This window comes from Hypanus sabinus, chromosome 24, assembly GCF_030144855.1.
Source record: "Hypanus sabinus isolate sHypSab1 chromosome 24, sHypSab1.hap1, whole genome shotgun sequence".
Taxonomy (NCBI): Eukaryota; Metazoa; Chordata; class Chondrichthyes; order Myliobatiformes; family Dasyatidae; genus Hypanus; species Hypanus sabinus.
This window is the reverse complement of record NC_082729.1, coordinates 31,855,263-31,927,351: the sequence shown is the minus strand read 5'-3', so window position 1 is coordinate 31,927,351 and position 72,089 is coordinate 31,855,263.

Below are 72,089 nucleotides of genomic sequence, written 5' to 3'. Positions count from 1 at the left end.
ACAGCCATACTTAATATAGGGACTGAGAGCCCTCGGCCCAGCCAAACTGAATACAGGGAGTGATAGCCCCAGGCCCAGCCAAACTTAATACAGTGAGTGATAGACCCCGGGCCAACCAAACTTAATCCAGGGAGTGATAGCCCCCAGCCCAGCCATACTTAATATAGGGACTGAGAGCCCTCGGCCCAGCCAAACTGAATACAGGGAGTGAAGCCCCCGGCCCAGCCAAACTTAATACAGTGAGTGATAGACTCCGGGCCAACCAAACTTAATCCAGGGAGTGATAGCCCCCAGCCCAGCCATACTTAACATAGGGACTGAGAGCCCTCGGCCCAGCCAAACTTAATATAGGGAGTGATTGCCCCCGGCCCAGCCAAACTGAATACAGGGAGTCATAGCCCCTGACCCAGCCAAACTGAATAAAGGAAGTGATAGCCCCCAGCACAGCCAAACTGAATATAGGGAGTGATAGACCCCGGCCCAGCCAAACTTAATACAGGGAGTGATAGCACCCGGCCCAGCCAAACTGAATACAGGGAGTGATAGCCCCCGGCCCAGCCAAATTGAATACAGGGAATGATAGCCACCGGCCCAGCCAAACTTAATATAGGGAGCGATAGCCCCCGGCCCAGCCAAACTTAATACAGGGAATGATAGCCCCCGGCCCAGCCAAACTTAATATAGGGAGTATAGCCCCCCACCCAGCCAAACTGAATATAGGGAGTGATAGTCCCCGGCCCAGCCAAACTGAATATAGGGAGTGATAGTCCCCGGCCCAGCCAAACTGAACATAGGGAGTAATGGCCCCAGGCCCAGCCAAACTGAATACAGGGAGTGATAGCCACCGGCCCAGCCAAACTTAATATAAGGAGTGATAGCCCCCGGCCCAGCCAAACTTAATACAGTGAGTGACAGCCCCCAGCCCAGCCAAACTTAATACAGGGAGTGACAGCCCCCGGCCCAGCCATACTTACTACAGTGAGTGATAGCCCCCTGCCCAGTCAAACTTAATACAGGGAGTGATAGCCCCCGGACCAGCCAAACTTAATATAAGGAGTGATAGCCCCCGGCCCAGCCAAACTTAAAACAGGGAGTGATAGCCCCCGACCCACCCAAACTGAATACAGGGAGTGATAGCCCCCTGCCCAGCCAAACTGAATATAGGGAGTGATAGCCCCCGGCCCAGCCATACTTAATATAAGGAGTGATCGCACCCGGCCCAGCCAAGCTGAATGCAGGGAGTGATAGCCCCCGGCCCAGCCAAACGGAATACAGAGAGTCATAGCCCCCGTTCCAGCCAAACGGAATACAGGGACTGAGAGCCCTCGGACCAGCCAAACTGAATACAGGGAGTGATAGCCCCCGGCCCAGCCAAACTTAATACAGTGAGTGATAGACCCCGGGCCAACCAAACTTAATCCAGGGAGTGATAGCCCCCAGCCCAGCCATACTTAATATAGGGACTGAGAGCCCTCGGCCCAGCCAAACTGAATACAGGGAGTGAAGCCCCCGGCCCAGCCAAACTTAATACAGTGAGTGATAGACTCCGGGCAAACCAAACTTAATCCAGGGAGTGATAGCCCCCAGCCCAGCCATACTTAATATAGGGACTGAGAGCCCTCGGCCCAGCCAAACTTAATATAGGGAGTGATTGCCCCCGGCCCAGCCAAACTGAATACAGGGAGTCATAGCCCCTGGCCCAGCCAAACTGAATAAAGGAAGTGATAGCCCCCAGCACAGCCAAACTGAATATAGGGAGTGATAGACCCCGGCCCAGCCAAACTTAATACAGGGAGTGATAGCACCCGGCCCAGCCAAACTGAATACAGGGAGTGATAGCCCCCGGCCCAGCCAAATTGAATACAGGGAATGATAGCCCCCGTCCCAGCCAAACTTAATATAGGGAGCGATAGCCCCCGGCCCAGCCAAACTTAATACAGGGAATGATAGCCCCCGGCCCAGCCAATCTTAATATAGGGAGTGATAACCCCAGCTCAACCAAACTTAATCCAGGGAGTGATAGTCCCCGGCCCAGCCAAACTTAATATAGGGAGTGATAGCCCCCGGCCCAGCCAAACTTAATATGGGGAGTGATAGCCCCAGGCCCAGCCAAACTTAATACAGGGAGTGATAGCCCCCGGCCCAGCCAAACTTAATATAGGGAGTGATAGCCCCCGGCCCAGCCAAACTGAATGCAGGGAGTGATAGCCCCTGGCCCAGCGAAACTTAATACAGGGAGTGATAGCCCCCGTCCCAGCCATACTGAATGTACGGAGTGATAGCCCCCGGCCCAGCCAAACTTATTGTAGTGGGTGATAGCCCCCGGTCCAGCCAAACTTAATACAGGGAGTGTTAACCCCCGGCCCGGCCAAACTTAATACTGGGAGTGATAGCCCCTGGCTCAGCCAAACTGAAAATAGTGGGTGATAGCCCCCCCACCCAGCCAAAGTTAATATAGGGAGTGATAGCCCCCGGCCCAGCCAAACTTAATACAGGGAGTGATAGGACCCGGCCAGCCAAAATGAAAATAGGGGGTGATAGACCCCGGCCCAGCCAAACTGAATATAGGGGGTGATAGCCCCCGGCCCAGCCAAACTGAATGCAGGGAGTGATAGCCCCCGGCCCAGCCAAACTGAATGTACGGAGTGATAGCCCCCGGCCCAGCCAAACTGAATACAGGGAGTGATAGGATGAAGGCATCGCTGCGTGAATCAGAACAGAGAGAGAAAAAGACATTAAAATAGGCCATCTCCACCATCCCATCACACACTCCCAGGGTCAGACACAGAGTGAATCTCCCTCCACACCGTCCCATCACACATTCCCAGGGTCAGACACAGAATGAATCTACATCCACATTGTCCCATCACACACTCCCAGGTTCAGACACAGAGTGAAACTCCCTCCACACCGTCCCATCACACACTCCCGGAATCAGACACTGAGTGTATCTACCTCCACACCATCCCCTCACACACTCCCGGGGTTAGACAGAGTGTGAATCTCCCTCCACACAGTCCCATCACACACTCCCGGGGTCAGACACAGAGTGAATCTCCCTCCACACAGTCCCATCACACACTCCCGGGGTCAGACATAGAGTGAATCTCCCTCCACACAGTCCCATCACACACTCCCGGGGTCAGACACAGAGTGAATCTCCCTCCACACTGTCCCAGCACACACTCCCGGGGTCAGACATAGAGTGAATCTCCCTCCACACCATCTCATCACAGACTCCCAGGGTTAGACACAGAGCGAACCTCCTTCCACACCGTCAAATCACACACACTTGGGATCAGACATAGAGTGAAACTCCCTGCACACTGTCTAATTACGCACTCCGCAGGTCAGACACAGAGTGAATCATCCTCCGCACTGTCCCATCACACACTCCCGGGGTCAGACATAGAGTGAATCTCCTCCACACAGTCCCATCACTCACTCACAGGGTTAGACACAGAGTGAATCTCCCTCCACAACGTCCCATCACACACCGGGGTCAAACACAGAGTGTATCTTCCTCCACACCGTCCCATCACACACTCCCGGGGTTAGACAGAGAGTGAAGCTCCCTCCACACCGTCCCATCACATTCACATGGGGTCAGACACAGAGTGAATCTCCCTCCACAATGTCCCATCACACACTCCCGTGGTCAGTCAGAGAGTGAATCTCCCTCCACAATGTCCCATCACACACTCCCGTGGTCAGTCAAAGAGTGAATCTCCCTCCACACCGTCCCATCACACACTCCGGGGTCAGACATAGAGAGAATCTCCCTCCACACCGTCCCATCACACACTCCCGGGGTCAGACACAGAGTGAATCTCCCTCCACACCGTCCCATCACAGACTCCCGGGGTCAGACACAGAGTGAAGCTCCCTCCACACCGTCCCATCACACACACCTGGGATCAGACATAGAGTGAAACTCCCTCCACGCTGTCTAATTACGCACTCCACAGGTCAGACACAGAGTGAATCACCCTCCGCACCGTCCCATCACTATCACTTGGGGTCAGACACAGAGTGAAGCTCCCTTTACACAGTCCCATCACACACAGTTGGTGTCAGACATAGAGTGAATCTCCCTCCACACCGTCCCATCACACATTCCCAGGGTTAGACACAGAGTGAAGCTCCCTCCACACCGTCCCATCACACATTCCCAGGGTTAGACACAGAGTGAATCTCCCTCCACACCGTCCCATCACACATTCCCAGGGTTAGACACAGAGTGAAGCTCCCTCCACACCGTCCCATCACACATTCCCAGGGTTAGACACAGAGTGAAGCTCCCTCCACACCGTCCCATCACACATTCCCAGGGTTAGACACAGAGTGAATCTCCCTCCACACCGTCCCATCACACACTCCCAGGGTCAGACACAGAGTGAATCTCCCTCCACACCGTCCCATCACACACTCCCGGGGTCAGACACAGAGTGAATCTCCCTCCACACGGTCCCAACACACACTCCCGGTGTCAGACACAGAGTGAATCTCCCTCCACACCGTCCCATCACACACTCCCGGGGTCAGACACAGAGTGAATCTCCCTCCACACTGTCCCATCACACACTCCCGGTGTCAGACACAGAGTGAATCTCCCTCCACACCGTCCCATCACACACTCCCGGGGTCAGACACAGAGTGAATCTCCCTCCACACTGTCCCATCACACACCCCCGTGGTCAGACACAGAGTCAATCTCCCTCCCCACTGTCCCATCACACACTCCCGGGATCAGACTGAGTGTGAATCTCCCTCCACACCGTCCCATCACACACTCCCGGGGTCAGACACAGAGTGACTCTCCCTCCACACCGTCCCATCACACACTCCCGGAGTCAGACACAGAGTGAATCTCCCTCCACACCATCCCATCACACACTCCTGGTGTCAGACACAGAGTGAAGCTCCTTCCTCCACACCGTCCCATCACACACTCCCAGGGACAGACAGAGAGTGAATCTCCCTCCACACCGTCCCATCACACTCTCCCAGGGTCAGACACAGAGTGAATCTCCTCCACACCGTCCCATCACACACTCCCAGGGTCAGACACAGAGTGAATCTCCCTCCACACCGTCCCATCACACACTCCCGGGGTCAGACACAGAGTGAATCTCCCTCCACACCGTCCCATCACACACTCCCGGGGTCAGACACAGAGTGAAGCTCCCTCCACACCGTCCCATCACACACTCTGCGGGTCAGACACAGAGTGAATCTCCCTCTGCAAAGTTTCATCACACTCTGTCAGGTTACAGACGACCTTTTACTGATACATAGCATGGGTTTTGTGTCAAGTTTGTGGACAATATGAAGTTACTTGGAGTGTGGCAGGGAGGCAGCAGAAGGACTTAGACAGATTAAGAGAATGAGTAAAAAACTGGCAGATGGAATGCATTGCAGGGAGTGTATGGAAGGAATAGACTATTTTCTAAATGGGGAGAAAATTCAGAAAGCAGAGGTACAAAGGGACTTGGGCGTCCTCATATATGATTCTCTCACGGTTAATTTGCAGGTTGAGTCAGTGGTGAGGAAGGCAAATGTGATGTTAGAGTAGGTGTTGGAGGGGTAGAACATTGATGCTGAGGCTCTGTGAGGCACTGGCTTTGCCACACCGTGTTGTGAGCAGCTTTGGGCCCCTTATCTCTGACATTCGAGGGTCCAGAGGATGGTCACGAAGATTATCCTGTGAATGAAAGGGTTAATGTATGGGAAACATGTGACAGCTCTGGGCCTGGGCCGGCTGGAATTTAGAACCGGGGGATCTCAGTGAAACCTTTCGGATGTGGAAAGGCCCAGACAGAGTGGGTCTGGAGAGAGTCTCGGACCAGAGGGCGCAGCCTCAGATTAGAACAACCTGCATTTAGAACAGAGTTGAGGAGGAATTTCTTTAGCCAGAGGGTGGTGAATCTGTGGAAGTCATTGCCACAGACGGCTGTGGAGGATGAGTTATTGGAGGCCAAGTTGACCTGATAGAGGTGTACAAGATAATGAGAAGCATTAATTGTGTGGATAATAAGAGGCTTTTTCCCCTGGGCTAGCATGAAAGGACATAGTTTTAAGGTGCTTGGAAGTAGGGACAGAGGAGATGTCAGGGGTATGCAGAGAGTGGTGAGTGCGATGGTGATGGAGGTGGATATGATCGCCTGCTTTGTAATTGCATCAATATGAGGATCAATATGATAGATCCTCAGAGATGTTGACATTCAGGAACTTGAAACTGCTCACCCTTTCCACGACTGATCCCTCCATGAGGACTGGTGTGTCTTTCTTTGCCTTCCCCTCCCTGAAGACCATTATCGATTCCTTAGTCTTAGCGAGAGAGAGAGATTGGGGCGACGGAGAGAGAGCGCGACGAGTCAGTGTGAGAGAGAGAGAGAGATATTGGGGTAAACCATAAGACTCAGAAGCAGAATTAGGCTGTTCAGCCCATCAGTGTTTGTCATTCCATCATATAGAAACATAGAAAACCTCCAGCACAGTACAAGCCCTTCGGCCCACAAAGCTGTTCCAAACAATTAGAAATTACCTAGGGTTACCCATAGTCCTCTATTTTTCTAAGCATATACTACCCAGGAATCTCTTAAAAGACCCTATCGTATCCGCCTCCACCACCATCACTGGCGGCTCATTCCACGCACTGACAACTCTCTGCGTAAAAAAACCCAGCTTAGCTCTGACATCTCCTCTATACCTTCTCCCAAGGACCTTAAAATTATGCCCTCTTGTGCCAGCCATTTCAGCCCCAGGAAACAAGACCAAGAAGACTGGGTGAGAAAACACAAAATATATAAACTGTAAATCTGGAAAAAAAAGAGTCTACAGTCTGAAGTCCACATCCACAACGCGGGAAAAATCCGGGCCCAGGCACAGCAGCAGGCTCTCCCCTGTCTGGTGGACAGCAACCGATCCAAAGGGAAGCAGCCAGAGCTCGGTGCTGCGGCCTCTCGCATCTTAACTGGGGGACAGTGGGAATCTATAGAATATGTTCTGTTTGACCCATGGTCTGTGCTCTGTCTGCCATACTGTGTATGTTCTCCGGTCTGTATACTGTATGTTGAAGGCCCATGTCGTTTACCAAACTGTACTCGTTCTGTAAGTCGTACAGGCATGAGGGAGAGTGCGGAAAGACTATGGGCCTGAGTTGTTTTTATTTGAGTACAGTCCTTCCTTGCTCTGGGGAAAGTGACAGGACAAGAGACCAAGGCGTCAGTGGGGGAGGGGGGGGGGTGAGGGGTACCTTCAAACCAGTCTCTATAGTCCATGGAAAGGAAGAAAAACTGCACCACCCTCTGAAGATCTAAACTGGGGGCAAGGGTGAGATTGCTTGTGGGTAGAGGCTGGCACGAGCTGCTTTGCTGAAGGACACGTACTGTGCTGTACTGAGAGTGTAAATCAACACGTTCCTGTCAGAGCAAAGGGCAAAGCAGTCTGGAGTAGGCGACCTGGCTGATGAGGGATCCTGAGGGCCCTCGACAGGAGTCAGGTCCAAAAGTTTGAAGTACATTTATTATGAATAAATTTATTTTTATATGTCTGTGAGATCAATAACACCTAACAGGGTGGTCAACAAATTGTGCAAGTACTAAAGGAAAACAATAATTAATAAATAAATAAATAGATAGATAGTTAAATAAATAAGCAATAAATGCTGAGAACATGAAATGAAGAGTGTTTGAAAATCAGCCCACGGGTTGTGGGAACATTTCAATAATGTGAAGATGATGAAGATGAGTCAAGTTAACCCCTCTGGTTCAGGAGACATTTGACTGAGGGGCAACTCAGCAGCAGCTCTGGAAATGAACAAACTGTTATCTCCTGGTTCAGGAGCCTGACAGATGGGGAATAACTATTCCTGAATCTGGTACTGTGAGCCCTGAGGCTCCTGTACCTCCTTTCTGATGACAGCAGCAAAAAGAAAGCATGGCCTGGGTGATGGATGCCACTCTCCTGACTGATGGAGTGGGCCTTTCTGTAGGATTTTCTGTTCAAGGGCCTCCCAACCAGAGAACAAGAGCCTCAGGACTTGCACTACCTGATCCAAGAACAGTTACCAACCCTCAACCATCAGGCTCAGCCGCTCCGTCATTGAAGTGTTCCCACAAGCAATGATCTCACTTTAAGGAATCTTTATCTTGTTATTTCATGCTCTCGTTATTTATTTATATTTCTGTTTACACGTTTGATGTTCTGCACTCTTGTTGATCCTGTTATATTCACTATCCTTTCGGTTTGCTGAGAATGCCCACAGGAAAACAAATCTCAGAGCTGCCTATCCAAAGATCTGCAGATGCTGGAAACCCAAGCCACACACACAAGATGCTGGAGGAACTCAGAAGCATCTCCGGAAATGAACAAGCAGTTGACAATTGGGGCCGAGACCATTCATCAGGTCGGAGGAGGGCAGCCAGGTGGTTGGGAAAGGTCAGGGCCAGAGAGGAATGAATCTGATAGGAGAGGGGAAAGGGAAGGAGGAGGGGCATCAGGGGGAGGAGATAGGCAGGTGAGAAGAGCTAAGAGACCAGAGTGAAGAAACAGAAGAAGAGGAAAAGGGGAGGGAAAAAACCTTTCACCAGAAGGAGAAATCGATGTTCACACCATCAGGTTGGAGACTACGTAAAGGGAATGTAGCATGCTGTAATGCCTCACTGCTACTGTAATGGCTTCTCTGTAATGTTCCACTGCTGAGGGAATGGTTTCTCTGCGGCAGCAATGTTTGGGTTATGACTAGAGATAACGGGGCATGCTAGCCAATGAGCAGGATGTTGTTCTATCTTGGGTGACTGGGAGCCGGGAATTAGCAATTCTTTTTGCCGGGGAGAGACGAGGAGAGAAGACGTGAGTGGAGGGAGTCGGTAGACCGCCAGACCTCGTGGTCCGAAGGTCAGCGATGATCGGACGGCTTATCAGTGAGATCCAAACCTGTGCAGTTAGCTGCTTCATGAGCATGGGCCCTGATCCAGTTTTGTTTTCTATACTGACCATATAGTCAAATTAATAATTGTGAAGCTCAATCGTTTAATTCCCGTTGTGAACTGTTTGTCAATTCGGGGTACTGATTTGCAACAGGGATGCATCACGCAGCATCCACACAATCGAGATTTCTCAAGTTTGGCTGGGCCGGGGGCTATCATTCCCTGTATTCAGTTTGGCTGGTCCGGGGGCTATCACTCCCTGTATTCAGTTTGGCTGGGCCGGGGGCTATCATGCCCTGTATTAAGTTTGGCTGGGCCGGGGGCTATGACTCCCTGTATTAAGATTGGCTGGGCCTGGGGCTATCACTCCCTATATTCAGTTTGGCTGGGCCGGGGGCTATGACTCCCTGTATTAAGTTTGCCTGGGCCGGGGGCTATCACTCCCTATATTCAGTTTGGCTGGGCCGGGGGCTATCACTCCCTGTATTCAGTTTGGCTGGGCCGGGGGCTATCATTCCCTGTATTCAGTTTGGCTGGTCCGGGGGCTATCATGCCCTTTATTAAGTTTGGCTGGGCCGGGGGCTATGACTCCCTGTATTAAGATTGGCTGGGCCTGGGGCTATCACTCCCTATATTCAGTTTGGCTGGGCCGGGGGCTATCACTCCCTGTATTCAGTTTGGCTGGGCCGGGGGCTATCATTCCCTGCATTCAGTTTGGCTGGTCCGGGGGCTATCACTCCCTGTATTCAGTTTGGCTGGGCCGGGGGCTATCATGCCCTTTATTAAGTTTGGCTGGGCCGGGGGCTATGACTCCCTGTATTAAGATTGGCTGGGCCTGGGGCTATCACTCCCTATATTCAGTTTGGCTGGGCCGGGGGCTATGACTCCCTGTATTAAGTTTGCCTGGGCCGGGGGCTATCACTCCCTATATTCAGTTTGGCTGGGCCGGGGGCTATCACTCCCTACATTCAGTTTGGCTGGTCCGGGGGCTATCACTCCCTATATTCAGTTTGGCTGGGCCGGGGGCTATCAGTCCCTATATTCAGTTTGGCTGGGCTGGGGGCTATCACTCCCTATATTCAGTTTGGCCTGGCCGGGGGCTATCCCTGTATTAAGTTTGGCTGGGCCGGGGGCTATCACTCCCTAAATTCAGTTTGGCTGGGCCGGGGGCTACCACTCCATGTATTCAGTTTGGCTGGGCCTGGGGCTATCACTCCCTATATTCAGTTTGGCTGGGCCGGGGGCTATCATTACCCTATATTAAGTTTGGCTGGGCTGGGGGCTACCATTCCCTATATTAAGTTTGGCTGGGCCGGGGGCTATCACTCCCTATATTCAGTTTGGCTGGGCCGGGGGCTATCATTCCCTATATTAAGTTTGGCTGGGCCGGGGTCTATCACTCCCTATATTAAGTTTGGCTGGGGCCGGGGGGCTATCACTCCCTACATTCAGTTTGGCTGGGCCGGGGGCTATCACTCCCTATATTCAGTTTGGCTGGGCCGGGGCTATCACTCCCTGTATTAAGTTTGGCTGGGCCGGGGGATATCACTCCCTATATTCAGTTTGGCTGGGCCGGGGCTATCACTCCCTGTATTAAGTTTGGCTGGGCAGGGGGATATCACTCCCTATATTCAGTTTGGCTGGGCCGGGGGCTATCACTCCCTATATTCAGTTTGGCCTGGCCGGGGGCTATCACTCCCTGTATTAAGTTTGGCTGGGTCGGGAGCTATCACTCCCTATATTCAGTTTGGCTGGGCCGGGGGCTATCATTACCCTATATTAAGTTTGGCTGGGCCGGGGGCTATCATTCCCTATATTCAGTTTGGCTGGGCCGGGGTCTATCACTCCCTATATTAAGTTTGGCTGGGCCGGGGGGCTATCACTCCCTACATTCAGTTTGGCTGGGCCGGGGGCTATCACTCCCTACATTCAGTTTGGCTGGGCCGGGGGCTATCACTCCCTGTATTAAGTTTGGCTGGGCCGGGGTCTATCACTCCCTATATTCAGTTTGGCTGGGCCGGGGGCTATCACTCCCTGTATTAAGTTTGGCTGGGCCGGGGTCTATCACTCCCTATATTCAGTTTGGCTGGGCCAGATGCTATCACTCCCTGTATTCAGTTTGGCTGGGCCGGGGGCGATCACTCCCTATATTCAGTATGGCTGGGCCGGGTGATATCACTCCCTATATTCAGTTTGGCTGGGCCGGAGGCTATCACTCCCTATATTCAGTTTGGCCTGGCCGGGGGCTATCACTCCCTGTATTAAGTTTGGCTGGGTCGGGAGCTATCACTCCCTATATTCAGTTTGGCTGGGCCGGGGGCTATCATTACCCTATATTAAGTTTGGCTGGGCCGGGGGCTATCATTCCCTATATTCAGTTTGGCTGGGCCGGGGTCTATCACTCCCTATATTAAGTTTGGCTGGGCCGGGGGGCTATCACTCCCTACATTCAGTTTGGCTGGGCCGGGGGCTATCACTCCCTACATTCAGTTTGGCTGGGCCGGGGGCTATCACTCCCTATATTAAGTTTGGCTGGGCCGGGGTCTATCACTCCCTATATTCAGTTTGGCTGGGCCGGATGCTATCACACCCTGTATTCAGTTTGGCTGGGCCGGGGGCGATCACTCCCTATATTCAGTATGGCTGGGCCGGGTGATATCACTCCCTATATTCAGTTTGGCTGGGCCGGGGCTATCACTCCTTATATTAAGTTTGGCTGGGCCGGGGGCAATCATTCCCTATATTCAGTTTGGCTGGGCCGGGGGCTATCACTCCCTATATTCAGTTTGGCCTGGCCGGGGGCTATCACTCCCTGTATTAAGTTTGGCTGGGTCGGGGGCTATCACTCCCTATATTCAGTTTGGCTGGGCCGGGGGCTATCACTCCCTACATTCAGTTTGGCTGGGCCAGGGGCTATCACTCCCTATATTCAGTTTGGCTGGGCCGGGGGCAATCATTACCCTATAATAAGTTTGGCTGGGTCGGGGGCTATCATTCCCTATATTAAGTTTGGCTGGGCAGGGGGCTATCACTCCCTATATTCAGTTTGGCTGGGACGGGGGCTATCATTCCCTATATTAAGTTTGGCTGGGCCGGGGTCTATCACTCCTTATATTAAGTTTGGCTAGGCCGGGGGGCTATCACTCCCTACATTCAGTTTGGCTGGGCCGGGGGCTATCACTCCCTACATTCAGTTTGGCTGGGCCGGGGGCTATCACTCCCTGTATTAAGTTTGGCTGGGCCGGGGTCTATCACTCCCTATATTCAGTTTGGCTGGGCCGGGGGCTATCACTCCCTGTATTCAGTTTGGCTGGGCCGGGGGCTATCACTCCCTGTATTAAGTTTGGCTGGGCCGGGGGCTATGACTCCCTGTATTCAGTTTGGCTGGGCCGGGGGCTATCATTCCCTATATTAAGTTTGGCTGGGCCGGGGGCTATCACTCCCTATATTCAGTTTGGCTGGGCCGGGTGCTATCACTCCCTGTATTCCGTTTTTTTTATGGGCCGGGGGCTATCACTCCCTATATTCAGTTTGGCTGGGCCGGGGGCTATCATTCCCTATATTAAGTTTGGCTGGGCTGGGGGCTATCATTCCCTATATTAAGTTTGGCTGGGCCGGGGGCTATCACTCCCTATATTCAGTTTGGCTGGGCCGGGGGCTAAATTCCCTATATTAAGTTTGGCTGGGCCGGGGGCTATCACTCCCTATATTAAGTTTGGCTGGGCCGGGGGCTATCACTCCCTGCATTCAGTTTGGCTGGGCCAGGGGCTATAACTCCCTATATTCAGTTTGGCTGGGCCGGGGGCTATCACTCCCTGTATTCAGTTTGGCTGGGCCGGGGGCTATCACTCCCTGTATTCAGTTTGGCTGGGCCGGGGGCTATCATTCCCAATATTAAGTTTGGCTGGGCCGGGGGCTATCACTCCCTATATTCAGTTTGGCTGGGACGGGGGCTATCACTCGCTGTATTAAGATTGGCTGGGCCGGGGGCTTTCACTCCCTATATTCAGTTTGGCTGGGCCGGGGGCTATCACTCCCTACATTCAGTTTGGCTGGGCCGGGGGCTATCACTACCTGTATTCAGTTTGTCTGGGCCGGGGGCTATCACTCCTTATATTCAGTTTGGCTGGGCCTGGGGCTATCACTCCCTATATTCAGTTTGGCTGGGCCGGGGGCTATTGCTCCCTATAATCAGTTTGGCTGGGCCGGGGGCTATCACTCCCTGTATTCAGTTTGGCTGGGCAGGGGGCTATCACACCCTGTATTCAGTTTGGCTGGGCCGGGGGCTATCATTCCCTGTATTAAGTTTGGCTGGGCCGGGGGCTATCACTCCCTATATTCAGTTTGGCTGGGACGGCGGCTATCACTCCCTGTATTAAGTTTGGCTGGGCCGGGGGCTATCACTCCCTACATTCAGTTTGGCTGGGCCGGGGGCTGTCACTCCCTACATTCAGTTTGGCTGGGCCAGGGGCTATCACTCCCTGTATTCAGTTTGTCTGGGCCGGGAGCTATCACTCCGTATATTCAGTTTGGCTGGGCCGGGGGCTATTGCTCCCTGTATTCAGTTTGGCTGGGCCGGGGGCTATCACTCCTTGTATTAAGTTTAGCTGGGACGGGGGCTATCATTCCCTATATTCAGTTTAGCTGGACCGGGGGCTATCACTCCCTATATTCAGTTTGGCTGGGCCGGGGGCTATCACTCCCTATATTCAGTTTGGCTGGGCCGGGGGCTATCACTCCCTATATTCAGTTTGGCTGGGACGGGGGCTATCACTCCCTGTATTCAGTTTGGCTGGGCCAGTGGCTATCACTCCCTATATTCAGTTTGGCTGGGCCGTGGGCTATCATTACCCTATATTAAGTTTGGCTGGGCCGGGGGCTATCATTCCCTATATTAAGTTTGGCTGGGCAGGGGGCTATCACTCCCTATATTCAGTTTGGCTGGGCTGGGGGCTATCATTCCCTATATTAAGTTTGGCTGGGCCGGGGGCTATCACTCCCTATATTCAGTTTGGCTGGGACGGGGGCTATCACTCGCTGCATTAAGTTTGGCTGGGCCGGGGGCTTTCACTCCCTATGTTCAGTTTGGCTGGGCCGGGGGCTATCACTCCCTATATTCAGTTTGGCTGGGACGGGGGCTATCACTCCCTGTATTCAGTTTGGCTGGGCCAGGGGCTATCACTCCCTATATTCAGTTTGGCTGGGCCGGGGGCTATCATTACCCTATATTAAGTTTGGCTGGGCCGGGGGCTATCACTCCCTACATTCAGTTTGGCTGGGCCGGGGGATATCACTCCCTGTATTCAGTTTGGCTGAGCCGGGGGCTATCATTACCCTATATTAAGTTTGGCTGGGCCGGGGGCTATCATTCCCTATATTCAGTTTGGCTGGGCCGGGGTCTATCACTGCCTATATTAAGTTTGGCTGGGCCGGGGGGCTATCACTCCCTACATTCAGTTTGGCTGGGGCGGGGGCTATCACTCCCTATATTCAGTTTGGCTGGGCCGGGGGCTATCACTACCTGTATTAAGTTTGGCTGGGCCGGGGTCTATCACTCCCTATATTCAGTTTGGCTGGGCCGGATGCTATCACTCCCTGTATTCAGTTTGGCTGGGCCGGGGGCGATCACTCCCTATATTCAGTTTGGCTGGGCCGGGTGATATCACTCCCTATATTCAGTTTGGCTGGGCCGGGGCTATCACACCTTATATTAAGTTTGGCTGGGCCGGGGGCTATCATTCCCTATATTCAGTTTGGCTGGGCCGGGGGCTATCACTCCCTATATTCAGTTTGGCCTGGCCGGGGGCTATCACTCCCTGTATTAAGTTTGGCTGGGTCGGGGGCTATCACTCCCTATATTCAGTTTGGCTGGGCCGGGGGCTATCACTCCCTACATTCAGTTTGGCTGGGCCAGGGGCTATCACTCCCTATATTCAGTTTGGCTGGGCCGGGGGCAATCATTACCCTATAATAAGTTTGGCTGGGTCGGGGGCTATCATTCCCTATATTAAGTTTGGCTGGGCAGGGGGCTATCACTCCCTATATTCAGTTTGGCTGGGCCGGGGGCTATCATTCCCTATATTAAGTTTGGCTGGGCCGGGGTCTATCACTCCCTATATTAAGTTTGGCTGGGCCGGGGGGCTATCACTCCCTACATTCAGTTTGGCTGGGCCGGGGGCTATCACTCCCTACATTCAGTTTGGCTGGGCCGGGGGCTATCACTCCCTGTATTAAGTTTGGCTGGGCCAGGGTCTATCACTCCCTATATTCCGTTTGGCTGGGCCGGGGGCTATCACTCCCTGTATTCAGTTTGGCTGGGCCCGGGGCTATCACTCCCTGTATTAAGTTTGGCTGGGCCGGGGGCTATGACTCCCTGTATTCAGTTTGGCTGGGCCGGGGGCTATCATTCCCTATATTAAGTTTGATGGCCGGGGGCTATCACTCCCTATATTCAGTTTGGCTGGGCCGGGGGCTATCACTCCCTGTATTCCGTTTTTTTTATGGGCCGGGGCCTATCACTCCCTATATTCAGTTTGGCTGGGCCGGGGGCTATCATTCCCTATATTAAGTTTGGCTGGGCCGGGGGCTATCATTCCCTATATTAAGTTTGGCTGGGCCGGGGGCTATCACTCCCTATATTCAGTTTGGCTGGGCCGGGGGCTAAATTCCCTATATTAAGTTTGGCTGGGCCGGGGGCTATCACTCCCTATATTAAGGTTGGCTGGGCCGGGGGCTATCACTCCCTGCATTCAGTTTGGCTGGGCCAAGGGCTATAACTCCCTATATTCAGTTTGGCTGGGCCGGGGGCTATCACTCCCTGTATTCAGTTTGGCTGGGCCGGGGGCTATCACTCCCTGTATTAAGTTTGGCTAGGCCGGGGGCTATCACTCCCTGTATTCAGTTTGGCTGGGCTGGGAGCTATCATTCCCTGTATTAAGTTTGGCTGGGACGGGGGCTATCACTCGCTGTATTAAGTTTGGCTGGGCCGGGGGCTTTCACTCCCTATATTCAGTTTGGCTGGGCTGGGGGCTATCACTCCCTACATTCAGTTTGGCTGGGCCGGGGGCTATCACTCCCTGTATTCAGTTTGTCTGGGCCGGGGGCTATCACTCACTATATTCAGTTTGGCTGGGCCGGGGGCTATCACTCCCTATATTCAGTTTGGCTGGGCCGGGGGCTATCACTCCCTATATTCAGTTTGGCTGTGCCGGGGGCTATTGCTCCCTATATTCAGTTTGGCTGGGCCGGGGGCTATCACTCCCTACATTCAGTTTGGCTGGGACGGCGGCTATCACTCCCTGTATTAAGTTTGGCTGGGCCGGGGGCTATCACTCCCTACATTCAGTTTGGCTGGGCCGGGGGCTGTCACTCCCTACATTCAGTTTGGCTGGGCCAGGGGCTATCACTCCCTGTATTCAGTTTGTCTGGGCCGGGAGCTATCACTCCGTATATTCAGTTTGGCTGGGCCGGGGGCTATTGCTCCCTGTATTCAGTTTGGCTGGGCCGGGGGCTATCACTCCTTGTATTAAGTTTAGCTGGGACGGGGGCTATCATTCCCTATATTCAGTTTAGCTGGACCGGGGGCTATCACTCCCTATATTCAGTTTGGCTGGGCCGGGGGCTATCACTCCCTATATTCAGTTTGGCTGGGCCGGGGGCTATCACTCCCTATATTCAGTTTGGCTGGGACGGGGGCTATCACTCCCTGTATTCAGTTTGGCTGGGCCAGTGGCTATCACTCCCTATATTCAGTTTGGCTGGGCCGTGGGCTATCATTACCCTATATTAAGTTTGGCTGGGCCGGGGGCTATCATTCCCTATATTAAGTTTGGCTGGGCAGGTGGCTATCACTCCCTATATTCAGTTTGGCTGGGCTGGGGGCTATCATTCCCTATATTAAGTTTGGCTGGGCCGGGGGCTATCACTCCCTATATTCAGTTTGGCTGGGACGGGGGCTATCACTCGCTGCATTAAGTTTGGCTGGGCCGGGGGCTTTCACTCCCTATGTTCAGTTTGGCTGGGCCGGGGGCTATCACTCCCTATATTCAGTTTGGCTGGGACGGGGGCTATCACTCCCTGTATTCAGTTTGGCTGGGCCAGGGGCTATCACTCCCTATATTCAGTTTGGCTGGGCCGGGGGCTATCATTACCCTATATTAAGTTTGGCTGGGCCGGGGGCTATCACTCCCTACATTCAGTTTGGCTGGGCCGGGGGATATCACTCCCTGTATTCAGTTTGGCTGAGCCGGGGGCTATCATTACCCTATATTAAGTTTGGCTGGGCCGGGGGCTATCATTCCCTATATTCAGTTTGGCTGGGCCGGGGTCTATCACTGCCTATATTAAGTTTGGCTGGGCCGGGGGGCTATCACTCCCTACATTCAGTTTGGCTGGGGCGGGGGCTATCACTCCCTATATTCAGTTTGGCTGGGCCGGGGGCTATCACTACCTGTATTAAGTTTGGCTGGGCCGGGGTCTATCACTCCCTATATTCAGTTTGGCTGGGCCGGATGCTATCACTCCCTGTATTCAGTTTGGCTGGGCCGGGGGCGATCACTCCCTATATTCAGTTTGGCTGGGCCGGGTGATATCACTCCCTATATTCAGTTTGGCTGGGCCGGGGCTATCACACCTTATATTAAGTTTGGCTGGGCCGGGGGCTATCATTCCCTATATTCAGTTTGGCTGGGCCGGGGGCTATCACTCCCTATATTCAGTTTGGCCTGGCCGGGGGCTATCACTCCCTGTATTAAGTTTGGCTGGGTCGGGGGCTATCACTCCCTATATTCAGTTTGGCTGGGCCGGGGGCTATCACTCCCTACATTCAGTTTGGCTGGGCCAGGGGCTATCACTCCCTATATTCAGTTTGGCTGGGCCGGGGGCAATCATTACCCTATAATAAGTTTGGCTGGGTCGGGGGCTATCATTCCCTATATTAAGTTTGGCTGGGCAGGGGGCTATCACTCCCTATATTCAGTTTGGCTGGGCCGGGGGCTATCATTCCCTATATTAAGTTTGGCTGGGCCGGGGTCTATCACTCCCTATATTAAGTTTGGCTGGGCCGGGGGGCTATCACTCCCTACATTCAGTTTGGCTGGGTCGGGGGCTATCACTCCCTACATTCAGTTTGGCTGGGCCGGGGGCTATCACTCCCTGTATTAAGTTTGGCTGGGCCAGGGTCTATCACTCCCTATATTCCGTTTGGCTGGGCCGGGGGCTATCACTCCCTGTATTCAGTTTGGCTGGGCCCGGGGCTATCACTCCCTGTATTAAGTTTGGCTGGGCCGGGGGCTATGACTCCCTGTATTCAGTTTGGCTGGGCCGGGGGCTATCATTCCCTATATTAAGTTTGATGGCCGGGGGCTATCACTCCCTATATTCAGTTTGGCTGGGCCGGGGGCTATCACTCCCTGTATTCCGTTTTTTTTATGGGCCGGGGCCTATCACTCCCTATATTCAGTTTGGCTGGGCCGGGGGCTATCATTCCCTATATTAAGTTTGGCTGGGCCGGGGGCTATCATTCCCTATATTAAGTTTGGCTGGGCCGGGGGCTATCACTCCCTATATTCAGTTTGGCTGGGCCGGGGGCTAAATTCCCTATATTAAGTTTGGCTGGGCCGGGGGCTATCACTCCCTATATTAAGGTTGGCTGGGCCGGGGGCTATCACTCCCTGCATTCAGTTTGGCTGGGCCAAGGGCTATAACTCCCTATATTCAGTTTGGCTGGGCCGGGGGCTATCACTCCCTGTATTCAGTTTGGCTGGGCCGGGGGCTATCACTCCCTGTATTAAGTTTGGCTAGGCCGGGGGCTATCACTCCCTGTATTCAGTTTGGCTGGGCTGGGAGCTATCATTCCCTGTATTAAGTTTGGCTGGGACGGGGGCTATCACTCGCTGTATTAAGTTTGGCTGGGCCGGGGGCTTTCACTCCCTATATTCAGTTTGGCTGGGCTGGGGGCTATCACTCCCTACATTCAGTTTGGCTGGGCCGGGGGCTATCACTCCCTGTATTCAGTTTGTCTGGGCCGGGGGCTATCACTCACTATATTCAGTTTGGCTGGGCCGGGGGCTATCACTCCCTATATTCAGTTTGGCTGGGCCGGGGGCTATCACTCCCTATATTCAGTTTGGCTGTGCCGGGGGCTATTGCTCCCTATATTCAGTTTGGCTGGGCCGGGGGCTATCACTCCCTACATTCAGTTTGTCTGGGTCGGGGGCTATCACTCCCTATATTCAGTTTGGCTGGGCCGGGGGCTATCACTCCCTGTATTAAGTTTGGCTGGGCCGGAGTCTATCACTCCCTATCTTCAGTTTGGCTGGGCCGGGGGCTATCACTCCCTGTAATCAGTTTGGCTGGGCAGGGAGCTATCATTCCCTGTATTAAGTTTGGCTGGGCCGCGGGCTATCACTCCCTATATTCAGTTTGGCTGGGCCGGGGGCTAGCACTCCCTATATTCAGTTTGGCTGGGCCGGGGGCTATCATTCCCTGTATTCAGTTTGGCTGGGCAGGGGGCTATCACTCCCTATATTCAGTTTGGCTGGTCAGGGGGCTATCACTCCATGTATTAAGTTTGGCTGGGCCGGGGGCTATCATTCCCTATATTCAGTTTGGCTGGGCCGGGGGTTATCATTTCCTATATTCAGTTTGGCTAGGCCGGGGGCTATCTCTCCCTCTATTAAGTTTGGCTGGGCCGGGGGCTATGACTCCCTGTATTCAGTTTGGCTGGGCCGGGGGATATCACTCCCTGTATTCCGTTTTTTTTCTGGGCCCGGGGCTATCACTCCCTATATTCAGTTTGGCTGGGCCGGGGGCTATCATTCCCTATATTAAGTTTGGCTGGGCCGGGGGCTATCATTCCCTATATTAAGTTTGGCTGGGCCGGGGGCTATCACTCCCTATATTCAGTTTGGCTGGGCAGGGGCTAAATTCCCTATATTAAGTTTGGCTGGGCCGGGGGCTATCACTCCCGATATTAAGTTTGGCTGGGCCGCGGGCTATCACTCCCTACATTCAGTTTGGCTGGGCCAGGGGCTATCACTCCCTATATTCAGTTTGGCTGGGCCGGGGGCTAGCACTCCCTGTATTCAGTTTGGCTCGGCCGGGGGCTATCACTCCCTGTATTAAGTTTGGCTGGGCCGGGGGCTATCACTCCCTGTATTCAGTTTGGCTGGGCCGGGGGATATAACTCCCTGTATTCCGTTTTTTTTCTGGGCCGGGGGCTATCACTCCCTATATTCAGTTTGGCTGGGCCGGGGTCTATCACTCCCTATATTCAGTTTGGCTGGGCCGGGGGCTAAATTCCCTATATTAAGTTTGGCTGGGCCGGGGGCCATTACTCCGTATATTAAGTTTGGCTGGGTCGGGGGCTATCACTCCCTACATTCAGTTTGGCTGGGCCAGGGGCTATCACTCCCTATATTCAGTTTGGCTGGTCCGGGGGCTATCACTCCCTGTATTAAGTTTGGCTGGCCCGGGGTCTATCACTCCCTATCTTCAGTTTGGCTAGGCCGGGGGCTATCACTCCCTGTATTCAGTTTGGCTGGGCTGGGAGCTATCATTCCCTGTATTAAGTTTGGCTGGGCCGCGGGCTATCACTCCCTATATTCAGTTTGGCTGGGCCGGGGGCTATCACTCCCTATATTCAGTTTGGCTGGGCCAGGGGCTATCATTCCCTGTATTCAGTTTGGCTGGGCCGGGGGCTATCACTCCCTGTATTCAGTTTGGCTGGGCCGGGGGCTATCACTCCCTGTATTAAGTTTGGCTGGGCCGGGGGCTATGACTCCCTGTATTCAGTTTGGCTGGGCCGGGGGCTATCATTCCCTATATTAAGTTTGATGGCCGGGGGCTATCACTCCCTATATTCAGTTTGGCTGGGCCGGGGGCTATCACTCCCTGTATTCCGTTTTTTTTATGGGCCGGGGGCTATCACTCCCTATATTCAGTTTGGCTGGGCCGGGGGCTATCATTCCCTATATTAAGTTTGGCTGGGCCGGGGGCTATCATTCCCTATATTAAGTTTGGCTGGGCCGGGGGCTATCACTCCCTATATTCAGTTTGGCTGGGCCGGGGGCTAAATTCCCTATATTAAGTTTGGCTGGGCCGGGGGCTATCACTCCCTATATTAAGTTTGGCTGGGCCGGGGGCTATCACTCCCTGCATTCAGTTTGGCTGGGCCAAGGGCTATAACTCCCTATATTCAGTTTGGCTGGGCCGGGGGCTATCACTCCCTGTATTCAGTTTGGCTGGGCCGGGGGCTATCACTCCCTGTATTAAGTTTGGCTAGGCCGGGGGCTATCACTCCCTGTATTCAGTTTGGCTGGGCCGGGAGCTATCATTCCCTGTATTAAGTTTGGCTGGGACGGGGGCTATCACTCGCTGTATTAAGTTTGGCTGGGCCGGGGGCTTTCACTCCCTATATTCAGTTTGGCTGGGCTGGGGGCTATCACTCCCTACATTCAGTTTGGCTGGGCCGGGGGCTATCACTCCCTGTATTCAGTTTGTCTGGGCCGGGGGCTATCACTCACTATATTCAGTTTGGCTGGGCCGGGGGCTTTCACTCCCTATATTCAGTTTGGCTGGGCCGGGGGCTATCACTCCCTATATTCAGTTTGGCTGTGCCGGGGGCTATTGCTCCCTATATTCAGTTTGGCTGGGCCGGGGGCTATCACTCCCTACATTCAGTTTGTCTGGGTCGGAGGCTATCACTCCCTATATTCAGTTTGGCTGGGCCGGGGGCTATCACTCCCTGTATTAAGTTTGGCTGGGCCGGAGTCTATCACTCCCTATCTTCAGTTTGGCTGGGCCGGGGGCTATCACTCCCTGTAATCAGTTTGGCTGGGCAGGGAGCTATCATTCCCTGCATTAAGTTTGGCTGGGCCGCGGGCTATCACTCCCTATATTCAGTTTGGCTGGGCCGGGGGCTAGCACTCCCTATATTCAGTTTGGCTGGGCCGGGGGCTATCATTCCCTGTATTCAGTTTGGCTGGGCAGGGGGCTATCACTCCCTATATTCAGTTTGGCTCGTCAGGGGGCTATCACTCCCTGTATTAAGTTTGGCTGGGCCGGGGGCTATCATTCCCTATATTCAGTTTGGCTGGGCCGGAGGCTATCATTTCCTATATTCAGTTTGGCTAGGCCGGGGGCTATCTCTCCCTCTATTAAGTTTGGCTGGGCCGGGGGCTATGACTGCCTGTATTCAGTTTGGCTGGGCCGGGGGATATCACTCCCTGTATTCCGTTTTTTTTCTGGGCCCGGGGCTATCACTCCCTATATTCAGTTTGGCTGGGCCGGGGGCTATCATTCCCTATATTAAGTTTGGCTGGGCCGGGGGCTATCATTCCCTATATTAAGTTTGGCTGGGCCGGGGGCTATCACTCCCTATATTCAGTTTGGCTGGGCAGGGGCTAAATTCCCTATATTAAGTTTGGCTGGGCCGGGGGCTATCACTCCCGATATTAAGTTTGGCTGGGCCGCGGGCTATCACTCCCTACATTCAGTTTGGCTGGGCCAGGGGCTATCACTCCCTATATTCAGTTTGGCTGGGCCGGGGGCTAGCACTCCCTGTATTCAGTTTGGCTCGGCCGGGGGCTATCACTCCCTGTATTAAGTTTGGCTGGGCCGGGGGCTATCACTCCCTGTATTCAGTTTGGCTGGGCCGGGGGATATAACTCCCTGTATTCCGTTTTTTTTCTGGGCCGGGGGCTATCACTCCCTATATTCAGTTTGGCTGGGCCGGGGTCTATCACTCCCTATATTCAGTTTGGCTGGGCCGGGGGCTAAATTCCCTATATTAAGTTTGGCTGGGCCGGGGGCCATTACTCCCTATATTAAGTTTGGCTGGGTCGGGGGCTATCACTCCCTACATTCAGTTTGGCTGGGCCAGGGGCTATCACTCCCTATATTCAGTTTGGCTGGGCCGGGGGCTATCATTCCCTGTATTCAGTTTGGCTGGGTAGGTGGCTATCACTCCCTATATTCAGTTTGGCTGGGCCGGGGGCTATCACTCCCTGTATTAAGTTTGGCTGGCCCGGGGTCTATCACTCCCTATCTTCAGTTTGGCTAGGCCGGGGGCTATCACTCCCTGTATTCAGTTTGGCTGGGCTGGGAGCTATCATTCCCTGTATTAAGTTTGGCTGGGCCGCGGGCTATCACTCCCTATATTCAGTTTGGCTGGGACGGGGGCTATCACTCCCTATATTCAGTTTGTCTGGGCCAGGGGCTATCATTCCCTGTATTCAGTTTGGCTGGGCCGGGGGCTATGACTCCCTGTATTCAGTTTGGCTAGGCCGGGGGATATCACTCCCTGTATTCCCTTTTTTTTCTGGGCCGGGAGCTATCACTCCCTATATTCAGTTTGGCTTGGCCGGGGGCTATCATTCCCTATATTAGGTTTGGCTGGGCCGGGGGCTATCATTCCCTATATTAAGTTTGGCTGGGCGGGGGCTATCACTCCCTATATTCAGTTTGGCTGGGCCGGGGGCTAAATTCCCTATATTAAGTTTGGCTGGGCCGGGGGCTATCACTCCCTATATTAAGTTTGGCTGGGCCGGGGGCTATCACTCCCTACATTCAGTTTGGCTGGGCCAGGGGCTATCACTCCCTATATTCAGTTTGGCTGGGCCGGGGGCTATGACTCCCTGTATTCAGTTTGGCTGGGCCGGGGGATATCACTCCCTGTATTCCGTTTTTTTTCTGGGCCGGGGGCTATCACTCCCTATATTCAGTTTGGCTGGGCAGCGGGCTATCATTCCCTATATTAAGTTTGGCTGGGCCGGAGGCTATCATTCCCTATATTAAGTTTGGCTGGGCCGGGGGCTATCACTGCCTATATTCAGTTTGGCTGGGCCGGGGGCTAAATTCCCTATATTAAGTTTGGCTGGGCCGGAGGCTATCACTCCCTATATTAAGTTTGGCTGGGCCGGGGGCTATCACTCCCTATATTCAGTTTGGCTGGGCCGGGGGCTATCATTCCCTATATTCAGTTTGGCTAGGCCGGGGGCTACCACTCCTTATATTCAGTTTGGCTGGGTCAGGGGCTATCACTCCCTGTATTAAGTTTGGCTGGGCAGGGGGCTATGACTCCCTGTATTCAGTTTGGCTGGGCCGGGGGATATCACTCCCTGTATTCCGTTTTTTTTCAGGGCCGGGGGCTATCACTCCCTATATTCAGTTTGGCTGGGCCGGGGGCTATCATTCCCTATATTAAGGTTGGCTGGGCCAGGGGCTATCATTCCCTATATTAAGTATGGCTGGGCCGGGGGCTATCACTCCCTATATTCAGTTTGGCTGGGCCGGGGGCTAAATTCCCTACATTAAGTTTGGCTGGGCCGGGGGCTATCACTCCCTATATTAAGTTTGGCTGGGCCGGGGGCTATCACACCCTACATTCAGTTTGGCTGGGCTAGGGGCTATCACTCCCTATATTCAGTTTGGCTGTGCCAGGGGCTATCACTCCCTACATTCAGTTTGGCTGGGCCGGGGGCTATCACTCCCTATATTCAGTTTGGCTGGGCCGGGGGCTATCACTCCCTGTATTAAGTTTGGCTGGGCCGGGGGCTATCATTCCCTCTATTCAGTTTGGCTGGGCCGGGGGCTATCATTCCCTATATTCAGTTTGGCTAGGCTGGGGGCTACCACTCCTTATATTCAGTTTGTCTGGGCCAGGGGCTATCACTCCCTGTATTAAGTTTGGCTGGGCCGGGGGCTATGACTCCCTGTATTCAGTTTGGCTGGGCCGGGGGATATCACTCCCTGTATTCCGTTTTTTTTCAGGGCCGGGGGCTATCACTCCCTATATTCAGTTTGGCTGGGCCGGTGGCTATCATTCCCTATATTAAGTTTGGCTGGGCCGGGGGCTATCACTCCCTATATTAAGTTTGGCTGGGCCGGGGGCTATCACACCCTACATTCAGTTTGGCTGGGCTAGGGGCTATCACTCCCTATATTCAGTTTGGCTGGGCCGGGGGCTATCACTCCCTGTATTCAGTTTGGCTGGGCAGGGGGCTATCACTCCCTGTATTCAGTTTGGCTGGGCCGGGGGCTATCATTCCCTGTATTAAGTTTGGCTGGGCTGGGGGCTATCACTCCCTATATTCAGTTTGGCTGGGACGGGGGCTATCACTCCCTGTATTAAGTTTGGCTGGGCAGTGGGCTATCACTCCCTACATTCAGTTTGGCTGGGCCGGGGGCTATCACTCCCTGTATTCAGTTTGTCTGGGCCGGGGGCTATCACTCACTATATTCAGTTTGGCTAGGCCGGGGGCTATCACTCCCTATATTCAGTTTGGCTGGGCCGGGGGCTATCACTCCCTCTATTCAGTTTGGCTGGGCAGGGGGCTATTGCTCCCTATATTCAGTTTGGCCTGGCCGGGGGCTATCACTCCCTAAATTCAGTATGGCAGGGCAGGCGGCTATCATTCCCTATATTCAGTTTGGCTAGGTCGGGGGCTATCATTTCCTATATTCAGTTTGGCTAGGCCGGGGGCTATCTCTCCCTCTATTAAGTTTGGCTGGGCCGGGGGCTATGACTCCCTGTATTCAGTTTGGCTGGGCCGGGGGATATCACTCCCTGTATTCCGTTTTTTTTCTGGGCCCGGGGCTATCACTCCCTATATTCAGTTTGGCTGGGCCGGGGGCTATCATTCCCAATATTCAGTTTGGCTAGGCCGGGGGCTATCACTCCCTATATTCAGTTTGGCTGGGCCGGGGGCTATCACTCCCTCTATTCAGTTTGGCTGGGCAGGGGGCTATTGCTCCCTATATTCAGTTTGGCCTGGCCGGGGGCTATCACTCCCTAAATTCAGTATGGCAGGGCAGGCGGCTATCATTCCCTATATTCAGTTTGGCTAGGTCGGGGGCTATCATTTCCTATATTCAGTTTGGCTAGGCCGGGGGCTATCTCTCCCTCTATTAAGTTTGGCTGGGCCGGGGGCTATGACTCCCTGTATTCAGTTTGGCTGGGCCGGGGGATATCACTCCCTGTATTCCGTTTTTTTTCTGGGCCCGGGGCTATCACTCCCTATATTCAGTTTGGCTGGGCCGGGGGCTATCATTCCCTATATTAAGTTTGGCTGGGCCGGGGGCTATCATTCCCTATATTAAGTTTGGCTGGGCCGGGGGCTATCACTCCCTATATTCAGTTTGGCTGGGCAGGGGCTAAATTCCCTATATTAAGTTTGGCTGGGCCGGGGGCTATCACTCCCGATATTAAGTTTGGCTGGGCCGCGGGCTATCACTCCCTACATTCAGTTTGGCTGGGCCAGGGGCTATCACTCCCTATATTCAGTTTGGCTGGGCCGGGGGCTAGCACTCCCTGTATTCAGTTTGGCTCGGCCGGGGGCTATCACTCCCTGTATTAAGTTTGGCTGGGCCGGGGGCTATCACTCCCTGTATTCAGTTTGGCTGGGCCGGGGGATATAACTCCCTGTATTCCGTTTTTTTTCTGGGCCGGGGGCTATCACTCCCTATATTCAGTTTGGCTGGGCCGGGGTCTATCACTCCCTATATTCAGTTTGGCTGGGCCGGGGGCTAAATTCCCTATATTAAGTTTGGCTGGGCCGGGGGCCATTACTCCCTATATTAAGTTTGGCTGGGTCGGGGGCTATCACTCCCTACATTCAGTTTCGCTGGGCCAGGGGCTATCACTCCCTATATTCAGTTTGGCTGGGCCGGGGGCTATCATTCCCTGTATTCAGTTTGGCTGGGTAGGTGGCTATCACTCCCTATATTCAGTTTGGCTGGGCCGGGGGCTATCACTCCCTGTATTAAGTTTGGCTGGACCGGGGTCTATCACTCCCTATCTTCAGTTTGGCTAGGCCGGGGGCTATCACTCCCTGTATTCAGTTTGGCTGGGCTGGGAGCTATCATTCCCTGTATTAAGTTTGGCTGGGCCGCGGGCTATCACTCCCTATATTCAGTTTGGCTGGGCCGGGGGCTATCACTCCCTATATTCAGTTTGGCTGGGCCAGGGGCTATCATTCCCTGTATTCAGTTTGGCTGGGCCGGGGGCTATGACTCCCTGTATTCAGTTTGGCTAGGCCGGGGGATATCACTCCATGTATTCCCTTTTTTTTCTGGGCCGGGAGCTATCACTCCCTATATTCAGTTTGGCTGGGCCGGGGGCTATCATTCCCTATATTAGGTTTGGCTGGGCCGGGGGCTATCATTCCCTATATTAAGTTTGGCTGGGCCGGGGGCTATCACTCCCTATATTCAGTTTGGCTGGGCTGGGGGCTAAATTCCCTATATTAAGTTTGGCTGGGCCGGGGGCTATCACTCCCTATATTAAGTTTGGCTGGGCCGGGGGCTATCACTCCCTACATTCAGTTTGGCTGGGCCAGGGGCTATCACTCCCTATATTCAGTTTGGCTGGGCCGGGGGCTATGACTCCCTGTATTCAGTTTGGCTGGGCCGGGGGATATCACTCCCTGTATTCCGTTTTTTTTGGGGGCCGGGGGCTATCACACCCTATATTCAGTTTGGCTGGGCAGCGGGCTATCATTCCCTATATTAAGTTTGGCTGGGCCTGAGGCTATCATTCCCTATATTAAGTTTGGCTGGGCCGGGGGCTATCACTCCCTATATTCAGTTTGGCTGGGCCGGGGGCTAAATTCCCTATATTAAGTTTGGCTGGGCCGGAGGCTATCACTCCCTATATTAAGTTTGGCTGGGCCGGGGGCTATCACTCCCTATATTCAGTTTGGCTGGGCCGGGGGCTATCATTCCCTATATTCAGTTTGGCTAGGCCGGGGGCTACCACTCCTTATATTCAGTTTGGCTGGGCCAGGGGCTATCACTCCCTGTATTAAGTTTGGCTGGGCAGGGGGCTATGACTCCCTGTATTCAGTTTGGCTGCGCCGGGGGATATCACTCCCTGTATTCCGTTTTTTTTCAGGGCCGGGGGCTATCACTCCCTATATTCAGTTTGGCTGGGCCGGGGGCTATCATTCCCTATATTAAGTTTGGCTGGGCCAGGGGCTATCATTCCCTATATTAAGTATGGCTGGGCCGGGGGCTATCACTCCCTATATTCAGTTTGGCTGGGCCGGGGGCTAAATTCCCTATATTAAGTTTGGCTGGGCCGGGGGCTATCACTCCCTATATTAAGTTTGGCTGTGCCGGGGGCTATCACACCCTACATTCAGTTTGGCTGGGCTATGGGCTATCACTCCCTATATTCAGTTTGGCTGGGCCAGGGGCTATCACTCCCTACATTCAGTTTGGCTGGGCCGGGGGCTATCACTCCCTATATTCAGTTTGGCTGGGCCGGGGGCTATCACTCCCTGTATTAAGTTTGGCTGGGCCGGGGGCTATCATTCCCTATATTCAGTTTGGCTGTGCCGGGGGCTATCATTCCCTATATTCAGTTTGGCTAGGCCGGGGGCTACCACTCCTTATATTCAGTTTGGCTGGGCCAGGGGCTATCACTCCCTGTATTAAGTTTGGCTGGGCCGGGGGCTATGACTCCCTGTATTCAGTTTGGCTGGGCCGGGGGATATCACTCCCTGTATTCCGTTTTTTTTCAGGGCCGGGGGCTATCACTCCCTATATTCAGTTTGGCTGGGCCGGTGGCTATCATTCCCTATATTAAGTTTGGCTGGGCCGGGGGCTATCACTCCCTATATTAAGTTTGGCTGGGCCGGGGGCTATCACACCCTACATTCAGTTTGGCTGGGCTAGGGGCTATCACTCCCTATATTCAGTTTGGCTGGGCCGGGGGCTATCACTCCCTGTATTCAGTTTGGCTGGGCAGGGGGCTATCACTCCCTGAATTCAGTTTGGCTGGGCCGGGGGCTATCATTCCCTGTATTAAGTTTGGCTGGGCTGGGGGCTATCACTCCCTATATTCAGTTTGGCTGGGACGGGGGCTATCACTCCCTGTATTAAGTTTGGCTGGGCCGGGGGCTATCACTCCCTATATTCAGTTTGGCTGGGCAGTGGGCTATCACTCCCTACATTCAGTTTGGCTGGGCCGGGGGCTATCACTCCCTGTATTCAGTTTGTCTGGGCCGGGGGCTATCACTCACTATATTCAGTTTGGCTGCGCCGGGGGCTATCACTCCCTATATTCAGTTTGGCTGGGCTGGGGGCTATCACTCCCTCTATTCAGTTTGGCTGGGCCGGGGGCTATTGCTCCCTATATTCAGTTTGGCCTGGCCGGGGGCTATCACTCCCTAAATTCAGTATGGCTGGGCAGGCGGCGATCACTCACTGTATTCAGTTTGGCTGGGCCGGGGGCTATCACCCCTTGTAATAAGTTTGGCTGGGCCGGGGGCTATCATTCCCTATATTCAGTTTGGCTGGGCCGGGTGCTATCACTCCCTATATTCAGTTTGGCCTGGCCGGGTGCTATCACTCCCTGTATTAAGTTTGGCTGTGCCGGGGGCTATCACTCCCTATATTCAGTTTGGCTGGGCCGGGGGCTATCATTACCCTATATTAAGTTTGGCTGGGCCGGTGGCTATCATTCCCTATATTAAGTTTGGCTGGGCCGGGGGCTATCACTCCCTATATTCAGTTTGACTGGGCCGGGGGCTATCATTCCCTATATTAAATTTGGCTGGGCCAGGGTCTATCACTCCCTATATTAAGTTTGGCTGGGCCGGGGGGCTATCACTCCCTACATTCAGTTTGGCTGGGCCGGGGGCTATCACTCCCTATATTCAGTTTGGCTGGGCTGGGGGCTATCACTCCCTGTATTAAGTTTGGCTGGGCCGGGGGATATCACTCCCTATATTCAGTTTGATTGGGCCGGGGCTATCACTCCCTGTATTAAGTTTGGCTGGGCCGGGGGATATCACTCCCTATATTCAGTTTGGCTGGGCCGGGGCTATCACTCCCTGTATTCAGTTTGGCTGGGCCGGGGGCTATCACTCCCTATATTCAGTTTGGCTGGGCCGGGGTCTATCACTCCCTATATTCAGTTTGGCTGGGCAGGGGTCTATCATTCCCTATATTAATATTGTCAGGGCCGGGGGCTATCACTCCCCATATTCAGTTTGGCTGGGTAGGGGGCTATCATTCCCTATATTAAGTTTGGCTAGGCCGGGGTCTATCACTCCCTATATTAAGCTTGGCTGGGCCGGAGTCTATCACTCCCTATCTTCAGTTTGGCTAGGCCGGGGGCTATCACTCCCTGTATTCAGTTTGGCTGGGCCGGGAGCTATCATTCCCTGTATTAAGTTTGGCTGGGCCGGGGGCTATGACTCCCTGTATTCAGTTTGGCTGGGCCGGGGGATATCACTCCCTGTATTCCGTTTTTTTTCTGGGCCCGGGGCTATCACTCCCTATATTCAGTTTGGCTGGGCCGGGGGCTATCATTCCCTATATTAAGTTTGGCTGGGCCGGGGGCTATCATTCCCTATATTAAGTTTGGCTGGGCCGGGGGCTATCACTCCCTATATTCAGTTTGGCTGGGCAGGGGCTAAATTCCCTATATTAAGTTTGGCTGGGCCGGGGGCTATCACTCCCGATATTAAGTTTGGCTGGGCCGCGGGCTATCACTCCCTACATTCAGTTTGGCTGGGCCAGGGGCTATCACTCCCTATATTCAGTTTGGCTGGGCCGGGGGCTAGCACTCCCTGTATTCAGTTTGGCTCGGCCGGGGGCTATCACTCCCTGTATTAAGTTTGGCTGGGCCGGGGGCTATCACTCCCTGTATTCAGTTTGGCTGGGCCGGGGGATATAACTCCCTGTATTCCGTTTTTTTTCTGGGCCGGGGGCTATCACTCCCTATATTCAGTTTGGCTGGGCCGGGGTCTATCACTCCCTATATTCAGTTTGGCTGGGCCGGGGGCTAAATTCCCTATATTAAGTTTGGCTGGGCCGGGGGCCATTACTCCCTATATTAAGTTTGGCTGGGTCGGGGGCTATCACTCCCTACATTCAGTTTGGCTGGGCCAGGGGCTATCACTCCCTATATTCAGTTTGGCTGGGCCGGGGGCTATCATTCCCTGTATTCAGTTTGGCTGGGTAGGTGGCTATCACTCCCTATATTCAGTTTGGCTGGGCCGGGGGCTATCACTCCCTGTATTAAGTTTGGCTGGACCGGGGTCTATCACTCCCTATCTTCAGTTTGGCTAGGCCGGGGGCTATCACTCCCTGTATTCAGTTTGGCTGGGCTGGGAGCTATCATTCCCTGTATTAAGTTTGGCTGGGCCGCGGGCTATCACTCCCTATATTCAGTTTGGCTGGGCCGGGGGCTATCACTCCCTATATTCAGTTTGGCTGGGCCAGGGGCTATCATTCCCTGTATTCAGTTTGGCTGGGCCGGGGGCTATGACTCCCTGTATTCAGTTTGGCTAGGCCGGGGGATATCACTCCATGTATTCCCTTTTTTTTCTGGGCCGGGAGCTATCACTCCCTATATTCAGTTTGGCTGGGCCGGGGGCTATCATTCCCTATATTAGGTTTGGCTGGGCCGGGGGCTATCATTCCCTATATTAAGTTTGGCTGGGCCGGGGGCTATCACTCCCTATATTCAGTTTGGCTGGGCTGGGGGCTAAATTCCCTATATTAAGTTTGGCTGGGCCGGGGGCTATCACTCCCTATATTAAGTTTGGCTGGGCCGGGGGCTATCACTCCCTACATTCAGTTTGGCTGGGCCAGGGGCTATCACTCCCTATATTCAGTTTGGCTGGGCCGGGGGCTATGACTCCCTGTATTCAGTTTGGCTGGGCCGGGGGATATCACTCCCTGTATTCCGTTTTTTTTGGGGGCCGGGGGCTATCACACCCTATATTCAGTTTGGCTGGGCAGCGGGCTATCATTCCCTATATTAAGTTTGGCTGGGCCTGAGGCTATCATTCCCTATATTAAGTTTGGCTGGGCCGGGGGCTATCACTCCCTATATTCAGTTTGGCTGGGCCGGGGGCTAAATTCCCTATATTAAGTTTGGCTGGGCCGGAGGCTATCACTCCCTATATTAAGTTTGGCTGGGCCGGGGGCTATCACTCCCTATATTCAGTTTGGCTGGGCCGGGGGCTATCATTCCCTATATTCAGTTTGGCTAGGCCGGGGGCTACCACTCCTTATATTCAGTTTGGCTGGGCCAGGGGCTATCACTCCCTGTATTAAGTTTGGCTGGGCAGGGGGCTATGACTCCCTGTATTCAGTTTGGCTGCGCCGGGGGATATCACTCCCTGTATTCCGTTTTTTTTCAGGGCCGGGGGCTATCACTCCCTATATTCAGTTTGGCTGGGCCGGGGGCTATCATTCCCTATATTAAGTTTGGCTGGGCCAGGGGCTATCATTCCCTATATTAAGTATGGCTGGGCCGGGGGCTATCACTCCCTATATTCAGTTTGGCTGGGCCGGGGGCTAAATTCCCTATATTAAGTTTGGCTGGGCCGGGGGCTATCACTCCCTATATTAAGTTTGGCTGGGCCGGGGGCTATCACACCCTACATTCAGTTTGGCTGGGCTATGGGCTATCACTCCCTATATTCAGTTTGGCTGGGCCAGGGGCTATCACTCCCTACATTCAGTTTGGCTGGGCCGGGGGCTATCACTCCCTATATTCAGTTTGGCTGGGCCGGGGGCTATCACTCCCTGTATTAAGTTTGGCTGGGCCGGGGGCTATCATTCCCTATATTCAGTTTGGCTGTGCCGGGGGCTATCATTCCCTATATTCAGTTTGGCTAGGCCGGGGGCTACCACTCCTTATATTCAGTTTGGCTGGGCCAGGGGCTATCACTCCCTGTATTAAGTTTGGCTGGGCCGGGGGCTATGACTCCCTGTATTCAGTTTGGCTGGGCCGGGGGATATCACTCCCTGTATTCCGTTTTTTTTCAGGGCCGGGGGCTATCACTCCCTATATTCAGTTTGGCTGGGCCGGTGGCTATCATTCCCTATATTAAGTTTGGCTGGGCCGGGGGCTATCACTCCCTATATTAAGTTTGGCTGGGCCGGGGGCTATCACACCCTACATTCAGTTTGGCTGGGCTAGGGGCTATCACTCCCTATATTCAGTTTGGCTGGGCCGGGGGCTATCACTCCCTGTATTCAGTTTGGCTGGGCAGGGGGCTATCACTCCCTGAATTCAGTTTGGCTGGGCCGGGGGCTATCATTCCCTGTATTAAGTTTGGCTGGGCTGGGGGCTATCACTCCCTATATTCAGTTTGGCTGGGACGGGGGCTATCACTCCCTGTATTAAGTTTGGCTGGGCCGGGGGCTATCACTCCCTATATTCAGTTTGGCTGGGCAGTGGGCTATCACTCCCTACATTCAGTTTGGCTGGGCCGGGGGCTATCACTCCCTGTATTCAGTTTGTCTGGGCCGGGGGCTATCACTCACTATATTCAGTTTGGCTGCGCCGGGGGCTATCACTCCCTATATTCAGTTTGGCTGGGCTGGGGGCTATCACTCCCTCTATTCAGTTTGGCTGGGCCGGGGGCTATTGCTCCCTATATTCAGTTTGGCCTGGCCGGGGGCTATCACTCCCTAAATTCAGTATGGCTGGGCAGGCGGCGATCACTCACTGTATTCAGTTTGGCTGGGCCGGGGGCTATCACCCCTTGTAATAAGTTTGGCTGGGCCGGGGGCTATCATTCCCTATATTCAGTTTGGCTGGGCCGGGTGCTATCACTCCCTATATTCAGTTTGGCCTGGCCGGGTGCTATCACTCCCTGTATTAAGTTTGGCTGTGCCGGGGGCTATCACTCCCTATATTCAGTTTGGCTGGGCCGGGGGCTATCATTACCCTATATTAAGTTTGGCTGGGCCGGTGGCTATCATTCCCTATATTAAGTTTGGCTGGGCCGGGGGCTATCACTCCCTATATTCAGTTTGACTGGGCCGGGGGCTATCATTCCCTATATTAAATTTGGCTGGGCCAGGGTCTATCACTCCCTATATTAAGTTTGGCTGGGCCGGGGGGCTATCACTCCCTACATTCAGTTTGGCTGGGCCGGGGGCTATCACTCCCTATATTCAGTTTGGCTGGGCTGGGGGCTATCACTCCCTGTATTAAGTTTGGCTGGGCCGGGGGATATCACTCCCTATATTCAGTTTGGTTGGGCCGGGGCTATCACTCCCTGTATTAAGTTTGGCTGGGCCGGGGGATATCACTCCCTATATTCAGTTTGGCTGGGCCGGGGCTATCACTCCCTGTATTCAGTTTGGCTGGGCCGGGGGCTATCACTCCCTATATTCAGTTTGGCTGGGCCGGGGTCTATCACTCCCTATATTCAGTTTGGCTGGGCAGGGGTCTATCATTCCCTATATTAATATTGTCAGGGCCGGGGGCTATCACTCCCCATATTCAGTTTGGCTGGGTAGGGGGCTATCATTCCCTATATTAAGTTTGGCTAGGCCGGGGTCTATCACTCCCTATATTAAGCTTGGCTGGGCCGGAGTCTATCACTCCCTATCTTCAGTTTGGCTAGGCCGGGGGCTATCACTCCCTGTATTCAGTTTGGCTGGGCCGGGAGCTATCATTCCCTGTATTAAGTTTGGCTGGGCCGGGGGCTATCATTCCCTATATTAAGTTTGGCTGGGCCGGGGGCTATCACTCCCTATATTCAGTTTGGCTGGGCCGTGGGCTATCACTCCCTATATTCAGTTTGGCTGGGCCGGGGGCTATGACTCCCTGTATTCAGTTTGGCTGGGCCGGGGGATATAACTCCCTGTATTCCGTTTTTTTTTCTGGGCCGGGGGCTATCACTCCCTATATTCAGTTTGGCTGGGCCGGGGTCTATCACTCCCTATATTCAGTTTGGCTGGGCCGGGGGCTAAATTCCCTATATTAAGTTTGGCTGGGCCGGGGGCCATTACTCCCTATATTAAGTTTGGCTGGGTCGGGGGCTATCACTCCCTACATTCAGTTTCGCTGGGCCAGGGGCTATCACTCCCTATATTCAGTTTGGCTGGGCCGGGGGCTATCATTCCCTGTATTCAGTTTGGCTGGGTAGGTGGCTATCACTCCCTATATTCAGTTTGGCTGGGCCGGGGGCTATCACTCCCTGTATTAAGTTTGGCTGGACCGGGGTCTATCACTCCCTATCTTCAGTTTGGCTAGGCCGGGGGCTATCACTCCCTGTATTCAGTTTGGCTGGGCTGGGAGCTATCATTCCCTGTATTAAGTTTGGCTGGGCCGCGGGCTATCACTCCCTATATTCAGTTTGGCTGGGCCGGGGGCTATCACTCCCTATATTCAGTTTGGCTGGGCCAGGGGCTATCATTCCCTGTATTCAGTTTGGCTGGGCCGGGGGCTATGACTCCCTGTATTCAGTTTGGCTAGGCCGGGGGATATCACTCCATGTATTCCCTTTTTTTTCTGGGCCGGGAGCTATCACTCCCTATATTCAGTTTGGCTGGGCCGGGGGCTATCATTCCCTATATTAGGTTTGGCTGGGCCGGGGGCTATCATTCCCTATATTAAGTTTGGCTGGGCCGGGGGCTATCACTCCCTATATTCAGTTTGGCTGGGCCGGGGGCTAAATTCCCTATATTAAGTTTGGCTGGGCCGGGGGCTATCACTCCCTATATTAAGTTTGGCTGGGCCGGGGGCTATCACTCCCTACATTCAGTTTGGCTGGGCCGGGGGCTATGACTCCCTGTATTCAGTTTGGCTGGGCCGGGGGATATCACTCCCTGTATTCCGTTTTTTTTGGGGGCCGGGGGCTATCACACCCTATATTCAGTTTGGCTGGGCAGCGGGCTATCATTCCCTATATTAAGTTTGGCTGGGCCTGAGGCTATCATTCCCTATATTAAGTTTGGCTGGGCCGGGGGCTATCACTCCCTATATTCAGTTTGGCTGGGCCGGGGGCTAAATTCCCTATATTAAGTTTGGCTGGGCCGGAGGCTATCACTCCCTATATTAAGTTTGGCTGGGCCGGGGGCTATCACTCCCTATATTCAGTTTGGCTGGGCCGGGGGCTATCATTCCCTATATTCAGTTTGGCTAGGCCGGGGGCTACCACTCCTTATATTCAGTTTGGCTGGGCCAGGGGCTATCACTCCCTGTATTAAGTTTGGCTGGGCAGGGGGCTATGACTCCCTGTATTCAGTTTGGCTGGGCCGGGGGATATCACTCCCTGTATTCCGTTTTTTTTCAGGGCCGGGGGCTATCACTCCCTATATTCAGTTTGGCTGGGCCGGGGGCTATCATTCCCTATATTAAGTTTGGCTGGGCCAGGGGCTATCATTCCCTATATTAAGTATGGCTGGGCCGGGGGCTATCACTCCCTATATTCAGTTTGGCTGGGCCGGGGGCTAAATTCCCTATATTAAGTTTGGCTGGGCCGGGGGCTATCACTCCCTATATTAAGTTTGGCTGGGCCGGGGGCTATCACACCCTACATTCAGTTTGGCTGGGCTATGGGCTATCACTCCCTATATTCAGTTTGGCTGGGCCAGGGGCTATCACTCCCTACATTCAGTTTGGCTGGGCCGGGGGCTATCACTCCCTATATTCAGTTTGGCTGGGCCGGGGGCTATCACTCCCTGTATTAAGTTTGGCTGTGCCGGGGGCTATCATTCCCTATATTCAGTTTGGCTGGGCCGGGGGCTATCATTCCCTATATTCAGTTTGGCTAGGCCGGGGGCTACCACTCCTTATATTCAGTTTGGCTGGGCCAGGGGCTATCACTCCCTGTATTAAGTTTGGCTGGGCCGGGGGCTATGACTCCCTGTATTCAGTTTGGCTGGGCCGGGGGATATCACTCCCTGTATTCCGTTTTTTTTCAGGGCCGGGGGCTATCACTCCCTATATTCAGTTTGGCTGGGCCGGTGGCTATCATTCCCTATATTAAGTTTGGCTGGGCCGGGGGCTATCACTCCCTATATTAAGTTTGGCTGGGCCGGGGGCTATCACACCCTACATTCAGTTTGGCTGGGCTAGGGGCTATCACTCCCTATATTCAGTTTGGCTGGGCCGGGGGCTATCACTCCCTGTATTCAGTTTGGCTGGGCAGGGGGCTATCACTCCCTGAATTCAGTTTGGCTGGGCCGGGGGCTATCATTCCCTGTATTAAGTTTGGCTGGGCTGGGGGCTATCACTCCCTATATTCAGTTTGGCTGGGACGGGGGCTATCACTCCCTGTATTAAGTTTGGCTGGGCCGGGGGCTATCACTCCCTATATTCAGTTTGGCTGGGCAGTGGGCTATCACTCCCTACATTCAGTTTGGCTGGGCCGGGGGCTATCACTCCCTGTATTCAGTTTGTCTGGGCCGGGGGCTATCACTCACTATATTCAGTTTGGCTGCGCCGGGGGCTATCACTCCCTATATTCAGTTTGGCTGGGCCGGGGGCTATCACTCCCTCTATTCAGTTTGGCTGGGCCGGGGGCTATTGCTCCCTATATTCAGTTTGGCCTGGCCGGGGGCTATCACTCCCTAAATTCAGTATGGCTGGGCAGGCGGCGATCACTCACTGTATTCAGTTTGGCTGGGCCGGGGGCTATCACCCCTTGTAATAAGTTTGGCTGGGCCGGGGGCTATCATTCCCTATATTCAGTTTGGCTGGGCCGGGTGCTATCACTCCCTATATTCAGTTTGGCCTGGCCGGGTGCTATCACTCCCTGTATTAAGTTTGGCTGTGCCGGGGGCTATCACTCCCTATATTCAGTTTGGCTGGGCCGGGGGCTATCATTACCCTATATTAAGTTTGGCTGGGCCGGTGGCTATCATTCCCTATATTAAGTTTGGCTGGGCCGGGGGCTATCACTCCCTATATTCAGTTTGACTGGGCCGGGGGCTATCATTCCCTATATTAAATTTGGCTGGGCCAGGGTCTATCACTCCCTATATTAAGTTTGGCTGGGCCGGGGGGCTATCACTCCCTACATTCAGTTTGGCTGGGCCGGGGGCTATCACTCCCTATATTCAGTTTGGCTGGGCTGGGGGCTATCACTCCCTGTATTAAGTTTGGCTGGGCCGGGGGATATCACTCCCTATATTCAGTTTGGTTGGGCCGGGGCTATCACTCCCTGTATTAAGTTTGGCTGGGCCGGGGGATATCACTCCCTATATTCAGTTTGGCTGGGCCGGGGCTATCACTCCCTGTATTCAGTTTGGCTGGGCCGGGGGCTATCACTCCCTATATTCAGTTTGGCTGGGCCGGGGTCTATCACTCCCTATATTCAGTTTGGCTGGGCAGGGGTCTATCATTCCCTATATTAATATTGTCTGGGCCGGGGGCTATCACTCCCCATATTCAGTTTGGCTGGGTAGGGGGCTATCATTCCCTATATTAAGTTTGGCTAGGCCGGGGTCTATCACTCCCTATATTAAGCTTGGCTGGGCCGGAGTCTATCACTCCCTATCTTCAGTTTGGCTAGGCCGGGGGCTATCACTCCCTGTATTCAGTTTGGCTGGGCCGGGAGCTATCATTCCCTGTATTAAGTTTGGCTGGGCCGGGGGCTATCATTCCCTATATTAAGTTTGGCTGGGCCGGGGGCTATCACTCCCTACATTCAGTTTGGGTGGGCCGTGGGCTATCACTCCCTATATTCAGTTTGGCTGGGCTGGGGGCTATCAGTCCCTGTATTAAGTTTGGCTGGACCGGGGGATATCACTCCCTATATTCAGTTTGGTTGGGCCGGGGCTATCACTCCCTGTATTAAGCTTGGCTGGGCCGGGGGATATCACTCCCTATATTCAGTTTGGCTGGGCAGGGGGCTATCATTCCCTATATTAAGTTTGGCTGGGCCGGGGGCTATCATTCCCTATATTAAGTTTGGCTGGGCCGGGGGCTATCACTCCCTATATTCAGTTTGGCTGGGCCGCGGGCTAAATTCCCTATATTAAGTTTGGCTGTGCCGGGGGCTAGCACTCCCTGTATTCAGTTTGGCTGGGCCGGGGGCTATCACTCCCTGTATTAAGTTTGGCTGGGCCGGGGGCTATGACTCCCTGTATTCAGTTTGGCTGGGCCGGGGGATATCACTCCCTGTATTCTGTTTTTTTTCTGGGCCGGGGGCTATCACTCCCTATATTCAGTTTGGCTGGGCCGGGGGCTATGACTCCCTGTATTCAGTTTGGCTGGGCCGGGGGATATCACTCCCTGTATTCCGTTTTTTTTCTGGGCCCGGGGCTATCACTCCCTATATTCAGTTTGGCTGGGCCGGGGGCTATCACTCCCTATATTCAGTTTGGCTAGGCCGGGGGCTACCACTCCTTATATTCAGTTTGTCTGGGCCAGGGGCTATCACTCCCTGTATTAAGTTTGGCTGGGCCGGGGGCTATGACTCCCTGTATTCAGTTTGGCTGGGCCGGGGGATATCACTCCCTGTATTCCGTTTTTTTTCAGGGCCGGGGGCTATCACTCCCTATATTCAGTTTGGCTGGGCCGGTGGCTATCATTCCCTATATTAAGTTTGGCTGGGCCGGGGGCTATCACTCCCTATATTAAGTTTGGCTGGGCCGGGGGCTATCACACCCTACATTCAGTTTGGCTGGGCTAGGGGCTATCACTCCCTATATTCAGTTTGGCTGGGCCGGGGGCTATCACTCCCTGTATTCAGTTTGGCTGGGCAGGGGGCTATCACTCCCTGTATTCAGTTTGGCTGGGCCGGGGGCTATCATTCCCTGTATTAAGTTTGGCTGGGCTGGGGGCTATCACTCCCTATATTCAGTTTGGCTGGGACGGGGGCTATCACTCCCTGTATTAAGTTTGGCTGGGCCGGGGGCTATCACTCCCTATATTCAGTTTGGCTGGGCAGTGGGCTATCACTCCCTACATTCAGTTTGGCTGGGCCGGGGGCTATCACTCCCTGTATTCAGTTTGTCTGGGCCGGGGGCTATCACTCACTATATTCAGTTTGGCTAGGCCGGGGGCTATCACTCCCTATATTCAGTTTGGCTGGGCCGGGGGCTATCACTCCCTCTATTCAGTTTGGCTGGGCCGGGGGCTATTGCTCCCTATATTCAGTTTGGCCTGGCCGGAGGCTATCACTCCCTAAATTCAGTATGGCAGGGCAGGCGGCTATCATTCCCTATATTCAGTTTGGCTAGGTCGGGGGCTATCATTTCCTATATTCAGTTTGGCTAGGCCGGGGGCTATCTCTCCCTCTATTAAGTTTGGCTGGGCCGGGGGCTATGACTCCCTGTATTCAGTTTGGCTGGGCCGGGGGATATCACTCCCTGTATTCCGTTTTTTTTCTGGGCCCGGGGCTATCACTCCCTATATTCAGTTTGGCTGGGCCGGGGGCTATCATTCCCTATATTAAGTTTGGCTGGGCCGGGGGCTATCATTCCCTATATTAAGTTTGGCTGGGCCGGGGGCTATCACTCCCTATATTCAGTTTGGCTGGGCAGGGGCTAAATTCCCTATATTAAGTTTGGCTGGGCCGGGGGCTATCACTCCCGATATTAAGTTTGGCTGGGCCGCGGGCTATCACTCCCTACATTCAGTTTGGCTGGGCCAGGGGCTATCACTCCCTATATTCAGTTTGGCTGGGCCGGGGGCTAGCACTCCCTGTATTCAGTTTGGCTCGGCCGGGGGCTATCACTCCCTGTATTAAGTTTGGCTGGGCCGGGGGCTATCACTCCCTGTATTCAGTTTGGCTGGGCCGGGGGATATAACTCCCTGTATTCCGTTTTTTTTCTGGGCCGGGGGCTATCACTCCCTATATTCAGTTTGGCTGGGCCGGGGTCTATCACTCCCTATATTCAGTTTCGCTGGGCCGGGGGCTAAATTCCCTATATTAAGTTTGGCTGGGTCGGGGGCCATTACTCCCTATATTAAGTTTGGCTGGGTCGGGGGCTATCACTCCCTACATTCAGTTTCGCTGGGCCAGGGGCTATCACTCCCTATATTCAGTTTGGCTGGGCCGGGGGCTATCATTCCCTGTATTCAGTTTGGCTGGGTAGGTGGCTATCACTCCCTATATTCAGTTTGGCTGGGCAGGGGGCTATCACTCCCTGTATTAAGTTTGGCTGGACCGGGGTCTATCACTCCCTATCTTCAGTTTGGCTAGGCCGGGGGCTATCACTCCCTGTATTCAGTTTGGCTGGGCTGGGAGCTATCATTCCCTGTATTAAGTTTGGCCTGGCCGGGGGCTATCACTCCCTAAATTCAGTATGGCTGGGCAGGCGGCGATCACTCACTGTATTCAGTTTGGCTGGGCCGGGGGCTATCACCCCTTGTAATAAGTTTGGCTGGGCCGGGGGCTATCATTCCCTATATTCAGTTTGGCTGGGCCCGGTGCTATCACTCCCTATATTCAGTTTGGCCTGGCCGGGTGCTATCACTCCCTGTATTAAGTTTGGCTGTGCCGGGGGCTATCACTCCCTATATTCAGTTTGGCTGGGCCGGGGGCTATCATTACCCTATATTAAGTTTGGCTGGGCCGGTGGCTATCATTCCCTATATTAAGTTTGGCTGGGCCGGGGGCTATCACTCCCTATATTCAGTTTGACTGGGCCGGGGGCTATCATTCCCTATATTAAATTTGGCTGGGCCAGGGTCTATCACTCCCTATATTAAGTTTGGCTGGGCCGGGGGGCTATCACTCCCTACATTCAGTTTGGCTGGGCCGGGGGCTATCACTCCCTATATTCAGTTTGGCTGGGCTGGGGGCTATCACTCCCTGTATTAAGTTTGGCTGGGCCGGGGGATATCACTCCCTATATTCAGTTTGGTTGGGCCGGGGCTATCACTCCCTGTATTAAGTTTGGCTGGGCCGGGGGATATCACTCCCTATATTCAGTTTGGCTGGGCCGGGGCTATCACTCCCTGTATTCAGTTTGGCTGGGCCGGGGGCTATCACTCCCTATATTCAGTTTGGCTGGGCCGGGGTCTATCACTCCCTATATTCAGTTTGGCTGGGCAGGGGTCTATCATTCCCTATATTAATATTGTCTGGGCCGGGGGCTATCACTCCCCATATTCAGTTTGGCTGGGTAGGGGGCTATCATTCCCTATATTAAGTTTGGCTAGGCCGGGGTCTATCACTCCCTATATTAAGCTTGGCTGGGCCGGAGTCTATCACTCCCTATCTTCAGTTTGGCTAGGCCGGGGGCTATCACTCCCTGTATTCAGTTTGGCTGGGCCGGGAGCTATCATTCCCTGTATTAAGTTTGGCTGGGCCGGGGGCTATCATTCCCTATATTAAGTTTGGCTGGGCCGGGGGCTATCACTCCCTACATTCAGTTTGGGTGGGCCGTGGGCTATCACTCCCTATATTCAGTTTGGCTGGGCTGGGGGCTATCAGTCCCTGTATTAAGTTTGGCTTGACCGGGGGATATCACTCCCTATATTCAGTTTGGTTGGGCCGGGGCTATCACTCCCTGTATTAAGCTTGGCTGGGCCGGGGGATATCACTCCCTATATTCAGTTTGGCTGGGCAGGGGGCTATCATTCCCTATATTAAGTTTGGCTGGGCCGGGGGCTATCATTCCCTATATTAAGTTTGGCTGGGCCGGGGGCTATCACTCCCTATATTCAGTTTGGCTGGGCCGCGGGCTAAATTCCCTATATTAAGTTTGGATGTGCCGGGGGCTAGCACTCCCTGTATTCAGTTTGGCTGGGCCGGGGGCTATCACTCCCTGTATTAAGTTTGGCTGGGCCGGGGGCTATGACTCCCTGTATTCAGTTTGGCTGGGCCGGGGGATATCACTCCGTGTATTCTGTTTTTTTTCTGGGCCGGGGGCTATCACTCCCTATATTCAGTTTGGCTGGGCCGGGGGCTATGACTCCCTGTATTCAGTTTGGCTGGGCCGGGGGATATCACTCCCTGTATTCCGTTTTTTTTCTGGGCCCGGGGCTATCACTCCCTATATTCAGTTTGGCTGGGCCGGGGGCTATCACTCCCTATATTAAGTTTGGCTGGGCCGGGGGCTATCACTCCCTATATTCAGTTTGGCTGGGCCGGGGTCTATCACTCCCTGTATTAAGTTTGGCTGGGCCGGGGGCTATCATTCCCTATATTCAGTTTGGCTGGGCCGGGGGCTATCATTCCCTATATTCAGTTTGGCTAGGCCGGGGGCTACCACTCCTTATATTCAGTTTGTCTGGGCCAGGGGCTATCACTCCCTGTATTAAGTTTGGCTGGGCCGGGGGCTATGACTCCCTGTATTCAGTTTGGCTGGGCCGGGGGATATCACTCCCTGTATTCCGTTTTTTTTCAGGGCCAGGGGCTATCACTCCCTATATTCAGTTTGGCTGGGCCGGTGGCTATCATTCCCTATATTAAGTTTGGCTGGGCCGTGGGCTATCACTCCCTATATTAAGTTTGGCTGGGCCGGGGGCTATCACACCCTACATTCAGTTTGGCTGGGCTAGGGGCTGTCACTCCCTATATTCAGTTTGGCTGGGCCGGGGGCTATCACTCCCTGTATTCAGTTTGGCTGGGCAGGGGGCTATCACTCCCTGTATTCAGTTTGGCTGGGCCGGGGGCTATCATTCCCTGTATTAAGTTTGGCTGGGCTGGGGGCTATCACTCCCTATATTCAGTTTGGCTGGGACGGGGGCTATCACTCCCTGTATTAAGTTTGGCTGGGCCGGGGGCTATCACTCCCTATATTCAGTTTGGCTGGGCAGTGGGCTATCACTCCCTACATTCAGTTTGGCTGGGCCGGGGGCTATCACTCCCTGTATTCAGTTTGTCTGGGCCGGGGGCTATCACTCACTATATTCAGTTTGGCTAGGCCGGGGGCTATCACTCCCTATATTCAGTTTGGCTGGGCCGGGGGCTATCACTCCCTCTATTCAGTTTGGCTGGGCCGGGGGCTATTGCTCCCTATATTCAGTTTGGCCTGGCCGGAGGCTATCACTCCCTAAATTCAGTATGGCAGGGCAGGCGGCTATCATTCCCTATATTCAGTTTGGCTAGGTCGGGGGCTATCATTTCCTATATTCAGTTTGGCTAGGCCGGGGGCTATCTCTCCCTCTATTAAGTTTGGCTGGGCCGGGGGCTATGACTCCCTGTATTCAGTTTGGCTGGGCCGGGGGATATCACTCCCTGTATTCCGTTTTTTTTCTGGGCCCGGGGCTATCACTCCCTATATTCAGTTTGGCTGGGCCGGGGGCTATCATTCCCTATATTAAGTTTGGCTGGGCCGGGGGCTATCATTCCCTATATTAAGTTTGGCTGGGCCGGGGGCTATCACTCCCTATATTCAGTTTGGCTGGGCAGGGGCTAAATTCCCTATATTAAGTTTGGCTGGGCCGGGGGCTATCACTCCCGATATTAAGTTTGGCTGGGCCGCGGGCTATCACTCCCTACATTCAGTTTGGCTGGGCCAGGGGCTATCACTCCCTATATTCAGTTTGGCTGGGCCGGGGGCTAGCACTCCCTGTATTCAGTTTGGCTCGGCCGGGGGCTATCACTCCCTGTATTAAGTTTGGCTGGGCAGGGGGCTATCACTCCCTGTATTCAGTTTGGCTGGGCCGGGGGCTATCATTCCCTGTATTAAGTTTGGCTGGGCTGGGGGCTATCACTCCCTAAATTCAGTTTGGCTGGGACGGGGGCTATCACTCCCTGTATTAAGTTTGGCTGGGCCGGGGGCTATCACTCCCTATATTCAGTTTGGCTGGGCAGTGGGCTATCACTCCCTACATTCAGTTTGGCTGGGCCGGGGGCTATCACTCCCTGTATTCAGTTTGTCTGGGCCGGGGGCTATCACTCACTATATTCAGTTTGGCTAGGCCGGGGGCTATCACTCCCTATATTCAGTTTGGCTGGGCCGGGGGCTATCACTCCCTCTATTCAGTTTGGCTGGGCCGGGGGCTATTGCTCCCTATATTCAGTTTGGCCTGGCCGGAGGCTATCACTCCCTAAATTCAGTATGGCAGGGCAGGCGGCTATCATTCCCTATATTCAGTTTGGCTAGGTCGGGGGCTATCATTTCCTATATTCAGTTTGGCTAGGCCGGGGGCTATCTCTCCCTCTATTAAGTTTGGCTGGGCCGGGGGCTATGACTCCCTGTATTCAGTTTGGCTGGGCCGGGGGATATCACTCCCTGTATTCCGTTTTTTTTCTGGGCCCGGGGCTATCACTCCCTATATTCAGTTTGGCTGGGCCGGGGGCTATCATTCCCTATATTAAGTTTGGCTGGGCCGGGGGCTATCATTCCCTATATTAAGTTTGGCTGGGCCGGGGGCTATCACTCCCTATATTCAGTTTGGCTGGGCAGGGGCTAAATTCCCTATATTAAGTTTGGCTGGGCCGGGGGCTATCACTCCCGATATTAAGTTTGGCTGGGCCGCGGGCTATCACTCCCTACATTCAGTTTGGCTGGGCCAGGGGCTATCACTCCCTATATTCAGTTTGGCTGGGCCGGGGGCTAGCACTCCCTGTATTCAGTTTGGCTCGGCCGGGGGCTATCACTCCCTGTATTAAGTTTGGCTGGGCCGGGGGCTATCACTCCCTGTATTCAGTTTGGCTGGGCCGGGGGATATAACTCCCTGTATTCCGTTTTTTTTCTGGGCCGGGGGCTATCACTCCCTATATTCAGTTTGGCTGGGCCGGGGTCTATCACTCCCTATATTCAGTTTGGCTGGGCCGGGGGCTAAATTCCCTATATTAAGTTTGGCTGGGCCGGGGGCCATTACTCCCTATATTAAGTTTGGCTGGGTCGGGGGCTATCACTCCCTACATTCAGTTTCGCTGGGCCAGGGGCTATCACTCCCTATATTCAGTTTGGCTGGGCCGGGGGCTATCATTCCCTGTATTCAGTTTGGCTGGGTAGGTGGCTATCACTCCCTATATTCAGTTTGGCTGGGCCGGGGGCTATCACTCCCTGTATTAAGTTTGGCTGGACCGGGGTCTATCACTCCCTATCTTCAGTTTGGCTAGGCCGGGGGCTATCACTCCCTGTATTCAGTTTGGCTGGGCTGGGAGCTATCATTCCCTGTATTAAGTTTGGCTGGGCCGCGGGCTATCACTCCCTATATTCAGTTTGGCTGGGCCGGGGGCTATCACTCCCTATATTCAGTTTGGCTGGGCCAGGGGCTATCATTCCCTGTATTCAGTTTGGCTGGGCCGGGGGCTATGACTCCCTGTATTCAGTTTGGCTAGGCCGGGGGATATCACTCCCTGTATTCCCTTTTTTTTCTGGGCCGGGAGCTATCACTCCCTATATTCAGTTTGGCTGGGCCGGGGGCTATCATTCCCTATATTAGGTTTGGCTGGGCCGGGGGCTATCATTCCCTATATTAAGTTTGGCTGGGCCGGGGGCTATCACTCCCTATATTCAGTTTGGCTGGGCCGGGGGCTAAATTCCCTATATTAAGTTTGGCTGGGCCGGGGGCTATCACTCCCTATATTAAGTTTGGCTGGGCCGGGGGCTATCACTCCCTACATTCAGTTTGGCTGGGCCAGGGGCTATCACTCCCTATATTCAGTTTGGCTGGGCCGGGGGCTATGACTCCCTGTATTCAGTTTGGCTGGGCCGGGGGATATCACTCCCTGTATTCCGTTTTTTTTGGGGGCCGGGGGCTATCACACCCTATATTAAGTTTGGCTGGGCAGCGGTCTATCATTCCCTATATTAAGTTTGGCTGGGCCTGAGGCTATCATTCCCTATATTAAGTTTGGCTGGGCCGGGGGCTATCACTCCCTATATTCAGTTTGGCTGGGCCGGGGGCTAAATTCCCTATATTAAGTTTGGCTGGGCCGGAGGCTATCACTCCCTATATTAAGTTTGGCTGGGCCGGGGTCTATCACTCCCTATATTCAGTTTGGCTGGGCCGGGGGCTATCATTCCCTATATTCAGTTTGGCTAGGCCGGGGGCTACCACTCCTTATATTCAGTTTGGCTGGGCCAGGGGCTATCACTCCCTGTATTAAGTTTGGCTGGGCAGGGGGCTATGACTCCCTGTATTCAGTTTGGCTGGGCCGGGGGATATCACTCCCTGTATTCCGTTTTTTTTCAGGGCCGGGGGCTATCACTCCCTATATTCAGTTTGGCTGGGCCGGGGGCTATCATTCCCTATATTAAGTTTGGCTGGGCCAGGGGCTATCATTCCCTATATTAAGTATGGCTGGGCCGGGGGCTATCACTCCCTATATTCAGTTTGGCTGGGCCGGGGGCTAAATTCCCTATATTAAGTTTGGCTGGGCCGGGGGCTATCACTCCCTATATTAAGTTTGGCTGGGCCGGGGGCTATCACACCCTACATTCAGTTTGGCTGGGCTATGGGCTATCACTCCCTATATTCAGTTTGGCTGGGCCAGGGGCTATCACTCCCTACATTCAGTTTGGCTGGGCCGGGGGCTATCACTCCCTATATTCAGTTTGGCTGGGCCGGGGGCTATCACTCCCTGTATTAAGTTTGGCTGGGCCGGGGGCTATCATTCCCTATATTCAGTTTGGCTGGGCCGGGGGCTATCATTCCCTATATTCAGTTTGGCTAGGCCGGGGGCTACCACTCCTTATATTCAGTTTGGCTGGGCCAGGGGCTATCACTCCCTGTATTAAGTTTGGCTGGGCCGGGGGCTATGACTCCCTGTATTCAGTTTGGCTGGGCCGGGGGATATCACTCCCTGTATTCCGTTTTTTTTCAGGGCCGGGGGCTATCACTCCCTATATTCAGTTTGGCTGGGCCGGTGGCTATCATTCCCTATATTAAGTTTGGCTGGGCCGGGGGCTATCACTCCCTATATTAAGTTTGGCTGGGCCGGGGGCTATCACACCCTACATTCAGTTTGGCTGGGCTAGGGGCTATCACTCCCTATATTCAGTTTGGCTGGGCCGGGGGCTATCACTCCCTGTATTCAGTTTGGCTGGGCAGGGGGCTATCACTCCCTGAATTCAGTTTGGCTGGGCCGGGGGCTATCATTCCCTGTATTAAGTTTGGCTGGGCTGGGGGCTATCACTCCCTATATTCAGTTTGGCTGGGACGGGGGCTATCACTCCCTGTATTAAGTTTGGCTGGGCCGGGGGCTATCACTCCCTATATTCAGTTTGGCTGGGCAGTGGGCTATCACTCCCTACATTCAGTTTGGCTGGGCCGGGGGCTATCACTCCCTGTATTCAGTTTGTCTGGGCCGGGGGCTATCACTCACTATATTCAGTTTGGCTGCGCCGGGGGCTATCACTCCCTATATTCAGTTTGGCTGGGCCGGGGGCTATCACTCCCTCTATTCAGTTTGGCTGGGCCGGGGGCTATTGCTCCCTATATTCAGTTTGGCCTGGCCGGGGGCTATCACTCCCTAAATTCAGTATGGCTGGGCAGGCGGCGATCACTCACTGTATTCAGTTTGGCTGGGCCGGGGGCTATCACCCCTTGTAATAAGTTTGGCTGGGCCGGGGGCTATCATTCCCTATATTCAGTTTGGCTGGGCCGGGTGCTATCACTCCCTATATTCAGTTTGGCCTGGCCGGGTGCTATCACTCCCTGTATTAAGTTTGGCTGTGCCGGGGGCTATCACTCCCTATATTCAGTTTGGCTGGGCCGGGGGCTATCATTACCCTATATTAAGTTTGGCTGGGCCGGTGGCTATCATTCCCTATATTAAGTTTGGCTGGGCCGGGGGCTATCACTCCCTATATTCAGTTTGACTGGGCCGGGGGCTATCATTCCCTATATTAAATTTGGCTGGGCCAGGGTCTATCACTCCCTATATTAAGTTTGGCTGGGCCGGGGGGCTATCACTCCCTACATTCAGTTTGGCTGGGCCGGGGGCTATCACTCCCTATATTCAGTTTGGCTGGGCTGGGGGCTATCACTCCCTGTATTAAGTTTGGCTGGGCCGGGGGATATCACTCCCTATATTCAGTTTGGTTGGGCCGGGGCTATCACTCCCTGTATTAAGTTTGGCTGGGCCGGGGGATATCACTCCCTATATTCAGTTTGGCTGGGCCGGGGCTATCACTCCCTGTATTCAGTTTGGCTGGGCCGGGGGCTATCACTCCCTATATTCAGTTTGGCTGGGCCGGGGTCTATCACTCCCTATATTCAGTTTGGCTGGGCAGGGGTCTATCATTCCCTATATTAATATTGTCTGGGCCGGGGGCTATCACTCCACATATTCAGTTTGGCTGGGTAGGGGGCTATCATTCCCTATATTAAGTTTGGCTAGGCCGGGGTCTATCACTCCCTATATTAAGCTTGGCTGGGCCGGAGTCTATCACTCCCTATCTTCAGTTTGGCTAGGCCGGGGGCTATCACTCCCTGTATTCAGTTTGGCTGGGCCGGGAGCTATCATTCCCTGTATTAAGTTTGGCTGGGCCGGGGGCTATCATTCCCTATATTAAGTTTGGCTGGGCCGGGGGCTATCACTCCCTACATTCAGTTTGGGTGGGCCGTGGGCTATCACTCCCTATATTCAGTTTGGCTGGGCTGGGGGCTATCAGTCCCTGTATTAAGTTTGGCTGGACCGGGGGATATCACTCCCTATATTCAGTTTGGTTGGGCCGGGGCTATCACTCCCTGTATTAAGTTTGGCTGTGCCGGGGGATATCACTCCCTATATTCAGTTTGGCTGGGCAGGGGGCTATCATTCCCTATATTAAGTTTGGCTGGGCCGGGGGCTATCATTCCCTATATTAAGTTTGGCTGGGCTGGGGGCTATCACTCCTATATTCAGTTTGGCTGGGCCGCGGGCTAAATTCCCTATATTAAGTTTGGCTGTGCCGGGGGCTAGCACTCCCTGTATTCAGTTTGGCTGGGCCGGGGGCTATCACTCCCTGTATTAAGTTTGGCTGGGCCGGGGGCTATGACTCCCTGTATTCAGTTTGGCTGGGCCGGGGGATATCACTCCCTGTATTCTGTTTTTTTTCTGGGCCGGGGGCTATCACTCCCTATATTCAGTTTGGCTGGGCCGGGGGCTATCACTCCCTATATTCAGTTTGGCTGGGCCGGGGGCTAAATTCCCTATATTAAGTTTGGCTGGGCCGGGGGCCATCACTCCCTATATTAAGTTTGGCTGGGCCGGGGGCTATCACTCCCTACATTCAGTTTGGCTGGGCCAGGGGCTATCACTCCCTATATTCAGTTTGGCTGGGCCGGGGGCTATCATTCCCTGTATTCAGTTTGGCTGGGTCGGTGGCTATCACTCCCTATATTCAGTTTGGCTGGGCCGGGGTCTATCACTCCCTATATTAAGCTTGGCTGGGCCGGAGTCTATCACTCCCTATCTTCAGTTTGGCTAGGCCGGGGGCTATCACTCCCTGTATTCAGTTTGGCTGGGCCGGGAGCTATCATTCCCTGTATTAAGTTTGGCTGGGCCGGGGGCTATCATTCCCTATATTAAGTTTGGCTGGGCCGGGGGCTATCACTCCCTACATTCAGTTTGGGTGGGCCGTGGGCTATCACTCCCTATATTCAGTTTGGCTGGGCTGGGGGCTATCAGTCCCTGTATTAAGTTTGGCTTGACCGGGGGATATCACTCCCTATATTCAGTTTGGTTGGGCCGGGGCTATCACTCCCTGTATTAAGCTTGGCTGGGCCGGGGGATATCACTCCCTATATTCAGTTTGGCTGGGCAGGGGGCTATCATTCCCTATATTAAGTTTGGCTGGGCCGGGGGCTATCATTCCCTATATTAAGTTTGGCTGGGCCGGGGGCTATCACTCCCTATATTCAGTTTGGCTGGGCCGCGGGCTAAATTCCCTATATTAAGTTTGGATGTGCCGGGGGCTAGCACTCCCTGTATTCAGTTTGGCTGGGCCGGGGGCTATCACTCCCTGTATTAAGTTTGGCTGGGCCGGGGGCTATGACTCCCTGTATTCAGTTTGGCTGGGCCGGGGGATATCACTCCGTGTATTCTGTTTTTTTTCTGGGCCGGGGGCTATCACTCCCTATATTCAGTTTGGCTGGGCCGGGGGCTATGACTCCCTGTATTCAGTTTGGCTGGGCCGGGGGATATCACTCCCTGTATTCCGTTTTTTTTCTGGGCCCGGGGCTATCACTCCCTATATTCAGTTTGGCTGGGCCGGGGGCTATCACTCCCTATATTAAGTTTGGCTGGGCCGGGGGCTATCACTCCCTATATTCAGTTTGGCTGGGCCGGGGTCTATCACTCCCTGTATTAAGTTTGGCTGGGCCGGGGGCTATCATTCCCTATATTCAGTTTGGCTGGGCCGGGGGCTATCATTCCCTATATTCAGTTTGGCTAGGCCGGGGGCTACCACTCCTTATATTCAGTTTGTCTGGGCCAGGGGCTATCACTCCCTGTATTAAGTTTGGCTGGGCCGGGGGCTATGACTCCCTGTATTCAGTTTGGCTGGGCCGGGGGATATCACTCCCTGTATTCCGTTTTTTTTCAGGGCCAGGGGCTATCACTCCCTATATTCAGTTTGGCTGGGCCGGTGGCTATCATTCCCTATATTAAGTTTGGCTGGGCCGTGGGCTATCACTCCCTATATTAAGTTTGGCTGGGCCGGGGGCTATCACACCCTACATTCAGTTTGGCTGGGCTAGGGGCTATCACTCCCTATATTCAGTTTGGCTGGGCCGGGGGCTATCACTCCCTGTATTCAGTTTGGCTGGGCAGGGGGCTATCACTCCCTGTATTCAGTTTGGCTGGGCCGGGGGCTATCATTCCCTGTATTAAGTTTGGCTGGGCTGGGGGCTATCACTCCCTATATTCAGTTTGGCTGGGACGGGGGCTATCACTCCCTGTATTAAGTTTGGCTGGGCCGGGGGCTATCACTCCCTATATTCAGTTTGGCTGGGCAGTGGGCTATCACTCCCTACATTCAGTTTGGCTGGGCCGGGGGCTATCACTCCCTGTATTCAGTTTGTCTGGGCCGGGGGCTATCACTCACTATATTCAGTTTGGCTAGGCCGGGGGCTATCACTCCCTATATTCAGTTTGGCTGGGCCGGGGGCTATCACTCCCTCTATTCAGTTTGGCTGGGCCGGGGGCTATTGCTCCCTATATTCAGTTTGGCCTGGCCGGAGGCTATCACTCCCTAAATTCAGTATGGCAGGGCAGGCGGCTATCATTCCCTATATTCAGTTTGGCTAGGTCGGGGGCTATCATTTCCTATATTCAGTTTGGCTAGGCCGGGGGCTATCTCTCCCTCTATTAAGTTTGGCTGGGCCGGGGGCTATGACTCCCTGTATTCAGTTTGGCTGGGCCGGGGGATATCACTCCCTGTATTCCGTTTTTTTTCTGGGCCCGGGGCTATCACTCCCTATATTCAGTTTGGCTGGGCCGGGGGCTATCATTCCCTATATTAAGTTTGGCTGGGCCGGGGGCTATCATTCCCTATATTAAGTTTGGCTGGGCCGGGGGCTATCACTCCCTATATTCAGTTTGGCTGGGCAGGGGCTAAATTCCCTATATTAAGTTTGGCTGGGCCGGGGGCTATCACTCCCGATATTAAGTTTGGCTGGGCCGCGGGCTATCACTCCCTACATTCAGTTTGGCTGGGCCAGGGGCTATCACTCCCTATATTCAGTTTGGCTGGGCCGGGGGCTAGCACTCCCTGTATTCAGTTTGGCTCGGCCGGGGGCTATCACTCCCTGTATTAAGTTTGGCTGGGCCGGGGGCTATCACTCCCTGTATTCAGTTTGGCTGGGCCGGGGGATATAACTCCCTGTATTCCGTTTTTTTTCTGGGCCGGGGGCTATCACTCCCTATATTCAGTTTGGCTGGGCCGGGGTCTATCACTCCCTATATTCAGTTTGGCTGGGCCGGGGGCTAAATTCCCTATATTAAGTTTGGCTGGGCCGGGGGCCATTACTCCCTATATTAAGTTTGGCTGGGTCGGGGGCTATCACTCCCTACATTCAGTTTCGCTGGGCCAGGGGCTATCACTCCCTATATTCAGTTTGGCTGGGCCGGGGGCTATCATTCCCTGTATTCAGTTTGGCTGGGTAGGTGGCTATCACTCCCTATATTCAGTTTGGCTGGGCCGGGGGCTATCACTCCCTGTATTAAGTTTGGCTGGACCGGGGTCTATCACTCCCTATCTTCAGTTTGGCTAGGCCGGGGGCTATCACTCCCTGTATTCAGTTTGGCTGGGCTGGGAGCTATCATTCCCTGTATTAAGTTTGGCTGGGCCGCGGGCTATCACTCCCTATATTCAGTTTGGCTGGGCCGGGGGCTATCACTCCCTATATTCAGTTTGGCTGGGCCAGGGGCTATCATTCCCTGTATTCAGTTTGGCTGGGCCGGGGGCTATGACTCCCTGTATTCAGTTTGGCTAGGCCGGGGGATATCACTCCCTGTATTCCCTTTTTTTTCTGGGCCGGGAGCTATCACTCCCTATATTCAGTTTGGCTGGGCCGGGGGCTATCATTCCCTATATTAGGTTTGGCTGGGCCGGGGGCTATCATTCCCTATATTAAGTTTGGCTGGGCCGGGGGCTATCACTCCCTATATTCAGTTTGGCTGGGCCGGGGGCTAAATTCCCTATATTAAGTTTGGCTGGGCCGGGGGCTATCACTCCCTATATTAAGTTTGGCTGGGCCGGGGGCTATCACTCCCTACATTCAGTTTGGCTGGGCCAGGGGCTATCACTCCCTATATTCAGTTTGGCTGGGCCGGGGGCTATGACTCCCTGTATTCAGTTTGGCTGGGCCGGGGGATATCACTCCCTGTATTCCGTTTTTTTTGGGGGCCGGGGGCTATCACACCCTATATTAAGTTTGGCTGGGCAGCGGTCTATCATTCCCTATATTAAGTTTGGCTGGGCCTGAGGCTATCATTCCCTATATTAAGTTTGGCTGGGCCGGGGGCTATCACTCCCTATATTCAGTTTGGCTGGGCCGGGGGCTAAATTCCCTATATTAAGTTTGGCTGGGCCGGAGGCTATCACTCCCTATATTAAGTTTGGCTGGGCCGGGGTCTATCACTCCCTATATTCAGTTTGGCTGGGCCGGGGGCTATCATTCCCTATATTCAGTTTGGCTAGGCCGGGGGCTACCACTCCTTATATTCAGTTTGGCTGGGCCAGGGGCTATCACTCCCTGTATTAAGTTTGGCTGGGCAGGGGGCTATGACTCCCTGTATTCAGTTTGGCTGGGCCGGGGGATATCACTCCCTGTATTCCGTTTTTTTTCAGGGCCGGGGGCTATCACTCCCTATATTCAGTTTGGCTGGGCCGGGGGCTATCATTCCCTATATTAAGTTTGGCTGGGCCAGGGGCTATCATTCCCTATATTAAGTATGGCTGGGCCGGGGGCTATCACTCCCTATATTCAGTTTGGCTGGGCCGGGGGCTAAATTCCCTATATTAAGTTTGGCTGGGCCGGGGGCTATCACTCCCTATATTAAGTTTGGCTGGGCCGGGGGCTATCACACCCTACATTCAGTTTGGCTGGGCTATGGGCTATCACTCCCTATATTCAGTTTGGCTGGGCCAGGGGCTATCACTCCCTACATTCAGTTTGGCTGGGCCGGGGGCTATCACTCCCTATATTCAGTTTGGCTGGGCCGGGGGCTATCACTCCCTGTATTAAGTTTGGCTGGGCCGGGGGCTATCATTCCCTATATTCAGTTTGGCTGGGCCGGGGGCTATCATTCCCTATATTCAGTTTGGCTAGGCCGGGGGCTACCACTCCTTATATTCAGTTTGGCTGGGCCAGGGGCTATCACTCCCTGTATTAAGTTTGGCTGGGCCGGGGGCTATGACTCCCTGTATTCAGTTTGGCTGGGCCGGGGGATATCACTCCCTGTATTCCGTTTTTTTTCAGGGCCGGGGGCTATCACTCCCTATATTCAGTTTGGCTGGGCCGGTGGCTATCATTCCCTATATTAAGTTTGGCTGGGCCGGGGGCTATCACTCCCTATATTAAGTTTGGCTGGGCCGGGGGCTATCACACCCTACATTCAGTTTGGCTGGGCTAGGGGCTATCACTCCCTATATTCAGTTTGGCTGGGCCGGGGGCTATCACTCCCTGTATTCAGTTTGGCTGGGCAGGGGGCTATCACTCCCTGAATTCAGTTTGGCTGGGCCGGGGGCTATCATTCCCTGTATTAAGTTTGGCTGGGCTGGGGGCTATCACTCCCTATATTCAGTTTGGCTGGGACGGGGGCTATCACTCCCTGTATTAAGTTTGGCTGGGCCGGGGGCTATCACTCCCTATATTCAGTTTGGCTGGGCAGTGGGCTATCACTCCCTACATTCAGTTTGGCTGGGCCGGGGGCTATCACTCCCTGTATTCAGTTTGTCTGGGCCGGGGGCTATCACTCACTATATTCAGTTTGGCTGCGCCGGGGGCTATCACTCCCTATATTCAGTTTGGCTGGGCCGGGGGCTATCACTCCCTCTATTCAGTTTGGCTGGGCCGGGGGCTATTGCTCCCTATATTCAGTTTGGCCTGGCCGGGGGCTATCACTCCCTAAATTCAGTATGGCTGGGCAGGCGGCGATCACTCACTGTATTCAGTTTGGCTGGGCCGGGGGCTATCACCCCTTGTAATAAGTTTGGCTGGGCCGGGGGCTATCATTCCCTATATTCAGTTTGGCTGGGCCGGGTGCTATCACTCCCTATATTCAGTTTGGCCTGGCCGGGTGCTATCACTCCCTGTATTAAGTTTGGCTGTGCCGGGGGCTATCACTCCCTATATTCAGTTTGGCTGGGCCGGGGGCTATCATTACCCTATATTAAGTTTGGCTGGGCCGGTGGCTATCATTCCCTATATTAAGTTTGGCTGGGCCGGGGGCTATCACTCCCTATATTCAGTTTGACTGGGCCGGGGGCTATCATTCCCTATATTAAATTTGGCTGGGCCAGGGTCTATCACTCCCTATATTAAGTTTGGCTGGGCCGGGGGGCTATCACTCCCTACATTCAGTTTGGCTGGGCCGGGGGCTATCACTCCCTATATTCAGTTTGGCTGGGCTGGGGGCTATCACTCCCTGTATTAAGTTTGGCTGGGCCGGGGGATATCACTCCCTATATTCAGTTTGGTTGGGCCGGGGCTATCACTCCCTGTATTAAGTTTGGCTGGGCCGGGGGATATCACTCCCTATATTCAGTTTGGCTGGGCCGGGGCTATCACTCCCTGTATTCAGTTTGGCTGGGCCGGGGGCTATCACTCCCTATATTCAGTTTGGCTGGGCCGGGGTCTATCACTCCCTATATTCAGTTTGGCTGGGCAGGGGTCTATCATTCCCTATATTAATATTGTCTGGGCCGGGGGCTATCACTCCCCATATTCAGTTTGGCTGGGTAGGGGGCTATCATTCCCTATATTAAGTTTGGCTAGGCCGGGGTCTATCACTCCCTATATTAAGCTTGGCTGGGCCGGAGTCTATCACTCCCTATCTTCAGTTTGGCTAGGCCGGGGGCTATCACTCCCTGTATTCAGTTTGGCTGGGCCGGGAGCTATCATTCCCTGTATTAAGTTTGGCTGGGCCGGGGGCTATCATTCCCTATATTAAGTTTGGCTGGGCCGGGGGCTATCACTCCCTACATTCAGTTTGGGTGGGCCGTGGGCTATCACTCCCTATATTCAGTTTGGCTGGGCTGGGGGCTATCAGTCCCTGTATTAAGTTTGGCTGGACCGGGGGATATCACTCCCTATATTCAGTTTGGTTGGGCCGGGGCTATCACTCCCTGTATTAAGTTTGGCTGTGCCGGGGGATATCACTCCCTATATTCAGTTTGGCTGGGCAGGGGGCTATCATTCCCTATATTAAGTTTGGCTGGGCCGGGGGCTATCATTCCCTATATTAAGTTTGGCTGGGCTGGGGGCTATCACTCCTATATTCAGTTTGGCTGGGCCGCGGGCTAAATTCCCTATATTAAGTTTGGCTGTGCCGGGGGCTAGCACTCCCTGTATTCAGTTTGGCTGGGCCGGGGGCTATCACTCCCTGTATTAAGTTTGGCTGGGCCGGGGGCTATGACTCCCTGTATTCAGTTTGGCTGGGCCGGGGGATATCACTCCCTGTATTCTGTTTTTTTTCTGGGCCGGGGGCTATCACTCCCTATATTCAGTTTGGCTGGGCCGGGGGCTATCACTCCCTATATTCAGTTTGGCTGGGCCGGGGGCTAAATTCCCTATATTAAGTTTGGCTGGGCCGGGGGCCATCACTCCCTATATTAAGTTTGGCTGGGCCGGGGGCTATCACTCCCTACATTCAGTTTGGCTGGGCCAGGGGCTATCACTCCCTATATTCAGTTTGGCTGGGCCGGGGGCTATCATTCCCTGTATTCAGTTTGGCTGGGTCGGTGGCTATCACTCCCTATATTCAGTTTGGCTGGGCCGGGGGCTATCACTCCCTGTATTAAGTTTGGCTGGGCCGGGGTCTATCACTCCCTATATTCAGTTTGGCTAGGCCGGGGGCTATCTCTCCCTGTATTCAGTTTGGCTGGGCCGGGAGCTATCATTCCCTGTATTAAGTTTGGCTGGGCCGCGGGCTATCACTCCCTATATTCAGTTTGGCTGGGCCGGGGGCTATCACTCCCTATATTCAGTTTGGCTGGGCCGGGGGCTATCATTCCCTGTATTCAATTTGGCTGGGCAGGGGGCTATGACTCCCTGTATTCAGTTTGGCTAGGCCGGGGGATATCACTCCCTGTATTCCGTTTTTTTTCTGGGCCGGGGCCTATCACTCCCTATATTCAGTTTGGCTGGGCCGGGGGCTATCATTCCCTATATTAGGTTTGGCTGGGCCGGGGGCTATCATTCCCTATATTAAGTTTGGCTGGGCCGGGGGCTATCTCTCCCTATATTCAGTTTGGCTGGGCCGGGGGCTAAATTCCCTATATTAAGTTTGGCTGGGCCGGGGGCTATCACTCCCTATATTAAGTTTGGCTGGGCCGGGGGCTATCACTCCCTACATTCAGTTTGGCTGGGCCAGGGGCTATCACTCCCTATATTCAGTTTGGCTGGGCCGGGGGCTATGACTCCCTGTATTCAGTTTGGCTGGGCCGGGGGATATCACTCCCTGTATTCCGTTTTTTTTCTGTGCCGGGGGCTATCACTCCCTATATTCAGTTTGGCTGGGCCGCGGGCTATCATTCCCTATATTAAGTTTGGCTGGGCCGGAGGCTATCATTCCCTATATTAAGTTTGGCTGGGCCGGGGGCTATCACTCCCTATATTAAGTTTGGCTGGGCCGGGGGCTATCACTCCCTACATTCAGTTTGGCTGGGCCAGGAGCTATCACTCCCTATATTCAGTTTGGCTGGGCCGGGGGCTATCATTCCCTGTATTCAGTGTGGCTGGGTCGGTGGCTATCACTCCCTATATTCAGTTTGGCTGGGCCGGGGGCTATCACTCCCTGTATTAAGTTTGGCTGGGCCGGAGTCTATCACTCCCTATCTTCAGTTTGGCTAGGCCGGGGGCTATCACTCCCTGTATTCAGTTTGGCTGGGCCGGGAGCTATCATTCCCTGTATTAAGTTTGGCTGGGCCGGGGGCTATCATTCCCTATATTAAGTTTGGCTGGGCCGGGGGCTATCACTCCCTACATTCAGTTTGGGTGGGCCGTGGGCTATCACTCCCTATATTCAGTTTGGCTGGGCTGGGGGCTATCAGTCCCTGTATTAAGTTTGGCTGGACCGGGGGATATCACTCCCTATATTCAGTTTGGTTGGGCCGGGGCTATCACTCCCTGTATTAAGTTTGGCTGTGCCGGGGGATATCACTCCCTATATTCAGTTTGGCTGGGCAGGGGGCTATCATTCCCTATATTAAGTTTGGCTGGGCCGGGGGCTATCATTCCCTATATTAAGTTTGGCTGGGCTGGGGGCTATCACACCCTATATTCAGTTTGGCTGGGCCGCGGGCTAAATTCCCTATATTAAGTTTGGCTGTGCCGGGGGCTAGCACTCCCTGTATTCAGTTTGGCTGGGCCGGGGGCTATCACTCCCTGTATTAAGTTTGGCTGGGCCGGGGGCTATGACTCCCTGTATTCAGTTTGGCTGGGCCGGGGGATATCACTCCCTGTATTCTGTTTTTTTTCTGGGCCGGGGGCTATCACTCCCTATATTCAGTTTGGCTGGGCCGGGGGCTATCACTCCCTATATTCAGTTTGGCTGGGCCGGGGGCTAAATTCCCTATATTAAGTTTGGCTGGGCCGGGGGCCATCACTCCCTATATTAAGTTTGGCTGGGCCGGGGGCTATCACTCCCTACATTCAGTTTGGCTGGGACAGGGGCTATCACTCCCTATATTCAGTTTGGCTGGGCCGGGGGCTATCATTCCCTGTATTCAGTTTGGCTGGGTCGGTGGCTATCACTCCCTATATTCAGTTTGGCTGGGCCGGGGGCTATCACTCCCTGTATTAAGTTTGGCTGGGCCGGGGTCTATCACTCCCTATATTCAGTTTGGCTAGGCCGGGGGCTATCTCTCCCTGTATTCAGTTTGGCTGGGCCGGGAGCTATCATTCCCTGTATTAAGTTTGGCTGGGCCGCGGGCTATCACTCCCTATATTCAGTTTGGCTGGGCCGGGGGCTATCACTCCCTATATTCAGTTTGGCTGGGCCGGGGGCTATCATTCCCTGTATTCAATTTGGCTGGGCCGGGGGCTATGACTCCCTGTATTCAGTTTGGCTAGGCCGGGGGATATCACTCCCTGTATTCCGTTTTTTTTCTGGGCCGGGGCCTATCACTCCCTATATTCAGTTTGGCTGGGCCGGGGGCTATCATTCCCTATATTAGGTTTGGCTGGGCCGGGGGCTATCATTCCCTATATTAAGTTTGGCTGGGCCGGGGGCTATCTCTCCCTATATTCAGTTTGGCTGGGCCGGGGGCTAAATTCCCTATATTAAGTTTGGCTGGGCCGGGGGCTATCACTCCCTATATTAAGTTTGGCTGGGCCGGGGGCTATCACTCCCTACATTCAGTTTGGCTGGGCCAGGGGCTATCACTCCCTATATTCAGTTTGGCTGCGCCGGGGGCTATGACTCCCTGTATTCAGTTTGGCTGGGCCGGGGGATATCACTCCCTGTATTCCGTTTTTTTTCTGTGCCGGGGGCTATCACTCCCTATATTCAGTTTGGCTGGGCCGCGGGCTATCATTCCCTATATTAAGTTTGGCTGGGCCGGAGGCTATCATTCCCTATATTAAGTTTGGCTGGGCCGGGGGCTATCACTCCCTATATTAAGTTTGGCTGGGCCGGGGGCTATCACTCCCTACATTCAGTTTGGCTGGGCCAGGAGCTATCACTCCCTATATTCAGTTTGGCTGGGCCGGGGGCTATCATTCCCTGTATTCAGTGTGGCTGGGTCGGTGGCTATCACTCCCTATATTCAGTTTGGCTGGGCCGGGGGCTATCACTCCCTGTATTAAGTTTGGCTGGGCCGGGGTCTATCACTCCCTATATACAGTTTGGCTAGGCCGGGGGCTATCTCTCCCTGTATTCAGTTTGGCTGTGCCGGGGGCTATCACTCCCTGTATTAAGTTTGGCTGGGCCGGGGGCTATGACTCCCTGTATTCAGTTTGGCTGGGCCGGGGGATATCACTCCCTGTATTCTGTTTTTTTTCTGGGCCGGGGGCTATCACTCCCTATATTCAGTTTGGCTGGGCCGGGGGCTATCACTCCCTATATTCAGTTTGGCTGGGCCGGGGGCTAAATTCCCTATATTAAGTTTGGCTGGGCCGGGGGCCATCACGCCCTATATTAAGTTTGGCTGGGCCGGGGGCTATCACTCCCTACATTCAGTTTGGCTGGGCCAGGGGCTATCACTCCCTATATTGGCTGGGCCGGGGGCTATCATTCCCTGTATTCAGTTTGGCTGGGTCGGTGGCTATCACTCCCTATATTCAGTTTGGCTGGGCCGGGGGCTATCACTCCCTCTATTAAGTTTGGCTGGGCCGGGGTCTATCACTCCCTATATTCAGTTTGGCTAGGCCGGGGGCTATCTCTCCCTGTATTCAGTTTGGCTGGGCCGGGAGCTATCATTCCCTGTATTAAGTTTGGCTGGGCCGCGGGCTATCACTCCCTATATTCAGTTTGGCTGGGCCGGGGGCTATCACTCCCTATATTCAGTTTGGCTGGGCCGGGGGCTATCATTCCCTGTATTCAATTTGGCTGGGCCGGGGGCTATGACTCCCTGTATTCAGTTTGGCTAGGCCGGGGGATATCACTCCCTGTATTCCGTTTTTTTTCTGGGCCGGGGCCTATCACTCCCTATATTCAGTTTGGCTGGGCCGGGGGCTATCATTCCCTATATTAGGTTTGGCTGGGCCGGGGGCTATCATTCCCTATATTAAGTTTGGCTGGGCTGGGGGCTATCTCTCCCTATATTCAGTTTGGCTGGGCAGGGGGCTAAATTCCCTATATTAAGTTTGGCTGGGCCGGGGGCTATCACTCCCTATATTAAGTTTGGCTGGGCCGGGGGCTATCACTCCCTACATTCAGTTTGGCTGGGCCAGGGGCTATCACTCCCTATATTCAGTTTGGCTGGGCCGGGGGCTATGACTCCCTGTATTCAGTTTGGCTGGGCCGGGGGATATCACTCCCTGTATTCCGTTTTTTTTCTGTGCCGGGGGCTATCACTCCCTATATTCAGTTCGGCTGGGCCGCGGGCTATCATTCCCTATATTAAGTTTGGCTGGGTCGGAGGCTATCATTCCCTATATTAAGTTTGGCTGGGCCGGGGGCTATCACTCCCTATATTAAGTTTGGCTGGGCCGGGGGCTATCACTCCCTACATTCAGTTTGGCTGGGCCAGGGGCTATCACTCCCTATATTCAGTTTGGCTGGGCCGGGGGCTATCATTCCCTGTATTCAGTGTGGCTGGGTCGGTGGCTATCACTCCCTATATTCAGTTTGGCTGGGCCGGGGGCTATCACTCCCTGTATTAAGTTTGGCTGGGCCGGGGTCTATCACTCCCTATATACAGTTTGGCTAGGCCGGGGGCTATCTCTCCCTGTATTCAGTTTGGCTGGGCCGGGAGCTATCATTCCCTGTATTAAGTTTGGCTGGGCCGCGGGCTATCACTCCCTATATTCAGTTTGGCTGGGCCGGGGGCTATCACTCCCTATATTCAGTTTGGCTGGGCCGGGGGCTATCATTCCCTGTATTCAGTTTGGCTAGGCCGGGGGATATCACTCCCTGTATTCCGTTTTTTTTCTGGGCCGGGGGCTATCACTCCCTATATTCAGTTTGGCTGGGCCCGGGGCTATCATTCCCTATATTAGGTTTGGCTGGGCCGGGGGCTATCATTCGCTATATTAAGTTTGGCTGGGCCGGGGGCTATCACTCCCTATATTCAGTTTGGCTGGGCCGGGGGCTAAATTCCCTATATTAAGTTTGGCTGGGCCGGGGGCTATCACTCCCTATATTAAGTTTGGCTGGGCCGGGGGCTATCACTCCCTACATTCAGTTTGGCTGGGCCAGGGGCTATCACTCCCTATATTCAGATTGGCTGGGCCGGGGGCTATGACTCCCTGTATTCAGTTTGGCTGGGCCGGGGGATATCACTCACAGTATTCCGTTTTTTTTCTGTGCCGGGGGCTATCACTCCCTATATTCAGTTTGGCTGGGCCGCGGGCTATCATTCCCTATATTAAGTTTGGCTGGGCCGGAGGCTATCATTCCCTATATTAAGTTTGGCTGGGCCGGGGGCTATCACTCCCTATATTCAGTTTGGCTGGGCCGGGGGCTAAATTCCCTATATTAAGTTTGGCTGGGCCGGAGGATATCACTCCCTATATTAAGTTTGGCTGGGCCGGGGGCTATCACTCCCTATATTCAGTTTGGCTGGGCCGGGGGCTATCATTCCCTATATTCAGTTTGGCTAGGCCGGGGGCTACCACTCCTTATATTCAGTTTGGCTGGGCCAGGGGCTATCACTCCCTGTATTAAGTTTGGCTGGGCCGGGGGCTATGACTCCCTGTATTCAGTTTGGCTGGGCCGGGGGATATCACTCCCTGTGTTCCGTTTTTTTTCAGGGCCGGGGGCTATCACTCCCTATATTCAGTTTGGCTGGGCCGGGGGCTATCATTCCCTATATTAAGTTTGGCTGGACCGGGGGCTATCATTCCCTATATTAAGTTTGGCTGGGCCGGGGGCTATCACTCCCTATATTCAGTTTGGCTGGGCCGGGGGCTAAATTCCCTATATTAAGTTTGGCTGGGCCGGGGGCTATCACTCCCTATATTAAGTTTGGCTGGGTCGGGGGCTATCACACCCTACATTCAGTTTGGCTGGGCCAGGGGCTATCACTCACTATATTCAGATTGGCTGGGTCGGGGGCTATCACACCCTACATTCAGTTTGGCTGGGCCGGGGGCTATCACTCCCTATATTCAGTTTGGCTGGGCCGGGGGCTATCACTCCCTGTATTAAGTTTGGCTGGGCCGGGGGCTATCATTCCCTATATTCAGTTTGGCTAGGCCGGGGGCTACCACTCCTTATATTCAGTTTGGCTGGGCCAGGGGCTATCACTCCCTGTATTAAGTTTGGCTGGGACGGGGGCTATGACTCCCTGTATTCAGTTTGGCTGGGCAGGGGGATATCACTCCCTGTATTCCGTTTTTTTTCTGGGCCGGGGGCTATCACTCCCTGTATTAAGTTTGGCTGGGCCAGGGGCTATCACTCACTATATTCAGTTTGGCTGGGTCGGGGGCTATCACACCCTACATTCAGTTTGGCTGGGCCGGGGGCTATCACTCCCTATATTCAGTTTGGCTGGGCCGGGGGCTATCACTCCCTGTATTAAGTTTGGCTGGGCCGGGGGCTATCATTCCCTATATTCAGTTTGGCTAGGCCGGGGGCTACCACTCCTTATATTCAGTCTGGCTGGGCCAGGGGCTATCACTCCCTGTATTAACTTTGGCTGGGACGGGGGCTATGACTCCCTGTATTCAGTTTGGCTGGGCCGGGGGCTATCATTCCCTATATTCAGTTTGGCTAGGCCGGGGGCTACCACTCCTTATATTCAGTTTGGCTGGGCCAGGGGCTATCACTCCCTGTATTAAGTTTGGCTGGGACGGGGGCTATGACTCCCTGTATTCAGTTTGGCTGGGCCGGGGGATATCACTCCCTGTATTCCGTTTTTTTTCTGGGCCGGGGGCTATCACTCCCTATATTCAGTTTGGCTGGGCCGGGGGCTATCATTCCCTATATTAAGTTTGGCTGGGCCGGGGGCTATCATTCCCTATATTAAGTTTGGCTGGGCCGGGGGCTATCACTCCCTATATTCAGTTTGGCTGGGCCGGGGGCTAAATTCCCTATATTAAGTTGGGCTGGGCCGGGGGTTATCACTCCCTATATTAAGTTTGGCTGGGACGGGGGCTATCACACCCTACATTCAGTTTGGCTGGGCCAGGGGCTATCACTCCCTATATTCAGTTTGGCTGGGCCGGGGGCTATCACTCCCTGTATTCAGTTTGGCTGGGCAGGGGGCTATCACTCCCTGTATTCAGTTTGGCTGGGCCGGGGGCTATCATTCCCTGTATTAAGTTTGGCTGGGCTGGGGGCTATCACTCCCTATATTCAGTTTGGCTGGGACGGGGGCTATCACTCCCTGTATTAAGTTTGGCTGGGCCGGGGGCTATCACTCCCAATATTCAGTTTGGCTGGGCCGGGGGCTATCACTCGCTACATTCAGTTTGGCTGGGCCAGGGGCTATCACTCCCTATATTCAGTTTGGCTGGGCCAGGGGCTATCACTCCCTACATTCAGTTTGGCTGGGCCGGGGGCTATCACTCCCTATATTCAGTTTGGCTGGGCCGGGGGCTATCACTCCCTGTATTAAGTTTGGCTGGGCCGGGGGCTATCATTCCCTATATTCAGTTTGGCTAGGCCGGGGGCTACCACTCCGTATATTCAGTTTGGCTGGGCCAGGGGCTATCACTCCCTGTATTAAGTTTGGCTGGGACGGGGGCTATGACTCCCTGTATTCAGTTTGGCTGGGCCGGGGGATATCACTCCCTGTATTCCGTTTTTTTTCTGGGCCGGGGGCTATTGCTCCCTATATTCAGTTTGGCCTGGCCGGGGGCTATCACTCCCTAAATTCAGTTTGGCTGGGCAGGCGGCTATCACTCCCAGTATTCAGTTTGGCTGGACCGGGGGCTATCACTCCTTGTAATAAGTTTGGCTGGGCCGGGGACTATCATTCCCTATATTAAGTTTGGCTGGGCTGGGGGCTATCACTCCCTATATTCAGATTGACTGGGCCGGGGGCTATCATTCCCTATATTAAATTTGGCTGGGCCGGGGTCTATCACTCCCTATATTAAGTTTGGCTGGGCCGGCGGGCTATCACTCCCTACATTCAGTTTGGCTGGGCCGGGGGCTATCACTCCCTATATTCAGTTTGGCCTGGCCGGGGGCTATCACTCCCTAAATTCAGTTTGGCTGGGCAGGCGGCTATCACTCCCTGTATTCAGTTTGGCTAGGCCGGGGGCTATCACTCCTTGTAAAAAGTTTGGCTGGGCTGGGGGCTATCACTCCCTGTATTAAGTTTGGCTGTGTCGGGGGCTATCACTCCCTATATTCAGTTTGGCTGGGCCGGGGGCTATCATTACCCTATATTAAGTTTGGCTGGGCCGGGGGCTATCATTCCCTATATTAAGTTTGGCTGGGCTGGGGGCTATCACTCCCTATATTCAGATTGACTGGGCCGGGGGTTATCATTCCCTATATTAAATTTGGCTGGGCCGGGGTCTATCACTCCCTATATTAAGTTTGGCTGGGCCGGGGGGCTATCACTCCCTACATTCAGTTTGGCTGGGCCGGGGGCTATCACTCCCTATATTCAGTTTGGCTGGGCTGGGGGCTATCACTCCCTGTATTAAGTTTGGCTGGGCCGGGGGATATCACTCCCTATATTCAGTTTGGTTGGGCCGGGGCTATCACTCCCTGTATTAAGTTTGGCTGGGCCGGGGGATATCACTCCCTATATTCAGTTTGGCTGGGACGGGGCTATCACTCCCTGTATTCAGTTTGGCTGGGCCGGGGGCTATCACTCCCTATATTCAGTTTGGCTGGGCTGGGGTCTATCACTCCCTATATTCAGTTTGGCTGGGCAGGGGTCTATCATTCCCTATATTAATATTGTCTGGGCCTGGGGCTATCACTCCCTATATTCAGTTTGGCTGGGCCGGGTGCTATCACTCCCTATATTCAGTTTGGCTGGGCCGGGGGCTATCACTCCCTATATTCAGTTTGGCTGGGCCGGGGGCTATCATTCCCTATATTCAGTTTGGCTGGGCCGGGGGCTATAACTCCCTATATTCAGTTTGGCCTGGCCGGGGGCTATCACTCCCTGTATTAAGTTTGGCTGGGCCGGGGGCCATCACTCCTTATATTCAGTTTGGCTGGGCCGGGGGCTTTCACTCCCTGTATTCAGTTTGGCTGGGCCAGGGGCTATCACTCCCTATATTCAGTTTGGCTGGGCCGGGGGCTATCATTACCCTATATTCAGTTTGCCTGCGCCGGGGGCTTTCACTCCCTGTATTCAGTTTGGCCTGGCCGGGGGCTATCACTCCCTATTTTAAGTTTGGCTGGGCCGGGGGCTATCACTCCCTATATTCAGTTTGTCTGGGCCGTGGGCTATCATTACCCTATATTAAGTTTGGCTGGGCAGGGGGCTATCATTCCCTATATGAAGTTTGGCTGGGCTGGGGGCTATCACTCCCTATATTCAGTTTGGCTGGGTAGGGGGCTATCATTCCCTATATTAAGTTTGGCTGGGCCGGGGTCTATCACTCCCTATATCAAGTTTGGCTGGGCCGGAGTCTATCACTCCCTATCTTCAGTTTGGCTAGGCCGGGGGCTATCACTCCCTGTATTCAGTTTGGCTGGGCCGGGAGCTATCATTCCCTGTATTAAGTTTGGCTGGGCTGGGGGGCTATCACTCCCTACATTCAGTTTGGCTGGGCCGGGGGCTATCACTCCCTATATTCAGTTTGGCTAGGCCGGGGGATATCACTCCCTGTATTCCGTTTTTTTTCTGGGCCGGGGGCTATCACTCCCTATATTCAGTTTGGCTGGGCCGGGGGCTATCATTCCCTATATTAGGTTTGGCTGGGCCGGGGGCTATCATTCCCTATATTAAGTTTGGCTGGGCCGGGGGCTATCACTCCCTATATTCAGTTTGGCTGGGCAGGGGGCTAAATTCCCTATATTAAGTTTGGCTGGGCCGGGGGCTATCACTCCCTATATTAAGTTTGGCTGGGCCGGGGGATATCACTCCCTATATTCAGTTTGGCTGGGCCGGGGCTATCACTCCCTGTATTCAGTTTGGCTGGGCAGGGGGCTATCACTCCCTACATTCAGTTTGGCTGGGCCGGGGGCTATCGCTCCCTGTATTCAGTTTGTCTGGGCCGGGGGCTATCACTCACTATATTCAGTTTGGCTGGGCCGGGGGCTATCACTCCCTCTATTCAGTTTGGCTGGGCCGGGGGCTATTGCTCCATATATTCAGTTTGGCCTGGCCGGGGGCTATCACTCCCTATATTCAGTTTGGCTGGGCCGGGGCTATCACTCCCTGTATTCAGTTTGGCTGGGCAGGGGGCTATCACTCCCTATATTCAGTTTGGCTGGGCCGGGGTCCATCACTCCCTATATTCAGTTTGGCTGGGCAGGGGTCTATCATTCCCTATATTAATATTGTCTGGGCCTGGGGCTATCACTCCCTATATTCAGTTTGGCTGGGCCGGGGGCTATCACTCACTATATTCAGTTTGGCTGGGCCGGGGGCTATAACTCCCAATATTCAGTTTGGCTGGGCCGGGGGCTATCATTCCCTATATTCAGTTTGGCTGGGACGGGGGCTATAACTCCCTATATTCAGTTTGGCCTGGCCGGGGGCTATCACTCCCTGTATTAAGTTTGGCTGGGCCGGGGGCCATCACTCCCTATATTCAGTTTGGCTGGGCCGGGGGCTTTCACTCCCTGTATTCAGTTTGGCTGGGCCAGGGGCTATCACTCCCTATGTTCAGTTTGGCTGGGCCGGGGGCTATCATTACCCTATATTCAGTTTGGCTGCGCCGGGGGCTTTCACTCCCTGTATTCAGTTTGGCCTGGCCGGGGGCTATCACTCCCTATTTTAAGTTTGGCTGGGCCGGGGGCTATCACTCCCTATATTCAGTTTGGCTGGGCCGGGGGCTAAATTCCCTATATTAAGTTTGGCTGGGCCGGGGGCTATCACTCCCTATATTAAGTTTGGCTGGGCCGGGGGATATCACTCCCTATATTCAGTTTGGCTGGGCCGGGGCTATCACTCCCTGTATTCAGTTTGGCTGGGCAGGGGGCTATCACTCCCTACATTCAGTTTGGCTGGGCCGGGGGCTATCACTCCCTGTATTCAGTTTGTCTGGGCCGGGGGCTATCACTCCCTATATTCAGTTTGGCTGGGCCGGGGGCTATCACTCCCTCTATTCAGTTTGGCTGGGCCGGGGGCTATTGCTCCATATATTCAGTTTGGCCTGGCCGGGGGCTATCACTCCCTATATTCAGTTTGGCTGGGCCGGGGCTATCACTCCCTGTATTCAGTTTGGCTGGGCATGGGGCTATCACTCCCTATATTCAGTTTGGCTGGGCCGGGGTCTATCACTCCCTATATTCAGTTTGGCTGGGCAGGGGTCTATCATTCCCTATATTAATATTGTCTGGGCCTGGGGCTATCACTCCCTATATTCAGTTTGGCTGGGCCGGGGGCTATCACTCACTATATTCAGTTTGGCTGGGCCGGGGGCTATAACTCCCTATATTCAGTTTGGCTGGGCCGGGGGCTATCATTCCCTATATTCAGTTTGGCTGGGACGGGGGCTATAACTCCCTATATTCAGTTTGGCCTGGCCGGGGGCTATCACTCCCTGTATTAAGTTTGGCTGGGCCGGGGGCCATCACTCCCTATATTCAGTTTGGCTGGGCCGGGGGCTTTCACTCCCTGTATTCAGTTTGGCTGGGCCAGGGGCTATCACTCCCTATGTTCAGTTTGGCTGGGCCGGGGGCTATCATTACCCTATATTCAGTTTGGCTGCGCCGGGGGCTTTCACTCCCTGTATTCAGTTTGGCCTGGCCGGGGGCTATCACTCCCTATTTTAAGTTTGGCTGGGCCGGGGGGTATCACTCCCTATATTCAGTTTGGCTGGGCCGGGGGCTTTCCCTCCCTGTATTCAGTTTGGCTGGGCCAGGGGCTATCACTCCCTATATTCAGTTTGTCAGGGCCGGGGGCTATCATTAACCTATATTAAGTTTGGCTGGGCCGGGGGCTATCATTCCCTATATGAAGTTTGGCTGGGCCGGGGGCTATCACTCCCTATATTCAGTTTGGCTGGGTAGGGGGCTATCATTCCCTATATTAAGTTTGGCTGGGCCAGGGTCCATCACTCCCTATATTAAGTTTGGCTGGGCCGGAGTCTATCACTCCCTATCTTCAGTTTGGCTAGGCCGGGGGCTATCACTCCCTGTATTCAGTTTGGCTGGGCCGGGAGCTATCACTCCCTGTATTAAGTTTGGCTGGGCCGGGGGCTATGACTCCCTGTATTCAGTTTGGCTGGGCCGGGGGATATCACTCCCTGTATTCCGTTTTTTTTCAGGTCCGGGGGCGATCACTCCCTATATTCAGTTTGGCTGGGCCGGGGGCTATCATTCCCTATATTAAGTTTGGCTGGGCCGGGGTCTATCACTCCCTATATTAAGTTTGGCTGGGCCGGAGTCTATCACTCCCTATCTTCAGTTTGGCTAGGCCGGGGGCTATCACTCCCTGTATTCAGTTTGGCTGGGCCGGGAGCTATCATTCCCTGTATTAAGTTTGGCTGGGCTGGAGGGCTATCACTCCCTACATTCAGTTTGGCTGGGCCGGGGGCTATCACTCCCTATATTCAGTTTGGCTAGGCCGGGGGATATCACTCCCTGTATTCCGTTTTTTTTCTGGGCCGGGGGCTATCACTCCCTATATTCAGTTTGGCTGGGCCGGGGGCTATCATTCCCTATATTAGGTTTGGCTGGGCCGGGGGCTATCATTCCCTATATTAAGTTTGGCTGGGCCGGGGGCTATCACTCCCTATATTCAGTTTGGCTGGGCCGGGGGCTAAATTCCCTATATTAAGTTTGGCTGGGCCGGGGGCTATCACTCCCTATATTAAGTTTGGCTGGGCCGGGGGATATCACTCCCTATATTCAGTTTGGCTGGGCCGGGGCTATCACTCCCTGTATTCAGTTTGGCTGGGCAGGGGGCTATCACTCCCTACATTCAGTTTGGCTGGGCCGGGGGCTATCACTCCCTGTATTCAGTTTGTCTGGGCCGGGGGCTATCACTCACTATATTCAGTTTGGCTGGGCCGGGGGCTATCACTCCCTATATTCAGTTTGGCTGGGCCGGGGGCTATCACTCCCTCTATTCAGTTTGGCTGGGCCGGGGGCTATTGCTCCATATATTCAGTTTGGCCTGGCCGGGGGCTATCACTCCCTAAATTCAGTTTGGCTGGGCAGGCGGCTATCACTCCCTGTATTAAGTTTGGCTGGGCCGGGGGCCATCACTCCCTATATTCAGTTTGGCTGGGCCGGGGGCTTTCACTCCCTGTATTCAGTTTGGCTGGGCCAGGGGCTATCACTCCCTATATTCAGTTTGGCTGGGCCGGGGGCTATCATTACCCTATATTCAGTTTGGCTGCGCCGGGGGCTTTCACTCCCTGTATTCAGTTTGGCCTGGCCGGGGGCTATCACTCCCTATTTTAAGTTTGGCTGGGCCGGGGGCTATCACTCCCTATATTCAGTTTGGCTGGGCCGGGGGCTTTCACTCCCTGTATTCAGTTTGGCTGGGCCAGGGGCTATCACTCCCTATATTCAGTTTGTCTGGGCCGGGGGCTATCATTAACCTGTATTAAGTTTGGCTGGGCCGGGGGCTATCATTCCCTATATGAAGTTTGGCTGGGCCGGGGGCTATCACTCCCTATATTCAGTTTGGCTGGGCAGGGGGCTATCACTCCCTGTATTAAGTTTGGCTGGGCAGGGGGCTATCACTCACTGTACTAAGTATGGCTGGGCCGGGGGCCATCAACCCCTGGATTACGTTTGGTTGCCCGGGGTCTATCACTCACTGTATTAAGTTTGGCTGGGCCGGGGGCTATCCCTCCCTGTATTCAGTTTGGCTGGGCCGGGGGCTATCACTCCCTATATTAAGTTTGGCTGGGCCGGGGGATATCACTCCCTGGATTAAGTTTGATTACCCCGGGGTATATCACTCACTGTATTAAGTTTGGCTGGGCCGGGGGCTATCCCTCCCTGTATTAAGTATGGCTGGGCTGGGGGCTATCACTCCCTGGATTAAGTTTGATTGGCCCGGGGTCTATCACTCACTGTATTAAGTTTGGCTGGGCCGGGGGCTATCACTCCCTGTATTCCGTTTGGCTGGGCCGGGGGCTATCACTCCCTATATTAAGTTTGGCTGGGCCGAGGGCTCTCAATCCCTATATTAAGTATGGCTGGGCCGGAGGCTATCACTCCCTGTATTCAGTTTGGCTGGACCGGGGGCTATCACTCCCTGTATTCAGTTTGGCTGGACCGGGGGCTATCACTCCCTATGTTACGTTTGGCTGGGAAGGGGCCAATCACTCCCTATATTAAGTTTGGCTGGTCCGGGGGCTATCATTCCCTGTATTCAGTTAGGCTGGGCCGGGTGCTATCACTTCCTATATTAAGTTTGGGTGGGCCGGGGGCTATCACCCCCTATTTTCAGTTTGGCTGGGCCGGGGGCTATCACTCCCTGCATTCAGTTTGGCTGTGTGGGCGGCTATTACTCCTTATATTGAGTTTGGCTGGGATGGGGCTATCACTCCCTATATTCAGTTTGGCTGGGCAGTGGGCTATCACTCCCTGTATTATGTTTTGCTGGGCCGTGGGCTATCATTCCCTGTATTCAATTTGGCTGGGCCTGGGGCTATCACTCCCTGTATTCAGTTTGGGTGGGTCGGGGGCTATCACTCCCTGTTTTAAGTTTGGCTGGGCCGGGGGCTATCACTCACTGTATTAAGTTTGGGTGGGTCGGGGGCTATCACTCCCTGTTTTAAGTTTGGCTGGGCCGGGGGCTATCACTCCCTGTTTTCAGTTTGGCTGGACCGGGGGCTATCACTCCCTGTGTTAAGTTTGGCTGGGAAGGGGCCAATCACTCCTTATATTAAGTTTGGCTGGTCCGGGGGCTATCACTCCCTGTATTCAGTTTGACTGGGCAGGGGGCTATCACTGTTTATATTAAGTTAGGCTGGGCCGGGGGCTATCACTCCCTATATTCAGTTTGGCTGGGCAGGGGGCTATCACTCCCTGTATTAAGTTTGGCTGCCGGGGGCTATCACTCACTGTACTAAGTATGGCTGGGCCGGGGGTTATCACTCCCTGGATTAATTTTGGTTGGCCCGGAGTCTATCACTCACTGTATTAAGTTTGGCTGGGTCGGGGGCAATCAGTC